Source organism: Pararge aegeria, chromosome 12 (assembly GCF_905163445.1).
Source record: "Pararge aegeria chromosome 12, ilParAegt1.1, whole genome shotgun sequence".
NCBI lineage: Eukaryota > Metazoa > Arthropoda > Insecta > Lepidoptera > Nymphalidae > Pararge > Pararge aegeria.
In genome coordinates this window covers 9,148,740-9,200,576 of record NC_053191.1, presented here as the reverse complement: position 1 = coordinate 9,200,576, position 51,837 = coordinate 9,148,740, and the positions used below count along the sequence as shown (strand labels likewise).

Below are 51,837 nucleotides of genomic sequence, written 5' to 3'. Positions count from 1 at the left end.
AGCACAACGTTCTAAATGAAAATGAAGTTATAATACGAGTGATTAGTTAGTTTTAATAAATAGTCACGGTAAATAGTAATGTCCAAGTTTTTCTGTAACATAGCTAGTTAGGTAGGTATTCATAAAATAAATATTATAAATATTTATCATATTAAAAAAAAGAATTAAACGTTATAAAAACATAGTGCCAAAAATACTATTGTATTTAGCGATTGGGTGTAAGGTTTATTAATGGTATTATATTAATAAACTACGGTGAGTTAGACTACCGTTGAAATGAGTAACTTTAGTATTTAATAAAACTCTTAACAGTCAAAAAAATATATTATCACTTGTGCTATAACCGAGACCAACGGCTTTAAACGTGACTCGAAATCAAGATCCTGGGCAGAATTTCTGGATGGATAACCCGATAAACTAACCAAGGCCCTTGCGATCCCTGTATTCTAACCAGCGAGACGAAAGATGTACAAGGTAGGTACAGGTACCTATTTAATAAGGTAAGGGCGATATGCAAAAAGGTAACAGCTGACTTCTGGTTCATAAGTTAAGTAAGTACTTAACTAGATTGATACTGAAGTTACTTTTTATTAAATAAAACTTTGATAAATAGTGTTAAATTATTAGAGAGAAATTAACTAAACTATAATATTATGTGTTTGTACTATTTATAATGATTAGTTTATTTTCACACCTGCAAGTAAATATCCAATTTTAGTCATCAACACGCAATTCACCAAGGAGTTCAGTCGTAGATCTGGCACCGGAAAGTTAGGTTTTATCATGTTTGTTTTTATGTTTTAGGCACGTGTTTTATGTATATCGGTGTTAGTTTATAACTCTGCTGCGCTTTTGAACTTAACTCAATATCGACAAATATGTGCCTGAGGCACCTACTTTGATAACGTAAGCTATACTAGGTGGCAGCCTAATTACAGTCACTCCTGCCACGCTTACGAAATTCTTTCATTTTTGTTAGTCTCTGTCTGCCTGCTACATTAGTGGCTATTAGGTACATATGTCGGTAATAGGTACCTAATATATTTTAATTGTTTGCCATTGAATTATAATCACACCTGCTAACTAAAATTCGTTTAATTTACTTACCAACGTGTTTTGCCTGATTATATAATTTATAAGTATGAACGTGACTTATTGAAATAAAATAATGAAATAAATAAAGGTGTTTATTCAAACCAATCCAAACTAAAAATTATTTAAAAAATTTAAATCGTTAATCGAATATGCATAAAGCTATCGTTTGTACCTCACGGGCAACATGCGTTAAGCCTTGCTATTTAGGATTAAATAAGCCAAACACGCAGAGGGTTTGTGAGACGTACTCTGTGGTGATGATGATGACGAGTCAAATAAATCATAGAAGCAGTGTATTTACACTAAAAATCTTAATTCGTTTCGGCGATGCAGGTATCACATCTAACTTACAGGCTGTTCGCTACGTTTCTACTACAGGCTACATACATTCATACCAATTTACTGGCTTGAGACATTTGGCTTGAGATTCGATGCAACTTCTAATAGCAAACACAAGCTTAGGATTTTACCTGTCCTTTAGTTAAAGATTGCACGCTCTGAATCCAGAACTCATTTTCGAGTATGGAAATGCATGAACATTGGAGTAAGACGCATCTTTGCGAATGGTTTTTCATACTTCAATATTACAAACGATTTCTGTATGTTATTAATTCGGTGCTGAAAGTAGTTTCTAAACGAAAAAGTCTAAGGTATTCATACCATGTTACTATCACTAGGAAAATGCTATTGTTTTTTAAATTGATTCATGTTTGTGAAATATTCAACGTGTTTTTTTTTTATTGTTTTATAAATCCCAACTGCTTTTTCAACAGGAAATTGAAACATTTTATGCCAGTTCTTTAAAGTGGACATCTTGGACTATATGTAAGACTATGCAGAGTGCCGACTTAAATTGTACTTACCGATTTATTAGCACAAAATTATAATAGAAAAGGCGCTATTTATAAAAGTGTAAATAATGTAATAGATAGGCTAGGTAAGCTATTTCGAATTACCTAAATCTTTAAAACCTATAGAAACTAATTATTTTGGTGAGAAGCTTTATGTTATAAAGCACAGTCACGGTGTAATGTAGTTTAATAATAATATCATGTTATTTATATAGATATAATTATTTGTAACGATAAAATATTATATTACCAAATAAAGACTACTTACATACATTCAATGGAAATATGTTTTTCTGTTTTTTTATCCTATAAATTAAATTTTTAGTGGGCACGTACTAGCTGTACTTCTCCAGTATTAGGTATATGTAGGTACTAACATTTTAATACATGGTACTTACAGTCGCCCGCGATTATTGATAAACACGGAAATCTTTATAATTATAAAATATTGCCCGATTCACTAACATTTCGAACAAGTTGCCAACTCGTCGTTTTCATACAGAACGCTAAAAATATTTTCAATAACGGGACGGGATAGCGGGTGTCCACCGCTTAGCTAATATTGGAAAAGTAAGTGAATCAGGCAGCTGATTAGCTGCGGATTGCACGTGTAAGACCATAAACCATCAGAGCATTGTGGAGAACTCTCAGGCATGCAGGTTTCCTCCGATGTTTTCCTTCGCCGTTGATGCAAGTGATATATAGTCGAAGTCTTACCCACCCTAGGTAAGATACTATATACTATCTATATACTAGGTAGGATACTGGACACTGGACTAGGTCTACGTAAGTATAGACATGAATAAATGAATAGATTGTACCGGAGCTATGGTGATACGCTTGACCGTACCAATAGGAATATCTTCCTCCGATCTGGTGGTATGCTCGGTGACGTGAGGTTCGACCATTCATCTTTGGATTCCTTGGAAGTTATGTTTATGTCCCTAGTTGTAGAAAATTTCGATAGCACGACGAAGTGGCGCCAGCTAGTTAGATTACGTGGAAGCCGCCATAAGATGATTCTCCTTCTCCTTTATCCTGGGCCTGTCTCCGTACTTATTTGGCCGGAACCATCCGTTGTCCGCTTGTACGGCTCCTTGCTGGGTCACTGCAGGCAACCGAGCTCACAAAAGAAAATTGGCAGGCCAAGTACTTCAGGTAGTGATGATGAAGAGATATATGAGAATGTATGTTGTGTGTTGTTCTGCTACTCCATTGCATCGGAGCATTAGGTACGTGTATGATGTATCGGTGTTTCATCTACCTCCATGCATGCTCTGCACAGAGGACTTTCCGCTATACTTACCTAGAATGTAAAGGTGTTTGTTTAGAGGGCGGTGCGACGTTATCAAGCCTACTACTGTCCTTATTTGTAATAGTTGAGTTGTTAGTCGTGAGTTGATGTTTGATATCTGATGGTCCATAGCTCTGAAAGTGTAGATGGCCTTTGTTTATGCAATCATGTGCTGTATTCACTGAAGGGTATTGGTAGGATCGTCGTCGGCTGTGTCATTTCCTGTGTTCCCATTGTGACCTCGTACCCATCTTAGTGTGACATTGTTTGATTTAGTTACAATTTTAAAAGCTTTATGACAGTCTAGTAAGAGTTTATATGAGGTCGTGTGGTTGGCTTAAGCTCTTAGTTCTGCCTGGCTGGCGCTACTGTTAATATTAAAACCTTCCTTTTCATCATGGCCGTGGCCGCTGCTGTGATGCCAGCGCATTCAGCCTGAAAGACAAGATTGTTTATCTTCAGCTTCGGGCAGTAGACCTCGCTCCTGTGCCTGAGTTTCATCGGTCCAAGTCTTCGGTCCATCCGTGTAGATGACGATTGCAACGGTGTCTGTTTTGTATGTTGGGTGGTCTGCTAGAGTTATTTTATAGTTCCTGTCTAGCTCGTATTGTTTCCGCGTTTTGTCACAGATCCACTCCAGTTGTGGACATTTTGTTGTTTCTTTTGATAGTATACTTATTTGTATTTCCTGTAATATGTGTATCCTTCCGCAGCCCATATCCTTTGATCTTTTGACGCACCTTGTATACTTTCAAACGCGGCCTAAGGCGCCACGTGGCCCTGTTGGGGAAGACCCGGTATAACCTATTTACTATTTAGCCACGCAGTAACTCGCTACGTTCGTATTCCTTTTAGTGCCTATTTGATCCTAGCACTAAATAGCGACTTCGTTTAGTCAGAATTTATGTTTCCTTGTTGTTTAAAGAAGCTTAAAACTCTTCAAACTAAAATGTTAATGTGTTGCCAGTATTAATACAATCATATCAGCATTATATTACTGTAAAGTTTTATGAAAAAAGTAACAAGCATCCATCTATCTATCTATCTATCCATCCATCCATATAAATATTTAATTTTAAAATTAGAATGAAGTAGGAAGGAGGATAGTATAGATTATACTATCTATAATATTATAATAATTATATATCAAGAAATAATAATTTAGAACTGCGCTGGTTTCGAACAGAACTCTTATATGTATGCTCTTTGTTACAACGCAATAAATAAGAAATGTCATGCATAATATACCTTTGCCTTTTCCCTAACTTATAAGGCAAAAAGTTAGGAGAAAAACAAAAATTAGAAATGTCACATGTTAGTTATCATGTCAAAGTGACAAGTGACAAGTGACATTCATTTTACTCCATTGTGTCTGTCTAATAAAAAAAAAGTAATGTAGGTATCGGTATTTCGTACTGAGTCGATTTATTTTAGAATAAAAGAGTGCATTTTGAATCAATTCTTAGAGATATAACATTTTACTCGTAGGACTGTATATATTTTCCTAATTAAATCACACAAGTACTTTCTCAAATAACTGTATCGTAGTACCTATTTGGCTTCAATAATGTCGCCTCGTAAACAACCCATTAGCTTGTACCAATTATGTATCAAAACTTCTCTTAGCTTGATAAATAACAGTTGTTATGCCATCGAAAAAATGTATCCGGAGGTCGAATTTAAAGAGTGTAAGAAGCAAAAAATATATGATTTGAAATGTTTCTTGATGGCTACATTGCCAGCCAGGTATGTACCAAGGATTTTTACTTATTTGTGCTAGCTACTTACTACATTTACTCTCCGCTTTTGTTAAATTAATTTTAGAACATGTTGGGTGGGCCAGTATTTTTGTTTTGGCACCAACTCTTGTCAGTTTTTCACATTAATACTGGGGATCCCAAACATATGATTTCTGAGATTATATCTTGGACCCCATGCTTTAATAGCCTAGCCATTAAATAAAGATTTATTAAAATAAGAGAATACATGAATGCTTGAAGGTTAGGCCTGCGGGGCCAAAACCCTCCTCATTGTTAGAGATCAGTGCCCAGTAGTGGCCTGGCAATGGGTTGATAATGTTGATGATAATGACGAAAGCTGTATTTTGTATCTGCCTTGTTAGTATAGTGGTTAGCATTATATAGATCACAAGGCCCTGGGTTAATTTATTACAAGGTTTTTATTTTAATAAATCTCTGTGAGGAAATTTCTGGTGTCCACCCCCAAGCCATCGAAAACATGTTAGCTGTAGGTTTCAAAACCCTGTACAATGATAGAGGAGGCCTGTTCCTAGCAGTGGAAGGTAAAAAGCTGGATGTTGTTGATGTGTTTATTATTAAATCTGTACTCATCTTCTGCATGTGGCTCAGGTTTGTTTGGTCCCTCATGCCATGTTGGCCGGTTGCGACCTATTGTGATGCCAAAATGATCCCAACATTTGAAACAGCTTTTATATTTAACAAACATATCCTAGGAACTACAGCCTAAAAGGTTTAATAGAAAATGCAATTTTTAAAAGGGCACATGCGTAAATATTTAAAATAAGCAGGTATGAAAGAAAATTTATTTGTGGGCAATAACTGTACAGGTCCTTATCTATATTTTATTTTCATATGAATATGTGAGCACCACTGAATAAAATTCATTGTATACTGGTTGCTCTCACTTGCAACTGAATCTTTTCCATTTGAAATGTGTTATTTTTATCCTAATATACAAATATTAGGCAGGTTTAGTTTTTTTTTTTTTCTCACTATGTAATATTCATGTATTAGACCGGAATAATAGCAGATGATAAGCATAATCACTAGCTTCACCAGCAACAATAAGTCTTTCTTACCCACCTCCTGCTTAATCTTATTGAGTCTCATACATTTAGCTCAACTATATAGCAGCAAGTGATATTTTATTGTTTAAAATACACATAACTTCTAAAACTTAGGGTTGCTTGCCGAGATTCGAACTTGGCCTGCGAAAGTAGAGGCGTTTATCACATGCTCTTTTCAGTTTACAGTGCCCTTAGTGTAATGCTACCAATTAAAAGTTTACTAATTGAAAAATATTTTTTTTATTTTTTCAAAGAAATATCATTAATTGTGTTGTGTGACTGTAGATGTATTCTCTAGCGTTGATGTGGTAAAAGATCACAGACACAGTATTCATGTTTATAATCATGATATATCATTACGATCGTGACATACCGAATGCGAAAAGACTAACCCCACTACTCAGCCTAAAATGATTCATAGATTTAAAATATGCACACTAATAAAACTTGTCTTCCGAAAAGCTAGGCAGGTACTCACACCAAAACAAGGAAGGTCATCCATAGCATATTAAAATCCCCTATTAGACTAATGGTATCTCCATGGGGAAGGTTTGCCCATAATCATCACGCTGGGCAGACGGGCTGATGGCCGCAGTAAAGGTAGAGGACGCTGCTGCCCGTTATCGGTTATATTCCCTTAGATGAGGAGAGGTGGTGTTCTAAACGGCTGTTAACACACTGCCGTTACCGCATGGAATGTAACCTATGCTAATAAAGTTTTCTTTGTTTCAGGATATTTGATGCCCTCTGTTTAGAAAGAATATGTTGCCGATACCGTGGTGACCCTCGTATTCAACTCCATGTCCTGATACATCCCAAGATGACTGTCTTTCGCAAGGTTTATGTTGACAATGGTATATCACAACACTTCTGGATCAAAACAGTCCCATGGTTTAGTCGTTTAGTCGTTCTTGACTTGAGATTCGCTTGTACTGATGAAATTCTTGAAATCATTGCCAGTAAATGTCTTCTGCTCGAAGAGCTCAATATTGTTTCTAGGGTTGATGTTTGTAAGTCCGTAATAAATGCTTCTGTCCTGATAAGGAATGTTTCGGATGTTGGTTTATGCTGTTTAAGGAATCTTAAGCAGCTACGCATACTATGGATGGACCCGCCGAGAAATGAAAAATCTAGTCGAGTCGGCCGATGTGTCACGCAAACTGGAATTATAATGCTACTGCGGGAGCTTCCTTATCTGGAAGAATTAAACATTGAGTCCTGCGATATCGGTTCCACGCTGATAGGCGCAGGTGTAGGTATTGGCCCTCTGAGCCTCCGGAAAGCGAATTGTCATTGTGCATCAGCAGAGGGTATTCGGAAACTAATTAAAATATGCCCCCATTTAAAAGAATTATCGGTCACGCATTTATCAGCAAATGATAAGGAGTCTATTTTGGAAGAAATCACAGCTAGCGAACTTAGGTTATCAGTGCTAAACATGTCCTTTTTTTCTTATACAGAATCTTTACAACGCCTATTGCAAGTACAAGGCAGATATTTGACTCACTTTTCTCTTTGGGATATTGACCAATCTGTGAATATAGACGCAGTTGTACACATAGGTCTCTACTGTCCCAACCTCGTCAGTCTTTGTCTCATGACGCAGTCTAATAATTTATTTATACCACCTTTCTTCAGACGACCGGATAACATTTTTTCTGAATTACGAAGTTTAACATTAGGCAATGAAAATTTTAAACTTGAAGACATGATCCTTTTTTTCCTGGAATTAACGACTAAAATGTCGAAACTTGTTTTAAAATATCAAACGAAATTGGTTGTGGACGAGTTATTATTATATGTATTAAAGAAAGGATATTTGAGCAACATCAGTATTTTGTGGTTGGATATCACTTTGGAAGTTTCAAAAGACGTGGTAACGCAAATTATACAGTCATGCGATAAGCTAACAAATTTAACGGTAGACCTTGTAGCCAATGACGTGATACAAATTCTCCAATATATCCACAAGAACAACCTGGATTTAAGATTTGGTGGGTATTAAGATGTTTCGTTGGCGTGAAGGGAAAACTAAATAAATATAAATTTAAGGTTGCAAGAAAATCGGCATTTAGTACGCCTGAAGTTTTTTTTGTAAACATGTTTGAAACGTTATGAACATTACTTATATGTATTGATTATTTTAACTATTGACTTATATATATGTATATAAATGTACAATATTGTAAGTTTCATCTTTTTTAACCTTGCCATATCCATACAAAACTTATCGGTATTATTATTATTCTTTATCCTAAACTAAGCTAATTATAGCTTTATCTCTGAGTTATCTACACCTAAATCAAAAAACAAAACATTTTCTTCTGTATTATTATAATACCATGAGCCATAAAGTCAAAATATTTCTGTTTTAAGACAAAATACGCTAACATTAAATTAAAATAATTTTAATTTTGTCAATAATATTGCTTGCGTGCGAGGCGTATTGAAGTATAGATAAAAAATATTGACAGTAAACATTTTTTATGGAAATTATAATTCGATAAACTTAGAAAACGTATTATTTTATTTTTATATTGTTTACATTTGTGTGTAGACAAAGCGATGTCTAGTTTTATTTAGGATTTAAAAATATATTGCCATGGCTTTAACTTTTGAATGGAGGTTGGGCGGACGAGGGTTACCTAATATTGTAATGAAACCACATCCAATTTTTTATAAAATGCTCATAAACACTTGAACTCATTAACATTAATTTCGTTTTCACACTTTACCAGTCAGTTTTTAGTCACAACATGCACAAATGGATATGTACCTAGATGTTTGTTTTGTCTTTTTAATGTATATGATGAGGATGTGTATAATTTTTCATAATATAAACTATATTTCTAATAAATATAAACCATGATGAAACATGATTATAAAGATACGGGTTACTCTTTGAATTATGAATGTTTAAAAAAGTAACACATATTTAGTTGTCTCTTTGCGCCGTCGATTTGTTGTACCTATAATTTAACTATTTAAACACTTTTTATATAGTGTTAGGTATTATTTTATTTTCATAAAATAAACATTAAGATTTAATTGAAAATTACTTTTATTTTACCTATTTACTTTCCTTTAAAGATGTTTATAGTCGTAAAAATGTAATAGGCCCGTTTTGACATTTGTGCAAGACCATACAATGTAACTTGGAACAAAACTAAAAGAAACAATAAAATAAAAATCAATTACATAGTGTTTTAAAAAATACGTATGCAATTTATAATTGTTGCGAAACTTTTCGAAAACAGTTACGTTCTCACTCTTTTTTTATTCTAGAGTTGTAACCATTTTTTTAAATGAATATCGAAAGCCGCCGCGCTTGGTTCTCAAAGCATAGCAAAAAAATTTTGAATTGACGACACTAGGTTCTAAATAATGAGTGAGTTGATGTATCTGACGAAGCGGCACATGACTGAAGCGTCCCCGCGCGCACTGCGCAGTTTTTCGTTCCCCATCTTGTAAAGTTGACTGTGCGCTCGTTTAAGTTTGATATATAGTGTTTACTATTACGTTAACTTTTGCTCTTCTACTTTGGATATTGATTTAAACATAGTGATTTGACTCGATTTTTGTGTTTGTTGTTATATAGTACAAACTCTGTTTCAACATGTTGAATAGTAGACGTATAATCAACAACAGAACGAACACTACAATACATAATCATATTAATCAAGTACTGATACAAACTTGAATTGATTTATCTTATGGTTCCATAACTAGTTACGTAGCGATGACAAATGTCAAAACGGGCCTATTACTTTTTTTCGACTATAGTACCTATGTACAGTGATCGCAAGTCAAGCCTCTGTTATTACCACTGGACAAGCTGTTGTAACTTTGTTTTTGTCTCCAACTTATAACTTTATGGACGCCATTTTCGCGCTTTTAAGCGTGACACTGTAAGAAAGGAATGTCCAGAAAACTAAAATAAGAATGACTAAAAACCATTATATTATTAGTTTGATGGACACTCATTTTACATGTCAACACATGTGAAATGATTAATTTTCAAATAGACAATATTTCAAGCTGTCATTTGTTTATAGATCGCCAGTCTAGTGTGTTAATTATATAGGTCAGTGTTGCAAGTAATCCTATCAGAACACTAGACGTATGGATTCGAGTATACAAAAATGTATGGCTCAATGAGGCATTGTTTAAACTCGGGCGGACTAGTTACAATTTCAGATCGGGCGACTTAAAGAAGTTAAACTTTGCAAACTGCGTGGTGATTCTGAAGTTTTTTGGACGAGAATTAAGCACAAATTGCATGGTCTCGTTTAAATACATTTCATTACATAAAAAAGTAGACAGAGAGTAGTCAGAGATAGCTCTCTAAGTAATAAAAGTACTTTTTCACTTAATAATAAAAATCGCACACAGCATGCGCATATCACCGTCAGATGAACGCTGTTTAATTAAATTTATAACTATAGATACAAGTGTAATGTAACAAAGATTTTAATTAAAATTAAATACGAAGTTTCACTTGTATCACGTGTACGTACCTGCATGCGTATTTTCTTTTGTTTGCGAGATATATTTCTTTATAGAATTTTTTTTTTTGTTAAAGTCAAATGTATTTTTTTAAGTATCATACAATTAATGACCTTTCTGTGTTCAGATGTGCATGGGGAGTTTCGAAATTAAAATAAAATATATATCAAGAACAACGATCTAAATGGAGTATTATAACAAGTCTAGTATCAAGAAATGAAACTGTAAAGTGACAGATGATAAATAAAAGAATTTTGAATAAGTACTTCTTTTTTTTATGAAACACCTACTTAATAATTATTGAACATAAAATTAGTTTTGCAGGTCTTAACTTTTCAATTGATCAGTAGCGAACTGAAAAGTATCTGCAACATTGTAATAAAAATGACTTAATTTGCCACCCCATACCATAATAGGCTTAGTAAAGATTTGCTTGTGCGAGCAATCGAGGAGTCTTTATCTAGCATGGTAGTTTTTGAACATCCGGAGTAAAATGAATCTTATTTGCATTGCATTAAAAATAAAATTTAGATCGGGCGTCTGACAGAATGTTTGTAAAACAAAAATCAGAGGTACAGGAATTGCGACTCAAAACAGGGGGCATTAGGTTAATTTTACTTTGACGATACAGTCGATTGCGAGCCAGCAAATCTTGTACTTTAACTAAAAGGCTTGAAGAACTGTCAACAACAGTGCAGTGGTACGTGTAACACGGCTAACTCCATACTGGCCCCACGTTTGGCGCCAGTATGGGGTAAGTGGGTTGCATTGATGCACATAAGGCACGGCTGGATCATTTAAAAGATAATCGCTTGTGCCTTTATCACACGTAAACATTGTATTGTTAACAGTTACTTTTAAAATTATAGGTAATTCACATCCGCATTTTAAAGCCTGCGCGTTAATATATGTAACATTTTTAACTGTTTTAAGAATCCTTTGTAAATGGGACGACAATAAAGACAATTGTTATCATAATATGTAACCTCATACACGTAGCTACTAGTCTTTAAATACTAAGTCGAATTTGACTCATACTTAAACATCTGAAAATAAGGCCACAAACTTAACTGACTCTTGTGATTAGTCACTAAATTGAACACTTAATGAATGAATATAAACTGGGCCAGTTAAGCTTTATTAATTAAGGTTGTTTATAATAGCTTACCTACTACTACTACTTTTTAATTACTTAATATTTACAGCTTTAAAGAAAAACTGCTTGACAGAAACCATGCAGTAGAATAACCGCGTGTCATAAGATTCTTTACATGATAGATCTCCACACAATTTCATCTATTCCCGCTGCAGCTGTTGCGGTTTAGCAAGTACGATAACATATAAAGAATCTTTGAGTTCTTAGACTCCCGCAGTTCAAATGCAGTACGATACGATTATAATCAAACAATATAACAAACTATAAAGTTACAAAAGAAAAATCCATATACACGACAATATTTACAAAACAACAGTTATATTATCACAATACTTTAAATTACTATAAATAATAGTTTTCTTAGTAACATGTGCCTCATAATAAAGCTAAATTACTCAGCACAAGATGAAGAGAGCTATGCTCGTAGCATCTTTAGATACGTTATCAAACCAGAAATTAGGAGATCCATAGAATAATAGGTTCATTACAGAGTTAGAAGTTACCGACATAGATCATCATCATCATCGTCAATATTATCAACCTATTACCAGTCCACTGCAGGACATGAAACTCCTCGCTGAATGATATACAAATTTGGGCGTACTCCGCCACAGTGGCCAAGAAACTCACGCACGTGGATTGGCAGACTTCACGCACCTTTGAGAACATTATGGAGAACTATTCGGCTGGCATTTTTCCCCACGATGTTTTCCTAAAGACATTTACAACACTAAATTACACCATACAGATTCTCATGCATTTATATATAGCGCGGAGTATAGCAAATTGAACATGATAATTAATTCCTTAAATTAAAATCGCACATAACTAAGAAAAGTAAGAGGTGCGTGCAGGGAATCGAACTCGTTCCCCCCCAAAAGATCTAGAGTTTCGACTCCCACCACTAGGCTACCGCGATTAACTTATTGATCCGCAAAGCTGAAGAGTAGGAGAGGAGGTGCTTAAAAGGGGTTAAGTAAAGGGTTCCTTATACACGTATTATTTTAAGGTAGATAGGTACAAAACTATGGATAGCCAGATTTGAACTGTAAGTCTAATATTATATTTACACTTCTCCTTAAAATTATGGATACTGCAAAAAAGTGTCTAGTGGTACCTTCAGACTATTGAAATAGCTAAATTTAAAGATGCCACATTTGATGATCTAATACTGCATCTGTAAAAATATGTATACCTATGGTATGTAACAACGAAAAAATTCAAATTCAAAATAGAAAATATGCAAAAATGTATTTAACACAAATCAGTATTGTAATAATTAATTTATACTTTGTAATTTGTACAAAAAGAAAATGTAGTTATAACTAAGAGCAGTTATACAAACCAAAATATCACTGTATCATATTAATAATAAAGCAAAGTCTAGCTCACTGCATTGAAAATATATAATTAAATCCATTAGAAATTGGAAGTAACTTTTAGCGTTAATTATTATTTATTAAAAATTACACAATTTTATTTTTACTACTTATAGCCAAAGTTAGGTCATTTCAGTAATCGTTAATATATATTATATTTTATCATATTTGTGGTAAATAGTTCTGTCCTTTTCCACAAAGAATGTAGTGCAGAATATCCAGCACTATCTCTTTAAAATACACAAATAACATTTCAAACTGGAATGAATAATTATTCATTTTGTACAGTATTTTATAAAATCATCTTTGATAGAATTTTTTTTTTTATCTAGAAGAATTTTTCTTTGCCTTACTTGTCTACAATATAAAATTAAAAACCATGGAATCATCATCATCATATCAACCCATTACCGACCCACTACAGGGCTCGGGTCTCATCCCACAATGAGAAGGGCGAAGGTCGTAGTCCACCATGCTGGCCCCATGCGGATTGGTGGACTCTACATAACTTTGAGAACATTATGGAGAACTCTCCATAAAGAAGGTTTCCTCACGATGTTTTCTTTCATTTTAAATCCTTAAAACACACTTAAGTTAGAGGTGCGTGTTGGGATTCGAACTCGAATCCTTGGAAAGTAAAGTCGAGCTCCTACCTACTTGTCTATCACTGTTTCCATGCTGCATTACCATGGAATAACAGTAATTAAACCTTAAATATAATATATTGTATTTTATTGAATTATACATATTCTAATGTGTATTCATATTATGTCTTTATGTGTTTCATACCTATTACAGCATTAGATATGCGGCCAGTGGGCAAATACAGTCAGTGAAATTTTTTATCATAATCTTACAAGTAGTTTGCTAACTATTCTTAATACTCGGATTTGATTCTCTGAAGGTATCTGCATATTATAACAACACTGGAAACAATTTAGTTTAATGTATATCTGTTTATTATATTGATCTGAATAGCAGTTCCCAAGATATCTCCAGCGCGCCATAAAATAATTAAATTGAATAACAATTTATTCACGATGATTTTTTTAATTGTGGTTCATCGCCAGGCTTTCTTCTATTTCCCAGTAACTCTGAGAAATATTAAAAAACAAACATACAACAAAAAATCTCACGACACGTGTCTCGATCATTTTCATCAACATTTTTTTTAATATTATTTTTTCACTGTTTTAGAAAGTAGAAAAAGTGAGTATACTCTGTGACAGAGCTCAGAACATACAACCATTTTGGATTACTGTACTCTTATTGACTTCCACTATAAATAATTTATACTAGAGCTAGCATTGCGCCTACATAATATTAAAGTTCAAGCAGCTATATACATATTCTCGAATAAAACAAGAGCACATAGCTTAAGATTCTTCTACGTACTAATTATAACTAATTACTTTTTACTATTGCTTAAATTGTAAGGCACCTGATGCATAATGAAATATATGCAACACATTAAATTGCAAAAGTCCTCCTATAATACTACTCGCGATATGACCCAGTGGTTTGTGATAGACCTTAAACAATTCTGCGATGTAGGCGCTATAGTCTCAAAAACACTTATACACTTCTGTTTCTCACTGTCATTATCACAAAACAAAATGTCTACCGAGCTCAAAATATAAACTTTTTTTTATATTTTTTAAAAGCAAGTTCATGTCAAGTGGGCGTCTTTGCAGCCACTTCCTCCGTATGCTATGGTTCCTTAGTCTCTAGCACAGTTTCCTTGTCATTATCTTTCTCATCATCAAAGAATTCATTCTTAGGTTCAACCATTTTGTCTGCCTCTTCTTGACTTATACGGATGTCTGGATCTGGTTCCTCCTTTATTCTATATTCTTCAGGTAGGAAGTCACCTGTGAATAATTAAAATATTTTAATACATATTTATCACAAATTCAAAGTACTTTTATCAGCCATGTTGACTTTTATGTGTTTTTACAACTGTATCGAGTGTTTTGGGGGCGATTAGGCTTTCCAGTACGATGCGGCGTAGAAACAGTTAACCTCAGACTCAGTGGCGTGCATAGGGGTTTTGACCAAGGTAGGCATAAAGAAGAATATCGCATAAAATTTAAAAATTCTCCTTCTATACAAGTTGTATGAATTTTTTTGGGTAGGCAGGGCATTTGTGCTCATATGTAGTGTATGCCACTGCTCAGACTGCATCATAAAGGTGAGATTGCAATGGAATAAAAGGGAAATATAAAATATAATATGTAGCAAAAATTAATAACCTATGTGCCAAAAAAATATATATATTTAAATCTGAAACTTCTTTGGAACCACCACAGCGAGGCATAGTGGCTGAGATGCTGGCAGCATTTCCTCTTTGAATGGCTAAACTAGTTAAGCTAACTGCCTGCTCTAGGATCATCGATAGGCTCGTTAAATAATTAAATTATATGAGTGGTCTGTATGAATTTAATCAGTTGTAGATCGTTCTTCCCGAAAAATTATCTGTATACTAGAGAAGCTTAAACGAATACGATTAAATTACCTGGTATATGTGTCATTTGGACTGCAGGTGAATGTTGGCACATCTTTAGATTGTCGTAAACATGTTTTGTAATAGCTTCCAAATACTGTTTGCTGTTAGCATTCGATGTACTGAAACAATTTGGAATAAAACACATCATACTTTATTTCTTCAAACAAAGCACACATACCCGACCTCGCGATACTGTGAAACCTAAAAAAACACCATATGGGGTCAGAGGTTGCGTACCATTAGTCTGTTATCCAGCGAACGAAAAAAAAAATAGAAGCATAACTACTGCTCAAAAATAGCTTAACCTCATAGCTTCTGTGGGATTGGCTTATGAAGTGTGCCCCGCATGCGTTTAGTTCTAGTTACAATGCTGACCGAGGGCGGCTTCTATGTTTTTTCGTTTTCAGATGTTACCATTTTCGAGAAAAACTGTTAAGCTGTATAAGTATATCAATTCAGAGCATATTCTGAGATATGTTAGAATGTCAACCAGTAGGTACACTACAGAAGTTTGTTTTTTTAGTATACTTCAAATTTTAATAAATGGAGAGTTGAACATGCTTTATTTGTATTATATATGGATGTTCAATTTAAGGTTTGTGTCAACGCATTGGACTGATGTCGACATATGGTCAGATTTGTTTGTTGCAATAGACATTTTTAAACTTTATTTTTAAATGGGACCTTAAACGATTTGCTTGAGATTAGTTCTCTAAGACGTAGATATAACTCCAATATTAATATCATCAATTTAGTGTAGCCATATTGGTAGAAACTCTATATTCGTAGAAACATTACTGACATTTGTTTTTTACTTAACTAAGTAAGACTTTATCTCCTCAAGATTACCTAGATTCTACACATACCTTTAACTAAAACTAAGAACAGATTTAATTATTTCAACATCCGTGTTTCTCGCTTGCTTCATTCTGTTTATAATGAATTATTCTATGGTAATAGTGTAGGTACGTCGCAACCTATTAGATAAACTGTTAGAGGTAGATAGGCAAACCTAACTTTTAGGTATAGTTTGCTGCATTTTTACTTGCTGGCCAGGTACATAAAACTTAATAGTAAAGTAATTACAGCTGTTGGTTTCCCATTTAAAGAAAAAAACAAGAAATTATCTTTTGCAAAATGGCAGGTACTGGTTTCATAGTGCGTATAGCTACTATCTAATGCATACCTGTTTATGTCAGGATGCAACTGAAAGTCAGGAGCGAAAAATTCAAGGTACTCTGTATAAGGAAGCTCATCTGAAATGTTCTCATCCACCAAAAGCGATGTTTCGAATGTCCAGCATCGGGCGACATTACGCAGTGTGTACCTGGAAGTAAGAGAATTTATTTAATAAGTGTTCATTCTGACCAAAAGTTTCCAGGGTCAATGGTAAAGATATCTTATAGGGATAAGTGATTTCTTGTCCACATCTTTTCTTGCTTATGAATATATAACATATTTTGGTACTCAATGAATAATAATGCTAAAATTATTTTTATTTTTAATCTAATCGTCTTGCCTTTATCCATACACATTACATCAGTACAAATAAAGTTTAATAATAACTTTAATAATTAATAGAAGTACAACGCACGTAAATAATAGATCTGACCCACCTGGGATTTTTTATTATAAATACCGGGTGTGCAGAGTTGCTTTTAAAAACAATATCGCGTCAGAGACGCCAGCCGCCTATACATAAATACTTATAACATACAAATAATCACTCTCTCAGACACTGAAAAACATTCATGTTGATCACACAAACATTTTCCAGTTGTGGGAATCGAACTCACAACCTTGGACTGAGAAAGCAGGGTCGCTGCGCCAATCGGCCGTCAATATTAAAATATTTAAACTAACCAGTCAATACATAACTATTTATTTAATTGATCCAAATACCCTAGTAAACGTTATATTTAGTTAAAATATGTACTATATACTGACCCTCCTCCTCCAACAACTAATGTAGGCACATTTAGGTTCTTCACAAACTTAACACATTCCCCGTGGCCGCGAGTTGATAGTGAAAAGCATCCAAGACGATCTCCCGCTAACGAGTCAGCACCACACTGTAGGACTATCGCAGTTGGCCTGTAGAACTCCATTACATTTGATATCACTGGTTTAAATACCTGCACAGATGCAAAAAAAAACTTGAATTCATGACAATTGTACATACAATAATATGCAGGAATCATGACGATAATGCAGTCTACGGTGGTAGCGTGCGGCATGTCTTTGTAGGTAGTGTGGTAACTTGTTTAGAGCCCCTCCTAACAGACTAGACATGGGGAAGTTCAAAAACTATAAGTTCCCATGCACATACTGATTATTTTTTTTATATTTAAGCACGATTATAAATGCACCTCGCTTACCACAGAAAAAACCCGACTTGGTCTCTATTTTTCCGCCAGGCTCAAGTAGTTCCCGCGACCTCGCTTGCAACCGCGCTACGTTGAGGTCTTACACTTGGTAACCAGATTACTAGACGCCCGAATATTAATATATTCAATGTTTATTTAATAAAAATCAGGTGCATTGGCTTTACAAAATGTTTCTTATACAATATCCGAATATATGACATTGAACTATTTAACTTTATTATTTGACATTACTATGATAACATTGACATTAAATGTATAATTTAGTGTATTAGTTTTGTTTCATTGCTTGCTCAACAAGATTTTGTACACATGTGTAATGATTTTTTTTGTAGAATATGAAAGAATATTATATTAAGACCCTATGAAAGCTAATGTTCATTGAATACTTTTCATTTCATTTCAACCAACATAGTGATTCCATTACATACCATAAAGTTGATGTTAGACTCTACAGAAACCAATTCAGTAATACAAAAAATATCTCTGCAATAAGGTTATTGCAGAGATATTTTGTGTTCCAAATTACTGTGTTAAAAGTTGGTGTTAACATGATTACTATTATTATTATTAAACTCTTTATTTGTATACCACAACATTTACATATTTAAAATATAACAAAAACAGAAACATATCGAAAGAAATAGTAATACAAAAGGAGGCCTCGCTTAATAGCGATCTCTGCCAGGCAACCTTAGAATTAGGAAAAAAAAAGAAGAGGAGAATAGACTGCTGGTGGTACAATTAATAAAATACATACATGCGAATAACTACATGCTAATACATAAACTAGTGTACACAAATAGATAAAAAGTAAATAATATAATTAATAAATAAATATAAAAATAAACTAGTATATATAATAACAACACTTACATATTTAAATACTTTAACATACAATAAATGAGTAAGTATATACATACTATGTATTAATAGTCGTTAACAATATAATGGGCCTTAACTACTCTTTTAAATATCGCCAGTGATTTGGATCATCGTATGCTCAATGGAAGTGTATTCCACAATTCCACAGCTCGTACGCTAAACAAACACTTATAAAATTTTGTCCTATGATAAGGCACGGCACGATCTTAAATCAGATTGCTCACCATGAAAAGTGAACTTCTCTTTTAAATACGAGGGAGTTTTTAGATGAAATAACACACAGTTTTAACAAAAGGATAAATATTTTTAAAAATCAAATTATTAAGCACTATTCCACATAATCTTTAGGGAAATAATATATATATTATTATTTAAGTGTTTCTTTTTTGTTTCAACTTTAATTTTATCTTTACTTTCTGTTTAATTTAATTCCAAGTTGTGTACACATACTTTGGGTTGTAGCTTAGAACAAAACTTGTTATTACTTATATTTAGATCTACTTTTAGTTATTACCTGTTTTGTGTACCTAATAACAATAAACAATAAACACAGTACAGAAGTGAAAGTACATGCATATCCCGGCGATGACGATTAGGAAGCCACTTGAGTTTTTGTCGAAATTCGGAAACATGGTCATATTTGCGAAGGCCAATTGGTCGGAATTGGAAGAAATGATTGCAGCCTTTGCAACAAGCTCATCGCCACAAACACTTTCTGACTCTGCTCTTTGACATGCACTGTCCATGACAATTCCCGGTCGAGGTATACACCAAGATCTTTAACAGTCACAAAAAGGAATAGCGATGCCATTATAAATAACAGAAGGAATGCTCAGCCAATCAACCCTCGCGACCATTCCTGAGCTACCAATAATGATAGCTTTTGATTAACTTTAGCACTATGGTGGCTGTTTTACACAAGTTAGAAGTCCCATTTATTTCTTTTGACTTACATCTGCATCAAAAACGTATGACTGATCATGATGTTTTCGAGCAAGACTAAAAAATTTGTTTTACCATTATTTTCACTTACTTGAACATAGCTCTGATCATCAATACCCTCTTTTAGCGGTACATTCACAGAAAAGTACCTTCCACTTTCAGCACCAATCTCGTACATATCTCCAGTGCCAGGGAAGAAGTAGTTTCCATACTTGTGGAAGCTCACAGTCATTACTCTATCTGTCAAGTAAAATGCTTCCTGAACACCATCCCCATGGTGTACATCAATGTCAATATACAACACTCTGGGATGGTATTTCAATAGTTCCAATATTGCTATCACAATATCATTTACGTAGCAAAACCCTGAAAATAAAATTATTTGGGATATTATTAGCTGTGACATGAAGGTTTAACAGATTTAAATTCAAGTAATATCATTATAACCTTTTTGCATTTAATTATTTAGAGTGACACATAAAAAGTAATAATAATTTATAGAGTAACAGTTCCTTAAGTAAAAATAATTATTCACCACATATATGTTTTTCTTACAACATAACTACGGTACATAATACATTTTGCATCAGCAAAAGCAATATGTATATAATGTATAAATATTTTATAGAATCTTCGTGCAGCTTGTCATGCAATACATAATTGCAAGAAACCATATTTTAGTAGAATGAAACTAGGTTGGAAAAGTATTAGTAGTATTTAAAAACAAACCTGATGGTTCAAACTTTTTAGCATGATGCAACCCTCCGGACCAATTGATAGCAATGTCACAGGCATTGTTGTTCAACTTCATAGCACCTTCTAAAGATGCTCCTGTATACATTGAACAGAAGTCAAAGAGACCTTCAAATACTGGGCAATCATCACCAACATTGTAGTGGAGTAAATCTTTTGAATAAGCTAAAACAATAGCAAATACACAATTAATAAAAAAATCAACCATATATATGTTGGGTAAAAAAAGATCACTCATCTATCAATTTATTAGGCTAAATAAACCAGGTCTTTTAAAACTTTAAGTCTATTTTAAGTCTCTGTCTAAAGGCAGATATTTAGTGTTTACTTTTTTCTAAAAAACATTTTACAATTTGTCATTAATTATTTTGTCTTGTATGAAATGAACTGTTGGAATAACAGAACAGCTTCCAAGCAACCTAGCCATTAAACAATTCTTTAATTGTGAGGCCCGTGAGGAAACTCTAGCCTGTGAAGTAGTATTTATTAAGTATCAGAAATTTACAGATGAACACAAAAAGGACAGGATGAGCACAAGGACAACTTATCTCTAAAGATTTCTTCAAGACACCCTTGATCAATTACAAATGTGAGTCTGTAAGTAAGCAAAATGCTCCCAGAAAGGGAACAGATTGTGTGAATACAAAAAAGGTTTTAAGACAATAGGCAGTTATTCATGCAAAAAGTCATCATGATGCCCAGTCCATTAATGCTAATAGGCTTCCTCTCTCATAGCTAAAAGGTGAAACCTTTAAGTATTCCAATGTAGCTTGGCAGGCTTTTCAAAATGATTATTTACCATCTTAGTGTTTCTAACTCTGTAACTCTGGGCTAGTGCTAATAATTTTTTACCAGATAGTCCCAATCAGTAGTTTATAGCGTACCCCAGAACCATGTGATTTGCAGTCCAACATACCACTAGACCAATGATCTGAAATCCAACCCTAAATAAATACTTACTTTGTATATTCTGAGGAGTTACATTTTGGAGAAATTCAATGTAATCTTCACTGTGGAATCTACACATATCATGCGCGCTTGCTCTATAAGGCCTGTATATCTGCATCTTTTTGTGAAGACCATAGTTTAACACTAGGCTATGAGTAACGGATAGCCTATGCGGTTTCATCGGGTGCCCAGGACCATAGTGGAAGTTTCCCACGTCAGGGTTGTAAAAATATGCAACCCTGTGTGGAGTCATTGCGGTAAAACGAAAACGTATTCTTTTAAAACCAATATAACGCCAAGAATTAATGCTATCACTACTAAACGTTTGGTCAACTGTATGTCGCCTAACAATAACATGCCTTGAATTGTTCAAATAATGTAATGTACATTATTTTTATAGTAAGCGAAAGAGCTTTGCAGTTACTTGTTTATTATTATAAAATTTAGTGTCTGACTTATTTTTCGATCATAGAAATTACTTTTTCATGAGAAGCGTAACGCATTCAACACAAAAACACCACACCACAGACTGCGTAGCAGAGACCTGCAGAAATGACAGTACAGACCAAAAATTTTAATGTAAAAAAAAATAAAACTATAATATTCATTTCAAAAATTAGATTTCATCCTTCATCTCTTTGCATTTTTTTTTAAAAAATCCTAGGATAGCCCGATGGCGGCATGACATCATGGCCACTCGATCAACAGTTCAGGAACTGTTCAGAATCTGAACATACAGGAACTACTTTTAAGAAAGGTTATTTATTGACTCTCACAACCAAAAGGGGTGCAAAAATGTACTGTGCCAGTGTCAAGTAGCTATAATATAATTAATGTCAAGTCCGCGTTACCCTTACCCTTTACGCTTTTTGTATGGAGGGTAGAGGTAAGGAGAGTCATCTGTGTATATGAAAAAGTGTCGTCAAAATGTATTAAATTAGGATGGCGCCATATTTGCATCAGGGTAACTCTTAAAAGAAGCGCCAAATATAAATATTGTTAGAGTAGGCTTGAAAAATAAACAAGGAAGTATGGAGATACAAGGAAGTAAGGTTATATTTACCACAATATTTTGTACAACGTAAGTTGTTGAAATTCTCAATAATTAACTAATTTAGTCGATAATGACATTACATTTTTTAACTCGGCGTACTTCAATTCATCTACGATTGCTACATTCATACCATACCCTGTGCATCCACCAGCGCCATTGTGGAGGATTTTTGAACTGTTATTTAGCGCAACAACTGGACACTTTTTCAACTTTTCTCCTATATAAGATGACTCTCCTTACCTCTACCCTCCATAGCTTTTTGGCTTTTAGTTTACATTATGTCGCAACTGTCAAGTGACAGGTCATGTAAGACATTGTCAATTGAGATGATTTGACATTTGTTAGGTGACGTTACGTTACCGGTGTTCGGCATTTTTATCTTTTAACAATTTATCGAAATCAATTAATTAACTCACTAGAAACTGAGTACTGCTTACGTTACATATTACAGTTCCAGCTAAAGTGTAATTCGAAAAGACTACAGGTATAGTAAATTCTTAAAGAACTAAATTTTTCTGTAACAAACCTATGATAATGTAACCTTTTACCATGCAATTTCTTTTAAAGATGGTAACAACAGTCAACACGTTACGTAATATTATGTTGTATTTTGTTTCATAGCTAAAGAACAGCTATAAATGCTCCATGATGCTTCCACAAATGCTTTCTCAATTCTTTGTGGGTAATCAGTCTTGTAATTTTCATATTGAGTTGAAATTTTATCTTATAATAAAGGAATATTGAAAAGTACAACAGTTTTCATATTGAGGGTAGATTCTAGTTTAATTGCTATGGATGCATAAAGCAGTATTATTTTCAAATGACAGTTATATTTCCATAGAATAAGAATTATAATTCCATAACAAAACTTCACCAATATTAAATTAATACTGCTTTAAGGTAGAACCCTGATTTTTGCTACACATTATTATCGTACCTAACACACATGCATTTTGCATAGAAGTGGGTAGGTATTACTCAGCTAAGTAGATAATTATCCAACAGTACAGGTGACTTATTTAGGAAGTGTTATGAACACAGTAGGTAATAATGATAATGTTTTTTCCTTTATTAATTTCTATGCATTGATCAACATATTGTAATGAATAGGTAAAAAATTTGGTTGATATTAATTAGGTCACATTATCCCAGTGCAATGTTTAAAAATGAGCAAGTTGGAGAAACATACATTCTTTGTTCACTGGCCCCAGTAACGCACAGGAGTCAAATAGTTAAGAAATTGCTGTTTGATTTGACTGTATTGTGACATATCTTATATCTTTAAACAAGCAATTCTTGTATATATATAATTGGAATCTCAGAATCGGCTCCAATGATTTTCATGAAATTTAGTATATGGGGGTAATCTAGTATACGGGTAGTATTTAGTTTGGGGGGTGATAAATCAATCTAGCTAGGATTCATTTTAAGAAAATGTCATTTTATTTATGTTTTCCGGTATGGACGGTATAACCAATTTGGTGCAACAAAGTTGCACGGGTCAGCTAGTGTTTTAAATGTGAACTCCCTCAATTTTTTGTGTAAATTTATATTACTTATATTAAAGATCAGTAATATATATAACACATCCACTTTTTATAGTAAGTAGTAACCAATTGTAATTTGAAACTAGTAAAAAACAGCTGGAAATTTTTAGAATGTCTTACTTAGATTATGGCAGATTTTTATGAGTGATTTAAATAAAAGAATGATGTGAAATAATGCAATAGCAAAAAATCTCAATTAAGATTAATCATGCTTTGTTTTGAACCCTTAGCAAAATGATAATATTTCTATTATTTGATAAAATTTTCTATCAAAAGTTGTATGCAGGGTAAGCATAGTAATTATTAATTACTAAGTTAAATTTTTTACTAAAGAGGAAGTAAGTTTAGACATTTTGGAGGAGAATGAGGTCCTACTGGGTTAAGTGGATATGGTATTATGAAATAACTTTTGTTTTTACATTCCAAAGCAGGTCATCATTTTTTTTTCTCACATTATTCCACTACAAGTTAGTCCTTGATTGCAATCTTACATGGCGGAAATTGATTGTGCAGTCTAAGATGGTAACAGGCTAACATGTTAGGGGTCCTGATATTGCAGTTATATAGTTTATAGTAGGGTCATATCTAACTAATCTCTTTTACGCGTCATCGTACCGGAACGCTAAATCACTTTGCGGCAAGTATTTGTCGGTCGGGTGGTAACAAGCCACGACGCGTATGTCTGAACCTGTTTTTCTATTTCCCCTGTAGTAACAAATCATAAAAATAAAATAAAATGCGAAAGTGCAATACTAGAAAGTGTTTTTTTTGCTGTATTTTGCTCCATGTAAATAATTTTAATATTATGATGTATTTTAATGTGCATCCTGTAAACTTTCGTACATAAATCCAACTCGCATTTCTCGCACGCAATTTTATTTACAAATCAGCTATAAATCTTTACAAGCTAACTTAGTTACGCGGTTCAGTAAAGACGACTAATTATCAAGGCAGATAACTACAAGGCCGATTTTTTTTTAATTTTGTCATGTAAGAGCTGTGCAAGTATCATATGATAAATGTCAGTGAACTTTAAAGAGAAAACATCAAGAAGCAGGGTAGAGAAATCTAGGGCAAAGCGAAGCATGTCATACATCATCAATATTCCGCAATTTTATTCTGTACTAGTGGACCGGCCAGAAGACGTCGTGCTGCCCGGTAAAGCAGGCCATCTACCGGCTCCCAATTGTGTTTTAATCACATCTCTGGGAATCCAGTTGTCAGGTCCAGCTGTTTAGGAGTTGGGTGACCAACACAGATATAGAAAAATTATATATGTATATTACTGTCGTTTTTAGAATTATCTTTGCAACTATTCCATATTTTCTCACCGTCTAAGTTAGCCAAATCGGTCCTGTTTTAGTGAGACTTACTGACAACAATTCATTTTTATATATTAACATATTATACATATGCTCTGTAAGGCATGTTCCATACATACAAAATCAAACAATGCCTGTAGATATGTTTTCTCCCACCTCGTTGATTTAATAAAACTGCTGTGTCATAATTTCCAGAATACCTATTGAGATGAATACATCTATGAAACATGTTTAATTTTTATCTCATCACGGATCATGATATAAACGTGATAAAAAGAGTATCTATACACCTACATACTTATAACCTAATATTATCTTTTATGTTAATATGTGTGAGTGGAAAGATCTTTTTTCGATAATTTTTATATACATAAACTCTGAAGTCAGAAACTACTAGACTTATTAGGTATAATAATTATTTTATTTGAAAGCTGTTTTAATAAAAACTTTCTATATTTTTTTCTAGTATAAGATTTTAGTATAATGGTATTTATAAAGCATGCCAAATAAAACAAGCGCTTTCAAACTGCTTTATTCGTATGCCCTTACTTAGATTTTCCGTCATGAATAACAACTATGTAGGTACTTACCTACTACAAAAATACTAGTCTTTAGTAGATGTAAAAATAAATCCTTAAAGCCATACTAATAGGTATCTCCCAAATTAATAAATCCCTAAACCTATATCTTAAAAAAGGTACCTACGGTATAGACTTTAAGTCTAAAATAATTTAAGAATTGAAATTGTCATTAACAGGACATAAATCTTTCTTTTTTTTCTGTGTTTCTTGTATTGTTTCAAAGTTTGTGCAAAAAAGTCTTCTAACCAAAAACTAAATAAATAAATAAAATATTAATGCTAACAAATTTTACGGAGCCTATTTCTGTTAGTATTTCTTTTTTCGCCTACGATAATAGAAATGAATATCAGACTGAGCCATAGCAAAGCGTGGCCTTAGTTAGTACATAATATAACACTTGCCTTTGTTGCTTATAAAAATTATAAGCTAGTAATATATAAAAAATGCCCTTTTAATTTGTACCAGGTCTAATTTTAACCGTAAGTTTGTATCACCCATACCTGATCAATAGACACCTTACACCAGTTACCTAGACATTACGTAGTAGTGGGTGCAATTATTCTTTTATAACTTACCGCTAGCTATGCCTCCTACAATTTATACCTACTAGGAGACTGGTCATTATTTTTCCATTCGACGGCTAACCGTTCTCGCGTTCGGTTCGCGCCTATCGCAATCGAAATTTTTTATCGGTTTAGTTTTATAATTTTATACTCACTTATATCTCTTGTATCAAAATGGGACGCATGTTGAGATTTGCGATTGTTTTGTTACTAGCAGACAGCACTATGGTCAATTTTAGGGTGCTAGCGCGAGGCATGTCGTCGATTGCGAGAGCCTTCGAAGCAAACGCAGTGGTGCCTGATGTCGTCTTCAAGGCCCCGGAGAATGTGGTGACGGTGAGTTCAATATTATGTTGCTTTGAACCTTTTGTACTTCATGATGCTTTATGCAAGCTGCCCTATACCTGCCTATCCTAAATATATAGGTATGAAAAAATATTTTTATATTTATTTTACTTCAAGTGGTAGAGCTTTTTTTTGACGACCTCCCTAGCGCAGCGGTGTGCGCCTAGTTTAAAGTGGGAGGTCCCGGGTTCAATCCCCGGCAGGGTAATTAGGGAATTTATTATTTCTGAATGTTATCTGGCCTGGTCTGGTGGAAGGCTTAACTGAGGCTAGTTACCACCCTACCGACAAAGACGTTAGCTTAGCGATTTAGCGTTCCAGTACGTTGTCGCGTAGAATCAGATTAGGGGTAGGTATGAGTTTAATATAACTGCCATACCGCTAATCGTTTAGCCTGTTACTATCTTAGTTTGTATCATCACTAATCACAAGGGCCAACTTTTAGACTTGTGCTAAAAATAACCTTTATGGAAGTAGGTACTAAATTCTTTCATGAGCACTGTCCATCCTAAAGAATTATATTAAATAAATAAATAAATAAATAGGGTAATTTCGCCTGTTTGCGTCCACTTAGTGGAGTTGTTAGGTTTGAACGTGAAAAAAAAAATGTCCGTGCGGTAGTTTTTAATCAAATAGGTTGTAATGTAGTCCCTATATAGTCATGTCAAGTTTAATGCACATTTTTGGACAACGCATCTGATGTTTTATTCTACACAGGTATAAATAGCTGAAACAGGCGATTTTCCCATTTTGCGTCCACAAAATCCAGATTGCGTCCGCCTGTGGACCAATTGGCGTCCACCTGTTTAGAAATAATTAGGAAGGGAAATAGGAAATAAAAAGGGAAGCTTGTGATTTTAATCAAAACATTTATTTAATAATTGCTGATATCATAAAAGTAAACATAAATTGCAAATCAGGATATTTTTTTTCTCCTCCAACTAACTCCATTAATAGATTCACTATTATTTCGAATATCATGTCGATGGCTTTATAGGATTCTATTTTACCATTTCGGTACAAAGCCTTTAAAATTGGCCAAGTGCGAATCGGACTCGCGCGTTCCGTGTTTTATTCTATTTTTTTATATTTATTGTTATAGCGGCAATAGAAATACATCATCCTTGAAAATTTCAACTGTCTTACTATCACGATTAATGAGCTACAGCCTGGTGACAGACGAACAGCGAAGTCTTAGTTCCTGTTTTTACCCTTTGGCTAAGGAACCCTAAAAATGGAACAAAATTAAAATATTGGCAAATACATAAAATAATAATTGTATATAAAGAGTATATTTAAATAAAATTATATAAATTTTACTCTATTATTTTCGTGTGATAAAAAGATGGACGCAAAATGTTATAGGGTTTCTAATGTAGGAAAACTGTGCGTCCAAGTCTGATTTTTGACATTCATTATCTTTTTTTATATTTCTAATAATATGGACGCAAATCGGCCATCATATTATGCATGTAAATGTTGTTAAAATTGATTGGAAGTTAATATTGTTTTTCCCATGTTATCGTATTTAATTAAACATCTGACTGAGAAATAGTTAGAGTAATCTGCGTCCACAGCGGACGCAAAGTGATTTTTTTATAAATTTCATGTACCAGTTCGCGTCCACCTTATATAAAGCTGTCAGTAGAAAAATATAAGCACAAACATCGTTATCCCTATAGCGTGGTTCACAATTAAGGACTAGGGATAACAAAGTATTCTAAATTTCACATAAACACCTTAAATACTTACCGTGAAAAGTACAGCTGCTCACTATTTTTTTTACAACACATTCGCGCGTCAGCACTTGTTGGTTGCACACGCAAGATTAGTTTATTTTTCATTAAATTTGGGTTGCACGCACAGATCTTTTGTTTGTGTGTGAGTACCTGTCATACGTCCGAACATCAATAGAAGCACTCTTGTTTAGATTGGTGTGTCGGTATTGTTATTTTTCACTGTTGTAAAACAGTGTACCGTCGTTTGGACGCGAATTGGGCGTCGGACGCGAAAAGGCGAAAAGACCCTATACTACGATAATACACACATCGCCACCTAGCCCCAAAGTAAGCGTAGCTTGTGTTATGGGTACTAAGATGACTGATGAATATTTTGATGAATTATATATACATAAATACTTAGAAAATACATATAAACACCCAGACACTGAAAAACACTTAATGCTCATCACACAAACATTTTCCAGTTGTGGGAATCGAACCCACGGACTTGGACTCAGAAAGCAGGGTCGCTGCCCACTGCGCCAGTCGGCCGTCAAATACTTAATATAAGTATTAATATATATAATTAGTATAAGTATTAGTATTAATCGTATTATTAGGAGGACTTTTCCATTTTATGCCATCCTCCTGATTTTTGCCTACCCTGGTGAAAACCAGTGTACCACGACACTGACCGCCATGTTTATTTTTGCCGCCAAGGGCATTGCTGTGTTCCGGTCGGGTTGACACATGGGCGGCAATTAGCAGGACATGTTCCTCGCATGCCCTGCAAAGCTTTGCTCTGTTTATTGTGGTTTTCCGCTTAATATCAGATGGGCCATCTGTCTAGTCCTTCAATTATGTATAATTAGAACAAAATTTTATTTAAAAAAAAGTATGGCATATATATTACCCGAAACGCTAAAGCGTTTGGCGGCATGCCTTTGTCAGTCGAAGCTTCCAACCAGAGCAGCCCAGATAAAAAAGAATTTAAAAATTAAAAATTCCATAGCGCCAGAGGAGAATGCAAAAAAAATATGTAAAAAATTATTTAAGTATGGTTTTCTTTTTCTAATTGATCAAGAATTTGCTTTGGTTTTATCTGTTAGTCAAAATTTCAGCGCCAGCCCTGATTTAGGATATTTGTGGTGTCTACACTCATGTTTCGGAGTCTTTTCACGCATTTGTTTTTTTTTCTTAAACCCTCTCTCTTACGACCGAGTGCCAGGGGAATAGTGATGAATTATCCTTATTATATCAGTGTTTCTCTTGTTTGTATCACATGCCTACCTTTGCTGATTGAAACCTCTATGCAAACCATTGCTTTTAATCATTAACTTATGCACAGGAAAAATGTGTTGTTGGCTGCTTGTATTCGTGAGTTCTTTTAATATATTATAAAAGTTTAAATTTACAATAATGTAATATTTTAAAGAACTTGCCTGTATAGGCACTTTTCTTTTCGGAGCGGGTTTGCGGTAGAGTTTGGGTTGGTCGCGTCCGCCATGTGCGAAGTTTCCCGCCCTTTTCGTTAGTCAATTTCTCCTGATGTTTTAAATTTTAAGTTTACCTAACTTTTATTATACATATAAACACCTGACATTGGATGAACTTTGAAAAGCAAGAAGAAAAAAAAAATCAAACTTATGCACTTTGGTTAGATGAAAAAGTTATCAATAGTTTTAACGACCTCTCTGGCGCAGTGAGCTCGGTCTTATGACTTGAGCTCCTGACCGTAGCAATTTGGGAATTTCGGACAGGTAGAGTGAACGAACGCCCTTATGGAGAACTCGTAGGCATTCATGTTTATTCATTTGACGTTAAAGCAAGTGATGTTTAATTGCTTAAACGAACGCACGCACGCATGCAAAAAAAGCGTTTTAACAACCTAACCTAACTCCAAAAAGTTGGAGGTGCGTACCGGGAATCGAACGCGGTCCGCCGAAAGGAAATGAAAGCCTTCATATATACACATTGTTATATATTCATATATACATACTAGCCTTTAACCGCTTTCGTTATGTTTTTATTACCAAAACTTAATCTTACAACTTTTATATTCTTTTTATAAATACAATTTGATATGTCTTCATTAATAATCGGTATTATTATAAACATTATAGTGCTTTGTTATTAAAATAATCATTGGATGGAACTATCAAATCAATGTTTTGCCAACTTAAGACCGTTAATAATCTATGGGTGAATTTGCTACAACTGAAATATCTAGATGGGTACCTACAATACCATGGCTTTTCCCCACAGATATGTATGGTAGTGTGTATCTATGCGCTGAGCTGTTCTGGATTTATACGATATTAACCAATAAGAGGTGCACAGGACAGGGGTTCAGCACAGGGGTTGGGACTTGACCTTACTTTAGGGGGGCAGAGGTTAAATCCCAGCACGCACCTCTATATTTTCTCATTTAAAAATATCACTTACTTCAACGGCAAAGGAAAACGTCGTGAGGCAACCTGCATGCCTCATGCCTGAGAGCTCGTAATAATAAATAAATAAAAATAAATAAATATACTACGACACATAACAAACATAAATATACACACATCGCCATCTAGCCCCAAAGCGTAGCTTGTGATATGGGTACTAAGATGACCGATGAATATTTTTTTATATGAATAATATACATAAATACTTCTAATATACATATGAACACTCAAACACTGAAATACATTTATGTACATCACAAAAACATTTTCCAGTTGTGGGAATTGAACCCAAGGCCTTTGACTCAGAAAGAAGGGTCGCTGCCAACTGCGCCAATGGGCCGTCAAATGTTCTCAAAGGGTTGTAGAGTCCACCAACCCGCACTGGGCCAGCGAGGTGGTCGAGGGCCTGAAACCCTTCTCACTGTGGAAGGAGACCCATGCTCTTCATTATTCAAACACATAGTTTCGTTAACTTCAACACATTTTGATAGAAGTGCACATGTACAACACTTACGGTGTTACGGTTGTAGCAGAAAAAGTTTAGCGACGTTAATCGATTTACGGTTAGTCAGTATGTGAAAGCGCAAAGCACCTTATACCTATATACAATATACATTGAATGGAATTCACGACCAAACAACTTTCATGTTTGGTATCGAGTCGCAAGGCAATAAGTAGAGAATAATAAAATTAAATTAAAAACTTAAAAACCCCTGAAACATTAATTTGTTAGTTACTATGTCTTCTTTTCTTTCAATATAGAGATTATTCTACTAGTCTAGCCATTTCGTTTCAAATTCAAAACCGGTTCATCCGCTTTGGAGAGACGATGCCACCGACAGACAAACACACAAGAACAAACACGCGCACACACGCACATACACGCACGTACGTATGCACGCGCAAAATTAAAGTACCCCGACCTTTTTGCGTCGGAAGTTAAAAATAACCAATCGCCCAATACATATATACCCGCCACCCTGACACTCATTTATTATCATTCCTTATTCTATTGTGGGTACTTCAGTATTAACACGTTATGGAAAGCAGAGTTATGGAAAGTTTTGAGACCTTCACTCGTATATGAAGTGGAAGGTTTATTTTAAAGTACCTACTACGATATCGCTCCGTTAATTGAAAGATGACGAACGCAAGATACGACTCACGTTCCACAATCCTTATTATTTTACTGTTTACAATTGTAAGCTATCAAGCGATTTCGCGTTCCGGTACAATGCGGACATCTAATTGTTTGTGCAGAACAATAAAGATGTTATATTTTGTGATTTTTTTTTTCTTAAAAAATATCACTACATACTTCTTCGATTGCACACGTTAGATAAATAAAGATGAATGCATAAGTTTCGGTTGAACATAATAGTAATCTGATCATTATAAATTACGAGTGGTGGACTCCCAGCAGTGATGGGCTAAAGGAAGGGTATGTCTTTAAATCTCCCCTGAGCAGATGTTTAAGTGATCAGTCCAAATTAATCTCACATGATAGATAGTGAGGTTATGGCCTTAGTTTAGACGCTTGCCTAGAAGATAAATATTCACTACTACTTAAGGCTCAGGTTTTAAGAATTAGGAAAAACTGATCTCGGACAAAGTTCCAAAGTTCAAAAGATGCGCATGCGCAATGTGAAAGTTACTTACCTACGATTGTTGCAGGTTAAATTTCCGAGCGGCGTCGAAGTCAACAGTGGAAACGTTCTTACGCCGACCCAAGTGAAAGATGTTCCAAGTGTTACATGGGCTACCCAACCTGACACCTTCTACACATTGGCTATGACTGGTAAGCTTATATCTATACTGTATGTCTGACACGAACGTCCCACTGTTTGGTCAAGGTCACTCTTTGATGTGATTTCTAACGTTGTTTAATATCCACCGAGATATAAACAGACCTGTTGCCTTAGTACGAGATTTTCTCGCTCGCAATCGAGAAGTCGCATATCAAAGTAAAATGGACCTAATGGCACTTTTTTTAGAGGCGCATATCCTGTACTGCCCTGGTTATTGGTTTAGATGTGGTCCCTAGTGGGTAAGGCTTTATTTTCGTGGAGAGTTGGAGCCCCTACAGCACATAACTCTGCAAAATTATGTGCGTTTTTTACTACTAAAACAATTTTAATATCACTTGCTTTAAACGGCGAAGGAAAACATCGTGAGGAAACTGGCATGCCTACCATTCCATGTTCACCATAACATTCTCAAGGCTGTGTGAAGTCTACCAATCCGCACTTGGCCAGCGGAGTAGACTACGGCCTAAACCCTTTTCATTCTGAGAAGAGACCCGTGCCCTGTAGTGGTCTGGTTATGGCTTGATGATGATCATAATGAAAGTTTTGTCATAAGCCCGAGCTAAAAAACTGTAGGCAAAGCTTTAAGCTTTAATTAAATGCGAATAAGGTCCATTTTACTCAGATGTGCAAGTGTTTCCACTCTCGAAACCGACTCCTCGATTACGATCGAGAAAATCTAGTACGAGTGCATATCGGTAATATATTATTTCATATTTATAGATCCCGATGCGCCATCACGCAAGGAGCCTACCTTCCGCGAGTGGCACCACTGGCTGGTCGGAAATGTTCCCGGCAACGACATAGCGGCTGGCGAAACGCTCTCTGCCTACATCGGCTCCGGCCCACCGCCCGGCACCGGCTTACATCGCTACGTGTACCTGGTCTACAAGCAGCCTGGGAAAATTAACTTTGACGAGCAACGCCTGCCCAATAAGTATGTCATCAACGTTAATAGTCTTTAGTCAAACTGAAAAAAGACCGCGGAGCCATGTGCAAATTGGTATTTAGTAGTAATATATACAGTTACATAGTAGTGATAGTACTCGTTTATTACTCGGCAGTTTTTTAATTCCTCTCACTCTGCCGAATAACTTTGTTTAATGCAGAGTTACTTGGCTAAGCACGAGACATATAGGATGGTACTGGATGGTATACAAAGCTACCAGTTCCATTATTTAATTAAGATGGCTACTTATGAGCGTCATGTTATTATCAGCTGCCTCGAATAAATGCTAATAGGATTTGTTTTAAAGGTAAGTTACCTAGGTAAGTATTAGGCAAAATAGTTCCTCTTTCTTTCTGCATACTTGGACACAAACCTGTATACGAGTTGTACTAAACATGCATAAAACTTAAAAGACACTTGTGACCTGTATACGAGACGTACTAAACATGCGTAAAAGACACTTGTGACCTGTACACGGGACGTACTAAACATGCATAAACGACACTTACGATCTGTATACGAGACGTACTGAACTTGCATATAAGACACTTGCGACCCTTATACGAGAAGAACTAAACTTGCTTACAAGACACTTGCGACCTGTATACGAGACTTACTAAACATGCATAAAAGACACTTGTGACCTGTATACGAGACGTACTAAACATGCATAAAACTTAAAAGACACTTGTGACCTGTATACGAGACGTACTAAACATGCATAAAACTTAAAAGACACTTGTGACCTGTATACGAGACGTACTAAACATGCATATAAGACACTTGCGACCCTTATACGAGAAGAACTTAACTTGCGAAAAAGACACTTGTGACCTGCTTACGAGAGGTACTAAACTTTCAAAAAAGACACTTGCGACCTGTATACGAGATGTACTAAACTTGCATAAACGACACTTGCGAACTATATACGAGACATACTGAACTTGCATAAAAGACACTTGTAACTTATTTAGGAGACGTTAGTACGTCTCCTAAATAAGACACTTTTAACCTGTTTAGGAGACGTACTAAACTTTCATAAAAGACACTTGCGACCTGTATACGAGACGTTTTAAACTTGCGACCTGTATACGAGATGTACTAAACTAGCATAAAATACATTTGCGACCAGTATACAAGACGTACTAAACTTGCACAAAAGACACTTGTGACCTGTTTAGGAGACGTACTAAAACTTCTTAAAGGACACTTGCGATCTGTATACGAGACCTGTCTGTTGCTCTGTTTATAGGCGATGGTTTTCCACTGAGGTACCATCAGGTGGGCCATCTGCTCTGTCTGTCTATCTGTACATACGTCGGCTTCTTAGCTTGCATACTCTTTGTGCTATTTAGCAATATTTTGGTGTGGTTATACATTAATATCATCGCCAAAGAGGTAAAAATTAATGTCAGCTTCCGAACACGTCAAAGTAGGCTATTTATTCATGCTTATTATATTTTCTTGTCTTTCCCCTCCTCCAAAATCAAACCGCTTTGTTTTGAAAAGGTTGTTTACATTTAAAATTACGAAAAAAATAGCCCACTCAATGTATATACACCTTATTGGAACAAACGCGAATAGATGACAAATTATTATTGTTGCTTTCAGCTCGGGTGACAAACGCGGCGGATTCTCCATTTCGAAGTTCGCCAAAAAATACAACCTGGGTGACCCTCTTGCTGGAAACTTCTATCAGGCTGAATACGACGACTACGTGCCCATCCTCTACAAACAGCTCGGGGCGTAAACATATACCATATAACATTCAACCCATTTAAGTAACCCAGATTAGAAAAATATTTCATATTCTAAACGCTCTTAATTATTTTATACATAGAACTACAGTAAACTGCCGGTTCAACTCTCACATTCACAAATATTACTATGAAATCTTCCACTACATCTTAACGAGTAGGTTCCACCAATCAAAAAATGTTCAAAAGATGATTACTATCACGTCATATTTCAATAATCTGATTGGTTGCGTAAAGGTTTTTCCATCGTCACTATTACAGAAGACTATAACATGATTGCATATCTGCATGCCTGAGAGTTCTCCATAATGTTCTCAAAAGTGTGTGGAGTCAACAAATCCGCACTCTTAACCGATACTCATTGTGGGGGGAGTGCCTTAATCACATCCTACCAAGAAAAAGTATTTTTACCAATATTCTATCTTGTGAGAGATGAAAGCATAGCGTGGTTTTAACACATTGATTAAACTAAATATCGTATACATACTACATTCGGTATTTTAAAAAACAAGCATACTGAAATATAAAAGATTTTCGGACGATGTGCAGATACTAAAATGAATAAGTAATAACTTAATTTAACACCATAAGTTAGGCTTTTAAAGTTTTATGTATTATATAGTTAAGCTAAATACAAATAAGTAGAAGTCTATAACAAATAATAATTTGGTTTAATGGCATTTATTTGAAAGCAATACTACTAAAAAATAAATTTAATAATTTTTATTTACGCGCGTACCTAAGTGTATATTGGAACTATAACTATATGTATAATAAGATTTTTAAGTATACTTAGTTATTTTAATAAAATTCATCATACTGTTAGGTAGAGATAAACCTAATTTTAAGACTGAAATTGTTAACTTGAAGTTGAACATTGGGATTGTATAAAAAAAATATTTTCAAAATTTTTAATAGAGATGTATCTAGTTTTGTTTCTTATTGAGACGTTTGCCTTGGCTCGTAATATTTTTCTTTTCCAATAAATGTATGATATATGTTAACTTTTGTTTTATTATACCTATGTAACTTTTTACTTACCCTGTATGTGAAGTTGTTTTGTATTTGTATAAAATAAGATAGAATGAATATAATCTGTTTGTTTTGTGCTCTTACAATATTTTTTTTTTTTAGAATACTTTATTGCACAAACTTAGAAACAATACAAGAAACACACAAGAAAACAAAAAAAAAGTAAAATTAAAAACAATTAAAAAATAATAATAATAATAAAAAAGTTAAATGCAATTGTGTACATAGGCGGCCTTATTGCAAAAGCAATCTCTTACAGACAACCCTTGGTGAAAGTAATAATAGAAAACAAGAGGGACAGTGCAAACAATGAAACATACACATAAATGAAATATATATATATATATATATATATATATATATATATATATATATATATATATATACTACATACTATATAACCAGAATTAATAAAATAAATATATAAAAAAATAAACATATATGTAATATAATAAAAATAATTTGTGTCTCTACATTAAAATTTGACGGCCGACTGGCGCAGTCGGCAGCGACCCAGCTTTGTGACTCCTAGGCCGTGGGTTCGATTCCCACTACTGAGAATGTTTGTGTGATGAACATGATTGTTTTTCAGTGGCTGGGTATCTATCTGTATATTATTAGTATTTATGTGTATTATATTCATAAAAATATTCAACAGCTATCTTAGTACCCATAACAAAAGCTACGCTTACTTTGGGGCTAGAATGCGAGGTGTGTATTGTCGTAGTATTTATTTATTTATTTTAAATAAATAGTAGGTAAGCAAGGTAGGTAAGCAAACCTTTTTTAAATGAAATTAATATTAATAGAATTGATTACAGATTCAAATAATAATAAAAAAACATATTTCAATCACATCACATTAATAAATTACCTAAAAATCTCATAGTAAAAGAATAGGTTAATTAACAGTTAGTGTATATAACTAACTACATAATGGTACACTACCTTTCGTGTGTCAAAATCATTATCATCCATAATAATGTACGGGTAGTTCTACTCACGGTGGAATTTTATTGGACTATTTAGTGACTCTCTTTTTTTGATTGCATAGATACCGAGATTTTACTACAATTCATCCAATAATTAACGGGCCAGTAAAAATTATCGTAAAGATTTTATAGCAGTTTTTATATATTCGATCGACAGGGAAGTGGGAACAGGTTTATAGTGTTTAATATTAAGAAATTGATGTAAGACTGGGTGTATTTTTTCTACTTTGGCTGCCATTGTCTTCCTTACTGTCTGATTATATGCATTATACACTTATAACCTGTGCGTACAAAAACAGAAATCGCCGTTCTAATCGTTCTCTCAGCTATATTGGCTACTAACCGAGTATTACATTATGAGTGTATATCCTTTATTCCAAAAAAAAATATGGCATTATAACTTGTATGTGTGTCATAACTGTACATTATTAATTGAATATTTATAGGCCAACTTCTTCATAGATTTATATCGATGGTCTTTATAAATTACAAGATTCACATTTAGAGACATGACAAAGTCGTTCAACGACTCAAAACAACTAAGATAACAGGGAGTATATTTATAGTCTTAGGAATTTTCATTTTAAAGATCTAAGAATATAATATAAGTTACAAATAAATCAACTTAATAATATTATATGATCGTGAGTCATACATGAATGATCTTATGTTAAGTCTTAAGTCTGTCTATCTACTTTAGAAAATCAAAATCTGGTAAACATTCTGAGCGGTTTTACGATTATACGATTTATTTGCAACCAAGATGAGTTATGGGATAAATCGTAGGTATAAACCCGTATGCACCCAAGATGGCTGCAAATAAATCGTATTAAAACCGCTCTTACCTCATAGTTATATAGTACACAACTAATTTGAACACAGAGAGTAGGAAAAGAGTGCCTTCTCTTTTTGAATAGTTTAGTTGTCTTTTTCTGATTTAAAGGCGCTGTTCTTTTTCCGTTACCTGATCTTTTTGTCTTTTTCCTACAATTCGTATATCTTGGTATTCAAATAGCATTTTCATTCATCTTCCTCGTCTTTCCTCGGTACTTTTCTTCGACTAGAAACATTTTTTTAGTATCTATGCAACGTGTACCTAAATGAAAACCGACAAAATACTTCAAAGGCTTTCAAGGAGGTACCTACATTATTTACCGTCTCTAATACTTATCTCTGAAACCCAAACGCTAATAGCTTTTGAGTGAGTTGTTATATCTTAGGAATATATTATATTCCTAAGTAGTAAGAAGTACAAAAAAAAATAGCATCGTCACTAACATCTAATTGTCACAACGTTTAAGTTGTATTTAATATAACCCCTTGGAAGCTGTTTAAAAATAATGATAAAATAAATATCATAAAAGACGATTGAATAGTAATAGAAAAGTATTGCTGATATTTGACTGTACTATTACGAGTCGTCAAACGATACAAGATGTTTAATAAAACATGTTCATTTATTATACTTTGTGTTATTTGCATGTGTTGACCCCATGCACAGTTTCCACCAACCCTGGTATGGGACGATTGGAACAAATTCCTCTATCTTTTTAAATTTGTAATACAAATTTAAAATGACTGATCGCAACTAACACTGGTCGCAAAAAACATTGCTTATTAGTAGACTGATATATATGGTCATTTGTTTAAAGTACTTCCGACACCTGCTTGACTAATCCCAATGCTATGGACGATGAGCGCTAAAATGATTCTACCGTACCCAGTCTCCCTACAATCTGCCACCATTATATATTTTTTTAATTAATTTTTTGATTTATAATACAATGAGTCTTTGTTTGTGGAAATTAATATAGATGTTTTAAATAAGAACACTTATTTTTTTTATAGAAAAAGAAAAAGACAATGCTAACCGTCAAGTAACATACACACAGCGCCCTCTGTCCAATAATTTTAGTAATCTTCACCATTGTTGCGCACGTGAAGCGGGAATGTTGAAACCGGTCGAGATAAGTTTGTGGTACTTTATTAAAATAAAAGTTAATCCGGCCACATAAATAATGCATTGCCGACGTCTGTTTGTTGGTCATTTAAGCAATAATAGCTTTAACGTTACCTTGTAAACCTTCGTCTTCGGCTTCACTTTCCGGAGACAGAGTTCGAGCTTCGGCACGCACCTCTAACTTTTCGGAGTTATGTGCGTTTTAAAAGCAATTAAATATCACTTGCTGCAACGGTGAAAGAAAACATCGTAAGGTAAAGGGGGTGTGAAGTCCACCAATCCACACTTGGACAGCGTGGTGGACTACGGCCCAATATTTCATTCTCATTCTGCACCCTTGTCCTGTATTGATAGGGCCAGTTATTGGTTGATAATATCGATGTTACTTTGTAACAGCGCAGTATGAAAGTCAGCATGAATTTTAAAATTGGTCACATATTTAACATTAAAATAACAAAATTAAAAAATAGATTGTTAGAAATGTTTTTTATTGACAATAATCATTCTTTAATCGTTAGTAGGATTCATTTTTTTTTTATCGATGATAAAAAATTCATTGCTGAATTCATTCCGAACGACTGTACAAAATTTGATAATTCTTTTTTCTTTGTGTTTGTTATAGTCAGGACAAGGTTAGGGTAAAGAAAAGTTGAGCAATTAAAATAATTGCACGTGGTTGCGCCAAGTTATAATTAAGTCTTAAATAATAATTTAAAATTTCATTGGTGTTCCTATTCTCCCATATCCAACCTAAAACAGCACTGAACGATTCTCCGTGAAGAGACTGGCGCCCTCATACGCCTCAAAAACACTAGAACGCAGAGCTGTCACTTAAATTAACGGAAGCAAACGATTAAGACGTTTGCGGACGACTTGCTTTCCGATTGCGAAAAGTAACGGGCAATACGAGTTTACTGGCTGCCTGAAAATAAGCCATAAAATATCATAATATACCTTAAAAGTTTCAATGAGATCCTTTTAAGCATAATTCCCATATTTATGTGTGTGCCGAAATATAACATAAGTGGTGGTGTTCGAGAAGAGAGGACTTCGTGAGGAATATTTGGATCAACGGACGGCGTGCTCCTACCCATGAAAAATAAGGTCAAGTAAGTGCTGTCTTCCTTGTGCTCTGATTCCTTGTATCTTTCTTTTGTACACCAATTTACCGCAAAAAATACAGTCCACTCATTCGAAATAAAAATCTTAAATAACTTAATATAACTTGGCGCATACATATTTATTTGGTTCCGTCGAGACGGATATTTACAGCATTTCCTTCATATTAACGTATTGAAGCATTAGTTTCCTTGTTAGAATACTTCTATAGGCTCTAATAATTGAAATAATATAATTTTAAATAAAATAGGTCATTGCGTCATCTATTTTCTTTGTCGTAATACTGGCATAAGCGGCATTATAGCATTGAGCTAGCTATTTCCCCAGTTAGACATACTAATTATCTACACATATTTATGTATATTTCGATAAATATTAGTGTATTTAAATTGAATTAACAATTAAAACAAATCTTAAAACTTGCAATTATTAATTATTGTAGTACCTTCGGTTGTGAAACATTTACTCAAGAGTCGTAAGACCTAGCATATAAGGTCGAGATTTGTCTATACGAACCTCTGGTCGATCGAACATTCGATATAACCCGACCACGCGTAATATCGAACGAAGCGCGCTTGCGCATATTATCCGCACTCCGCGCGACCTACTTAATTTACCAGTATATGATTGGCTATTAACCTATCATACTCACATAAAAATATAGGTATTTCGTGATTGTTAGATAATTGTCTCACTTACACTTTAGTAAAATGCCTCCTAAAGTAGATTCTAAAACTAGCGAAAGTGATAAGGAGATTCAGGATACTAAACTGTCTATCTTAATTGCTAAACGTGAAGCTATATTCGGTATCATGCAAAATGTCTTTGACTTATCTCGTGAACCCGATGTTCATACGAACGTTGAAAAAAGAGAACATTTTCTAGACGAATCTTCACAAATTGATTCATTGCGTTTAAAGTTCGAGTCTATTGTAGACGATTATAATACACGTTTATTAAACTTAAATTCAGATGCAAAACCTGATTACAAAAGTCTGTATGCTTTTGAGACTTTGTATAATAGGGTCAAACGAACTCATACAAAATGCTCAACTTTAAATACGACACCAGAAATACATAATGCGACCTCCGCGCTGCTAAAAGCCAAGCCGAAGCTAGCTCCCATATCGATATTAGAATTCGATGGTGACATTAAATCTTTTCAGATGTTTTATACGACCTTTAAGTCAGTAGTAGATAATAATCCATCACTCACAGATGCAGAAAAGCTATTTTATCTGTTACCGAAGCTGACAGGGAAGGCAAAAAGCGCAATCGCTGGAATTTCTCCGTGTGCTGAGAATTATCAGCTCATTTTACAAACACTCGTCAATAGGTTCGATGATAAACGTATGTTGACTTCCGCGTACCTACATGAATTATTTCGCTATAAGGGTTTTCAGACTCCCTCTGCGACTAACTTTGAAGATTTCATAGACCGGTTCGCTGGCGCAGTAAGCGCTTTAAAAAACCTAAAGTTAGATAACCTAGCTGATCTTATCATACTACATATAGCTACACAAAGGGTCGATACTGAGAGTGTACGCGCGTTTGAAATTAAATGCGGTAAGAATATACCTACTTTCGACGACTTTGTGGAATTTATCACAACACGCGCGAAGGTGTTTGAGCGTACGAATACGAATGTCACAAACCCTTCTAATACGCGTCATAATAAAAATATAAAACATTTGAATAACGGGACTTCTGGCAATGCGCCGAAGTATCAGGCCTATATAAGCACGGTTGATAAGCCTACGTCCAAGTGTCTATGTAGAAATATAACACATGCGCATTTATATAAATGTGTTGACTTTAATAAATTATTAACTCCTCAAGAACGTTTTAAGTGCGTCAAGGAGAAGAATGCCTGTGTGAACTGCCTGTCTATAAAACATAAAGTCGGGCAATGTGAAGTCTCCCCGCACTGTTCGTGTGGTCAGAAACATAACAAAAGGCTGCACTTTGACCAGCGCGAGGAACATTCCCGCGCGCCTCAGTTGAATACCGTCATGCCGCCACCGAACGCACCTACCGTTACCGCGTCATCGCCCGTAGCGGATGATCGCGCCGACGTAGCACTGTGCGCTACGCGCGTAAGCCCGTCTACAAGCGCTACGCAGGTGTATAATAGCAATTTAATGAATCGTGTCGAAGACAAGCGAACTACTGTCTTATTGGCTACCGCACAAGTTGCTGTTTACGACTGTAATGGTGAACGGCAAGTTATACGTATATTGTTGGATTCTGCTTCGCAGGCCGATTTCCTCTCAAAAGAATGTTGTGATCGCTTGGGTTTGCAAACTAAATTCACAGAACGTACTATCGTGAAGGGGTTCGGTGGAATTGAGAAGGTTGTACAATCCAGCTCGGTTGACTTGACGTTTTATTCGCGTTTTGATGATAACGTTAGTTTTAATATCTCGCCACTTGTTGTTGATAAAGTGACAGACAAATTACCTACGGCTGTGATAGATACGGCAGTCCTATCACACCTTAAAGGTATTCCGCTTGCCGATGCGAGTTACGGCGTACCTGATAAAATTGATGCTTTAATAGGAGCTTCCCTATTTCCACATTTGCTTCTCCCCGACGACGTCCATACGTCACGTCGCGACCCGTCGGTGCCCGTTGCATTGCGCACGGTGTTAGGTCTGGTGTTCATGGGCAATGCGCCTACGATACCTACTATAAATACTCATACGGCCTTGACATGTTGTTTCGTTCAAGAGCCTCCTGCTATTGACTCTTTAGTCAAGCGTTTCTGGGAACTTGAAGAACTTCCTTCCGCTTCCATTCAGAATCCTGATGATAATGAATGCGAAGACTTCTACACTTCGACTACTGTCCGAGATCCCGATACGGGCAGATACGTTGTCGGGCTGCCATTTAAAGAGGATCTATATTCCCTAGGGAATTCTTTGGACATAGCTAAGAAACGTTTCATCTGCCTCGAAAGAAAGCTTGAAGCTTCGAATAAATTGAGGTCGGCATATGATGACGTCATAAAAGGTTATCTCGCGAAAGATTATATTTCTCCCGCGCCTTCATATGATTCTAAAGATCCTGTTCCGATTTACGTGATGCCACACACGGGGATTTTACGTGAAGACAAACTCTCGACGAGACTGAGATTAGTCGTCGATGCTTCTTGTCGTTCTAGTTCTGGAAAGGCACTGAACCATCTGCTACATTCCGGTCAAAATTTACAGGGAGATCTTTTTAAAATAATTTTGAATTTTCGTCTGCATGCAGTGGCAATGACAGCCGACTGCCGAGAACAGTTTCTACAAATCGTTATGCGCGAAGCTGATCGTCGCTATCAATGCTTCTTATACCGCTTTAATCCACAAGACCCTCTTGTGCTATACCAGTTCAATCGAGTCTGTTTCGGTCTCACTTCCAGTCCCTTCCATGCACTGCGCACGGTAAGACAGCTGGTGAATGACGACGGCGCAAAATATCCACGAGCGAATAGCATTGTGCTACCCGCGCTTTATATGGATGACGTAGCTTTCTCGCTTCCAAGCGAACTAGAGGCAGTCACTGTGTCGCTGCAGATGATCGATCTTTTTAAGGGTGCACAGTGGGAATTAGTTAAGTGGAACAGCAATTCTCGCGAGGTCTTAGATAACCTTCCTGCGTCCCACAAACTTCCGACTGAAGTGGAGTTTGACAAAACCATGCACCATAAAATACTTGGTCTGCATTGGTATACTGGAAATGACGCTTTCTATTTTAAAATTTCTGTGCCCGACGATGTGACATGCACTAAGCGCTCCATCTTGTCGACTGTTGCCCGTCTGTGGGACATAATGGGCTTCGTTGCTCCCACAGTCGTGTATGCCAAAATATTAATTAAAATGCTTTGGCAATTAAACCTTGATTGGGACACTGTAGCTCCACCACACATCATTAAGATGTGGAGACAGTTTTGCGATGAGTTGCCAGCTCTAAATAAGCTACACATACCGCGTCATGTGGGCGTGACAACAGACTGCGAGGTCACTCTCCTGGGACTATCAGATGCTAGTCTCGCAGCCTATGGTGCTGTCGTTTATTTACACGTTAGCTCCCCTACTGGTAACACTGTGCGTCTTGCTTGTGCGAAAAGTAAAGTTTCGCCGACGAAACCTCATTCAATTGCTCGTCTCGAACTATTAGGTGGCGTCCTACTGTCGAAATTGCTTCGTACAGTACATGACACTTACTCTGAGCGTATCCCAATCAAGGCTACATATGCATTTCTCGATTCCAAAGTCGCCCTATATTGGATAAAAAGTTCACCGCATAGATGGCAGACTTTTGTCGCGAATCGCGTTGTACAGATAACTGAGAATATCTCACCAGACAACTTTTATCATTGCCCTGGCACTGAGAACTCTGCTGATATTCTATCGAGAGGTGTAACTCCTGAGAAGCTTCTCTCACACCCTCTGTGGCTGCATGGTCCACCATGGGCATCAATGCATCCGTCTCAGTGGCCACTCAAAACTCTAGAGGGAGAGTCTATTGAAGACGTACCCGAGAAGAAGGTTCTTATACACACTGTGTGTAAACCTATACTCCCGAACGACTTACACGAGCTTGCTCTCCGTTTTTCTTCGTGGAGCAAACTTCTACGTATAATTGTATACATTTGTAGATTTGCTAAATTACTGCCTCGTCGCGGCACTAGTGCAGTTACCGCTGACGACTTAAATTTCGCAGAGAATAGAATGCTTCGCGCTCTGCAAAATCAGCATTTTGCTGAAGAATATTCTCTTATTAAAAATAATAAAACATGTTCACCGGCATTTAATCGCCTAAGACCATTTATTGATGATGGACTTATCCGCGTTGGCGGTCGTCTCGCCAACTCTGGACTTAGCTTTGAAAAAATACATCCGGTTATATTGCCTCGCAATGGCCACGTGGTAAATATAATCATTGATTATTACCACATTAAACATTTACATGCTGGACCCGAACTCCTAATGGCCCTGCTTCGTCAGAGGTACTGGATTCTGTCGGCACGCCGTATTGTCAGGCAAAGAGTACATATGTGCAATACTTGCTTTAGATTTAAACCGCGTCCAACCATTCCGCTGATGGCGGATCTTCCTGATATACGTACACGTCCAGCGTTGAAAGCCTTTAGTTTCACCGGCTGCGATTATGCAGGCCCTATACCATACGTTCCTGTACGTCGCCGTGGCGTACACAGTGAGAAAGCTTATATTGTGCTGTTCACGTGTCTCACTACGAGATCTACGCACATTGAGGTTGCTACCTCACTCAGCACCCCCAGTTTCCTCGCCGGGTTTAAAAGATTCCTATCACGTCGTGGTCCTGTTCAGGTGCTGCATAGCGACAATGCTAAAAACTTCCAGGGTGCTGCTTCTTACCTTCGGGACCTCTATAAACTTCTAAGAGAAGAATATTACCCGAAGCTAGAGCAGGAATGCGCTGAAAATCGCATAACTTGGAAATTCATCTGTCCCAATTCCCCACACTTTGGAGGTTCATGGGAAAGTATGATCAAGGTGACTAAGACGATCCTGTTCAAGGTCATAGGGCAACAGCTCCTTTCTTATGAGGAACTTTGCACTGTGCTCATTCAGGTCGAATGTCTTCTCAATTCGCGTCCGCTAACAATACTAAGCTCTGACCCTGCCGAACCTTCGGCTCTTACTCCAAGTCACTTCCTACATACTGCGCCTCTATTCTCCTTGCCTGCGCCTGATGTCAATCCAGACAAAATTAACTTGGTTGACAGGTACTCGTTAATAGATAAAATGGTCCAATCGTTTTGGAATCGTTGGAGGATGGAATATTTGCACGGATTGCAAGTTCGTTTGAAATGGAATACGCCTTCCGTACCTATTACGCCGGGAACTGTCGTCGTAGTTATAAATGACAACGTACCGCCTCTGGCTTGGCCTCTAGCAGTAGTAGAGAAAGTGCATCCCTCGAAAGACGGCGTCATACGCGTAGCGACCGTTAAAATTTCCGGGAGAACTTACGTCCGTCCGGTCGTTCGCTTATGCCCTCTTCCGACGCAATAAGCGTAACAATTATAGTTTCATAATTTAGTACTAAGTAGCTCATACGTTAAGACTTTATTCTCTTTTATAATAATTCTACAAATAATTAATATTTTTTAATATACTTTCGTAAATATACACATACTTATATGAAATACGCCCATGCGCAATACGCGTTCTTAAAAGAGGCAATTCTACCTCATACCTTATGAGAGCTTTTCTTAAAGGTGACCCTTTAAGGGCGGGTGGATGGTTGCGCCAAGTTATAATTAAGTCTTAAATAATAATTTAAAATTTCATTGGTGTTCCTATTCTCCCATATCCAACCTAAAACAGCACTGAACGATTCTCCGTGAAGAGACTGGCGCCCTCATACGCCTCAAAAACACTAGAACGCAGAGCTGTCACTTAAATTAACGGAAGCAAACGATTAAGACGTTTGCGGACGACTTGCTTTCCGATTGCGAAAAGTAACGGGCAATACGAGTTTACTGGCTGCCTGAAAATAAGCCATAAAATATCATAATATACCTTAAAAGTTTCAATGAGATCCTTTTAAGCATAATTCCCATATTTATGTGTGTGCCGAAATATAACATAAGTGGTGGTGTTCGAGAAGAGAGGACTTCGTGAGGAATATTTGGATCAACGGACGGCGTGCTCCTACCCATGAAAAATAAGGTCAAGTAAGTGCTGTCTTCCTTGTGCTCTGATTCCTTGTATCTTTCTTTTGTACACCAATTTACCGCAAAAAATACAGTCCACTCATTCGAAATAAAAATCTTAAATAACTTAATATAACTTGGCGCATACAGCACGTATAATAAAACTGTAACTGGACGACTCCTGTAAATTTCATAACTTTTTTGAAATTCATTCAGGAGAAGCTTAAATATCGATAGAGAACCCAAATCAGATTTTTATTTCATTTTTATCTGCCTGTCAATCAGTTCGCGCATCACTCGAAAACTACGGAATAGATTTAAAAGCAATTTCGGGTTATCATAAAGGTTATTTTTCATCACGAAAATAATACAGTACCTTCGGGCAGGGTATGATTTTTTTTTCCAGTTTACGCTAATAGTAAGATTAATATTTTATCCGACACTTATCAGAAGGTGATGAAATATTGATTGGTACCGGCCGTAAACTCTTTAAAAGCTCGAGTTTACCAACCGCCAAAAGACGATTAAAACGTTAGTTGAAACGATCCCTAAATGGGTGAAATGAGGGTTGAGAACGTTCGCGGATGTTGATAGCATATTTTATTTAGCAAAAACCTCTGGATGAGTGTAGTGGCTGGTGATAAAAGTTTATATTCAATTTATGTATGAGAAATTGAACACGGACGAAATCGCGGATAAACCCTCGTATAATAAAACTACCTATGTTATCAAAACAAATGGCTTCGTGAAAAGTATATTGGTACCTACCTAAAATTTTATCAACTTAATTGAGTCTATTTATTTTTATGTTGTACCTAGCGTGACATCACTTCATTGTATAGATACAAGACACCGGTACTCCGTATGGTTAAACTGCTGAACTATCCGCTAGAATAGTGAGCTTTATACAGTTCAGCATGAATTTATTAATTACCTTTACGATTGTTCAACTTGTTACTAGTTCTTATGCGGACACTGAAAGCCCATCCTTGGTGGCCCAGTCTTTCAAGAATGACCCTTTAGTGTCAAAAGTTGTAAGGAATCCTCCTTCAGCTCTTATCAAGGTGAGTACTTAATAATGGAAAGTACCTACCTTCTGGTAAACGTAGACGTCAGAAAATGAATTTCTCCTCGCCTACCGGGGCATTGTATAATAGACAGACATTATTTTTTTTTTATCTAACCACAGATTTAATTTCTAGGTGCTGGAATGGCGACCGCACAGGTTACCATTCCAGCACCTTGGGCACACGCCGCGTTGTTAGGCCCCCACCGGTTGAAACAGACGACATCAGACGTGTCTCTGGGCTGTGGATTGTGGAACTCCCTACAATAGACATCCAGACTACGTCCAGCAGTGGACATCAATCGGTTGATGTAATGATGGTGAAAGGCTAGGTAGGTAATTACTGGTAGCGATGTCGATTCGAATTTCCAATTTTCTTTCGCAGGTGACATACCCGGGCAGAAAGGTCAGTCTTGGATCTAGGTTGGAACCAGCACAGACGGCGGGGCCACCAAAATCAGTGTCGTATGAAGCAGATCATGAAAAGCTGTACACATTTATGTTTTTGGGTACGTAAATTAACCGATAAATGATTATTATATAATTTCACTTTAGAGAGCACGTTAAGCCATCGGACGGTTATAATCACTTGTGATAATAGTCGTTAGAGCGCACCAACCCATATTGGAACGGCATGGTGAGTCTTTGCTTTAATACCGTGTTTCCTTTGAGAGACGATGCCTGTGCCCAGCAATGGGACTTAATAGGTTGCGGATGATGATGATTTGTGTTAAAAATAGGAGTATAGGTTAAAGTAGAGAGAGTTTCGGCCTCCCTCATGTTATTTAGATCTGCCCCAGATCTTACGGCCGATGGTTTGGCTTACGGTTTGACGGCCGAGTGGCGCAGTGGGCAGCGACCCTGCTTTCTGAGTCCAAGGTCGTGGGTTCGATTCCCACAACTGGAAAATGTTTGTGTGATGAACATGAATGTTTTTCAGTGTCTGGGTGTATATCTGTATATTATAAGTATTTATGTGTATTATATTTATAAAAAATAATTCATCAGCTATCTTAGTTCCCATAACACAAGTTACGCTTACTGGGGCTAGATGGCGATGTGTGTATTGTCGTAGAATATTTATTATTATTATTATTATAACTTAATTAACAAGAACGGCTGCAAAATCTAGTCATTTGATTTATTTTTGGGTTAAAGAAATTTGACCATATCACTCAATATCGTCCCCAACTCAAGTGTTTAGAAGTCAGTGATGGGCGTAATATGCAAGTCCTTACTCTTCTCTATCATATTTTCCATGTTCTCTCAACTCCCTTTACCTTAAAGAACATTTCACCTTTTCTCTCCATCTTGGCAGTCTCCGGTCGCCAGCGCTACAGTATCACTTTTTGTCACAATTCTCTGCCGTGCGAAATCCATCATTCTGGGTCTATCCATATTTAAAAAAAAAATATTATTTATCTATGTAATTAAGTTCCGAATAAGTTTATTATACTTACAGCGTATTTTAATATTTGTATTTATAGTTTTTAATATTTGTGTATTCTTTATTTAAATTTAGTATGTAATATATTTATTTATGTAAGTTTATTTTATATCTTTACTTTGTGCACCATCCGTTTAACTGATAGCTACTTACTCTTAGGTTGCCTATAAAAGCTCACTTTTAGTGATAAGGCCGCATTTGAAACCTTACACTGTGTTCTTTTGTCTTTATTTTTCTTTGTGTATATGTTTTATCGTATTTCTTTGTGTTTTGTTGCAATAATTTGATACTATCTATCTATATATCCCTTTCGGGGTCACCGGGTTTATTCTCGGCACGCACCTCTGCCTTTTCGCAGTAACATGCGTTTTTAATGTGAGGGATTTAAAATATAACTTGCTTTAATGGTGAAGAAAAAAATCGTGAGGAAACCTGCATTTGAGAATGTTATGAAAAACTCGTGCCTTTTTCATAACGTTCTCAAAGGTATGTGAAGTCTTCAAATCCGCACGTGGCCTAGCCTAAGCTCTCATCTTCCTGAGAGCAGACCCGTGTCCTGTAGTGGGCCGGTAGTGGGTTGATAATGGTGGTTCTTATGTTCCTGTCTGCCTACTCAGTGTGGTCTACTTGTTGAAGTGTCCGACTCTGTATACTGGGCAGTGCTCCCGGGCCCCAAAGCTCAAGGGCTCGGTCTCAAGCCTTCATGATCCACGATTGTAATAATAGATTGTTAAACGAGACGATAAACACCACATTCTCACACGAGATATTCTCCCTCAAACTATGTACGCCCTTGCTACACTCGTGTGTTTACATGTAAAGTATTTTATCATCAGCCATCAGTCTGGAGCGCAAGTCAGATGGACATTACAAGTTAGGCTTTTGATTGAAATCTCACCCGTTAGTAAAATAAAGTTCAGTGATGAAGTCTAGGATGGTAGCGGGCTAACCTGTTTAAGGGGTTACGTCAGTTATATCAAACCTTAATCGGTTTCTATGGCATCGTCCCGGAACGCTTAATCCATTAATCATCAACCATATCGTTGTTTGTATGGATGGACTTTAGTTAAATCCATCCATACGAACCAAGAATTACACAAGACGTTTCTTTCAGGACCAAACTTGCCACCCTCAGGTACGGTTCCTTTATTGCAGTTTCTCCATTGGCTCATTGCGAATGCTCCAGGTGATGACGTTGTCAAGGGAGATACCATTGCATCATATTTCCCACCCGTACCCTACCCTGATGGTTTTCCTTACATTTTCCTTGTATTCGAGCAAAACGGACCCTTAAACACAACACAAATTCCAAATATGAGGTAAGTAATGAGTTAGTTTACCTAAGAAAATTGTAAAAAAAGTAATTTGTGTATTTGAAATTCTTAAGAAAGTTACTTAACTAATAACTTACTGAATTCGGTTGAATATTTTTTTTCAAGTTTGTTACCTCAGAGCTTTGTAATTTATTAAACGATTCGTAATAGTATTTTTTTGTTTAAAATGGTTTCCTTCCCATGTGTTTAAATTTTTGTCAGGTCAAGATCTATTTTAGGGATCTTGGAGAATTCGAGGGAACTCTTCAAATATTTGGGTATCTTTTAAAATAGCTTATCAATTTCCCTTCGAAGCACAATTTGGTCAAGTGAAATTTGAAGATGAAAAACAATGATGACCACCGGAACTCCACAATAACACGGGTTTCGATTCGATTATAGTAAATGATTGAAAAGCAAATTTATGCTCGTCACAATAAAGGAGCTGATGGTAAAGTGTCGGTAGAACTCCTGAACCATTAACGCCCTCGGATAGGGCATACAGGCTTCGGAAAAACAAAAATGTTCCCATTATAACTTAAATTTATACAAAACTACCCACTAAAAAGTGTAAAAAAGTATAAGGTTTCACCTTCA

General features: G+C 35.6%; 3 protein-coding genes across 6 annotated transcripts; 2 read left to right on the top strand and 1 right to left on the bottom strand.

Annotated features, from left to right (window-relative positions):
- Nucleotides 1-4,629: 4,629 nt before the first annotated feature.
- Nucleotides 4,630-10,829, top strand: LOC120628097. The gene is made up of 3 exons (XM_039896314.1): nt 4,630-4,986; nt 6,800-8,061; nt 10,701-10,829. The coding sequence occupies exons 1-3, from the start codon at nt 4,808-4,810 to the stop codon at nt 10,724-10,726; spliced, it is 1,467 nt and encodes a 488-aa protein (XP_039752248.1). The 5' UTR covers nt 4,630-4,807; the 3' UTR covers nt 10,727-10,829.
- A 2,834-nt stretch (nt 10,830-13,663) lies between these two features.
- Nucleotides 13,664-22,041, bottom strand: LOC120628239 (histone deacetylase 3). The gene is made up of 7 exons (XM_039896514.1): nt 21,539-22,041; nt 20,555-20,743; nt 19,917-20,191; nt 17,562-17,749; nt 16,801-16,941; nt 15,624-15,733; nt 13,664-14,979 (listed from the first exon to the last, which is right to left on the bottom strand). Exons 1-7 carry the CDS (start codon nt 21,777-21,779, stop codon nt 14,819-14,821), a joined length of 1,305 nt encoding a protein of 434 aa, XP_039752448.1. The 5' UTR covers nt 21,780-22,041; the 3' UTR covers nt 13,664-14,818.
- Nucleotides 22,042-22,905: 864 nt separating this feature from the next.
- Nucleotides 22,906-36,625, top strand: LOC120628477 (phosphatidylethanolamine-binding protein homolog F40A3.3-like). Of its 4 annotated transcripts, none has more exons than XM_039896867.1 (5): nt 22,906-23,064; nt 26,833-26,929; nt 32,784-32,907; nt 33,638-33,851; nt 35,475-36,625. In XM_039896867.1, the coding sequence occupies exons 2-5, from the start codon at nt 26,849-26,851 to the stop codon at nt 35,611-35,613; spliced, it is 558 nt and encodes a 185-aa protein (XP_039752801.1). In that variant the 5' UTR covers nt 22,906-23,064; nt 26,833-26,848; the 3' UTR covers nt 35,614-36,625. The 4 variants fall into 4 exon arrangements, with proteins under 4 accessions (XP_039752801.1, XP_039752800.1, XP_039752799.1 ...); XM_039896866.1 differs by having other exon boundaries at nt 22,907-23,064; nt 26,811-26,929; XM_039896865.1 differs by having other exon boundaries at nt 22,907-23,064; nt 26,808-26,929.
- The last annotated feature ends 15,212 nt before the right edge of the window (nt 36,626-51,837 follow it).

Bases quoted from the DNA above. Each gene is read 5' to 3' on its own strand.
- LOC120628477 (XM_039896864.1), top strand. From the start codon at position 26,768: ATGGGACGCATGTTGAGATTTGCGATTGTTTTGTTACTAGCAGACAGC. The intron at 26,930-32,783 runs GTGAGTTCAATA...CGATTGTTGCAG, and splicing joins CCCCGGAGAATGTGGTGACG to GTTAAATTTCCGAGCGGCGT. The intron at 33,852-35,474 runs GTATGTCATCAA...TGTTGCTTTCAG, and splicing joins GAGCAACGCCTGCCCAATAA to CTCGGGTGACAAACGCGGCG.
- LOC120628239 (XM_039896514.1), bottom strand. From the start codon at position 21,779: ATGACTCCACACAGGGTTGCATATTTTTACAACCCTGACGTGGGAAAC. The intron at 20,192-20,554 runs GTTTGTTTTTAA...TTTTATTTTCAG, and splicing joins TAAAAAGTTTGAACCATCAG to GGTTTTGCTACGTAAATGAT. The intron at 15,734-16,800 runs GTATGCATTAGA...AAATTGTTTCAG, and splicing joins TTGCATCCTGACATAAACAG to TACATCGAATGCTAACAGCA.
- LOC120628097 (XM_039896314.1), top strand. From the start codon at position 4,808: ATGTCGCCTCGTAAACAACCCATTAGCTTGTACCAATTATGTATCAAA. The intron at 4,987-6,799 runs GTATGTACCAAG...TCTTTGTTTCAG, and splicing joins ATGGCTACATTGCCAGCCAG to GATATTTGATGCCCTCTGTT. The intron at 8,062-10,700 runs GTGGGTATTAAG...TTCTGTGTTCAG, and splicing joins CAACCTGGATTTAAGATTTG to ATGTGCATGGGGAGTTTCGA.